The following is a 72,089-nucleotide window of genomic DNA, read 5'->3' as shown; positions in this document are numbered from 1 at the left end:
TCTCTGCTTGGACGGAGTTAAGACTTCAGAAATATAGTACACTGGGCGTTGAACCTTATAGGCTTTACCTTCTTCTTCCCGCTCGACCGTGAGTACTGTACTGACAACTTGTCCAATGGCTGCAATATAAAGCAGTAAAGGCTCTTTGCTGATTGGAGTAGCGAGCATCGGCTAGGTGGAAAGCAGGGTTTTGAGCTCTGCAAACGCTGCGTCAGCTTCAGGAGTCCACTCGAACTTATCAAATTTCTTCATCAATCGGTAAAGAGGCAATGCCTTTTCACCGAGACGAGAGATGAATCGACTCAAAGCGGCCAAACAACTAGTAAGCTTCTGAACATCGTGTAAGCTCACAGGGCATTTCATTCGAAGTATTGCGCCAACTTTCTCTGGGTTTGCATCGATACCATGTTCGGAAACGAGGAAACCGAGTAACTTTCCACCTAGAACTCTGAATGTACACTTCGACGGGCTAAGCTTGATATCATATCTTCTCAGATTGGCAAAGATCTCAGAGAGGTCAGTTAGCAGGTCGGAACCTTTACGTGACTTAACCACGTTGTCATCTGTGTATGCTTCCACATTCCGACTGATTTGAGTGAGCAGGCACTTCTGTATCATGCGCATGAATGTGGCACCAGCATTCTTGAGACCAAAGGGCATAGTAACATAGCAAAAGCACCTGAATGGGGTGATAAAAGCTATTTTTATTTTGTTAGGTCCATATAGTCGGATCTGATAGTACCCGGAGTATGCGTCCAGAAAGGACAATCGTTCACATCCCGCAGTTGAATTTACTGTTTGATCGATGCGCGGGAGAGGGAAGTGATCTTTCGGGCAGGCCTGATTGATATGCTTGAAGTCAATACACATACAGAGTGAATCATCTTTCTTAGGGACCATGACGATGTTGGCCAGCCACTCGGAGTGGTAAATCTCTCGGATGAACTCAGCTGCCAGAAGCCGAGCCACTTCCTCACCAATTGCCTTTCTTTTCTCCACAGCGGACCATCGAAGATGCTCTTTGATAGGTTTTGCTTTTGGGTCAACTCGCAAACGGTGCCAGCCAGTTCCCTGGGTACACCTGGCATGTCAGAAGGTTTCCATGCAAAGATGTCCCAGTTCTCACGGAGGAACTGGATGAGCGCTTCTTCCTATTTGCTGTCGAGTGTTGTTGAGATATGAGTCGGAGCAGCACTGGGATCAGTCGGGTGAATATGAACTGACTTTGTTTCACCAGATGACTTAAATGCAGATTCTGAAGCAGGCTTCTTAGCTCTCAACAAATCACACGGATCTGCAGTCTTCTTGTATTCTTCCATTTCTACTGCTGCCATCTGTTCATCGGCAATCTTTGAGCCTTTTTGGAAGCACTCTTCTGCTCGCTGCCGATTAGCAGTGACTGTAATCACGCCCCCAGGGCCAGGCATCTTGAGTTTGAGGTACATGTAACATGGTTGAGCCATGAATCAAGCATACATAGTTCTGCCCAGGATAGCATGATAGGCACTATGAAAATCTACAACTTCAAATGTCAACTTTTCCTTACGGTAATTCTTTGAATCACCGAAGACCACGTCAAGAGTGATCTGGCTGAGTGAATCAGCTTTCTTTCCAGGTATAACTCCGTGGAACCACATGTTGCTCTCGCTGAGCTTGGACATCGGAATGCCCATCCCTCGGAGGGTCTCAGCATACAAAATGTTCAAACCACTGTCGCCATCCATCAAGACTTTGGTCAATCGGGTGCCTCCAATGACTGGGTCAACCACCAACGCTTGCCTCCCGGGGGTGGCGATGTGCGGCGGGTGGTCGGACTGGTCGAATGTGATGGGAGTCTTTGACCATTTCAGATATGTCGTCGTTGCTAGAGCAACCATGTTTACTTCTCAATTGATGACTTTCAATTGACTTTTACTTCCAATGTCAGCAATAATCACCAAAGTGGAATTGACATTGGGAAATCCTTCATCATCCTCTCCCTTGTCCTCATCCTTATCAGATTCCTTCTCTTTCTCACTGGGTTGTTTTTCTCGGAACTGCTGTATAAGGACTCGACACTGTCGAGTGGTATGTTTGGGATAAATCAGATTACCCTTTCCATCCTTCTTGATGTGAATGTGACATGGCAAATCCAACACATCATTCCCTGATGAATCCTTCACCTTCTTGGGGATCCAAGGCCCTTTAGGCTTTCCCTTAAATTTTCCTTGGGTTGCGACTTCAACCTCTCCAGGACCCGCAAGTTCCGCTTTGCGCTTTTGCTTCCGATTGGAATTACCTCCTCTAGTATCCTGGCCGACTAGTTTGCCTTTGCCGCTGCTGAGTCGGTCTTCTTCTTTGCCGTTTGCGTACTGAGTGGGTATTTCCATCATTCGGGTCAGGGTCATGTCTCCTGTCCGACCGAATTTCAGGTTAAGCTCTCTGTACCGAACGCCCTCCTTGAAGGCGCAAACTGCTTGATGCTACGACACATTATCCACAGTGTGATGCAAAGTGGTCCACCTCTGGATGTAATCCCTCAAAGTTTAATTCAGTTTTTGCACACAATGCTGCAATTATGTCAACCCTGCAGGTCGTTTGCATGTGCTCTCGAACGTTCTGACATACACTCGGGCTAACTCCTCCCAACTGAATATACTTCTCGGAGCCAACTGATTCAACCAAGCCCTAGCTGAACCTTCATGCATCAAGGGAAGGTGTTTCATGGCCACCTCATTGTTTCCACCACCAATCTGAACAGCCACTCGGTAATCCTCAAGCCAAGTGTCAGGCTTCGATTCACCAGTGAATTTACTGACTCCAGTCGCCAACCTGAAGTTGGGAGGGATCTTTGCAGCCCTAATGGCTCTGCTAAAACACTCGGGACCGGAAACATGCACTATGCTTCCAGTCGGGCGATCTCTGTCTTGCCCTTCTCTGTGTGCTCGATTCCTGTCAACCAAACCTTGCACCAGAATTGACCTCTCATCAAACCCTGGTTCTCTTGGGTCAACTGGCATCCTCCGCTCCTCACTATATGGGCGCCTATCATCATAATGCCGGGGCACATATGATCCGCCCCTCGGAGGAGGCGTAAGCACTCGACAACGTTCATCATGGTCGAGCCGATGATCATGCTGCTTGTGGTTCCTACCCAACTACTGCCTTTGGCGATGCCCTCATCCCTCACGCCGCGGAGGCGATCTTGGGCTGTGAGCCGGCTAAACTGTGTCAGTCACCATATATCTACTATGAATTCTATTACGCGACTGAGACACTACAGTGTTCTGATCTCCTGCTGCCCGGAGAAGTGCTCTGATCTGCACCAAACCTCTACCAGCTTCTGACTGGGATGGTTGAATAGATTCGGCTATGCGGGCTGCAGCTGTCAGATTCTGAATCGGAGTGCGGTATACCTGTGGTTCAGGCGGGAACAGCTGTCCCTGCCGCCGACTGGATTCGGGGATCTGCCGCCGAGCACGTTCGTCGAGTGCACGCTGAAGGTTCTCAAGTCGAGTGCGCTCATCTAAAGTGTCCAAGCGCGTTGCCTCCAAGGCCCGAGCCTCAGAGGTCTCTCCGACAACGGGCTTGTGGAGTGCCTCCATATTGCGGCGGTGAAGTTCCTCCCTCTGCTGAGAAGAGAGGGTTTCGGGATGGTACTCCTCGTGAACGCATGACGGATCGCCGCCGCCGTCGTCGCCGCTGTTGCGACGCATGCCAGGCGGGCTGCATGGCGTGTCGACCATCAGGACCTCCACCGCGGGGTAGCTGCTATCGCACTCGGATAGGGTCTCGACGGAGCTAGTCGACAGATCGAACAGGCCATAGAGAGATTCGTCGGGCTCGATTGCCGTGACTTGAGGGGTGGCCGACTAACGTGCCACCACATGCTTCACCCACCGCTGAAGTCGCGACCGACCGGACCGCTTGCAACAACGAACAGCGGGGAGCAAAGACACCACGGGAGCCGACCGATACTGGGTCGACGGCTGCCGCAGAAGGACGCCACGAACGCATGCGCGAAAGTGCGTCGCCCCGTGGATGGGGAGTGTCTCGACGTCGACGGGAGCTTCCTGAAGCCAAGCGGATTCGTCGGCAATGAAAACAACCGCGCCGAGACGGATCTCACGGCCCTCAGCCAAACCTCCACCGGAAACCATCAGAAGGCTGAGTTATGTGTGTGGGCGTTGTCGTGCTTCTAAGTCTGGCAGTAGAAACGGGGGTAGGTATGAGGAGGAAAGATCCTAGCTACAGTTAAGTTGTGCACGCAAGATTTACGAGTTCAGGCCCTTCTCGGAGGAAGTAACAGCCCTACGTCTCAGTGCCCAGAGGCTAGTCGATTGGATTATGCACGAAGTTACACAGGGTGCGAACCCTTGTCCTAGAGGAGCGGGTGGCTTATATAGAGTGCACCAGGACCCCAGCCATCCCCCGTTACATAAAGTTCAATGTACATAAAGAGCCGATGTTACTGGTAATGTCAGCATTAAAGTGATATAAATGATCCTTAAGACTATGGAGTGAACGCATGATCGTTGCCATCCAGAGTGACCTTAGATCTTCTGTACTCCGAGTTGTTTCGGATGTGGTCGAATGATTATATCCTGGTCAAATAGAATTGGGTTGTCCGAGTGGAACTCATGGTCGAGTGAGTTGCATCCGGAGGTGATTTCAGTCGGTAGATTTTACTTTCCTTTGAATGTCTTGGACTGTAGGGCAGCGTCCTTGGGAAGGGTGCTTAGATGAGGTCTATTGCCCTACCCTAGGTACATGTCATCATAAGGTGTGAGAGAGATAGAGATAGGGTGCATGTGAGTCACATACACTGGTAGAAAAAGGGCCTGTTGTCCCGGTTCGTAAGGGCCTTTTTTCCCGGTTCCTGAACCGGGACTAAAGGCTCGGTACTAATGCCCTGTCCTTTTAGTCCCGGTTCAATCCAGAACCAGGACAGATGGGCCTCCACGTGGCCTGTGCGCGGAGCCCAGGCAGGAGACCCTTTGGTCCCGGTTGGTGGCACCAACCGGGACCAATAGGCATCCAGGCGTCAGCATTTCTGTGGCTGGGGTTTTTGTTTTTTTTTTGAAAGGGGAGGGGGGTTTGGGGGTTTTGGGGGGTTAATTTAGGTGTTTCATATATTGTGTTAGCTAGCTAATAGAGAGAAGTGTCCTCTCTTATGTCCGTGCTTGGTCGACGCTACGTACTATACATACGTATAGAGAGGACTAGACACGCTAGCTAGCTAGTAAGCAAACGAAGGAAACAGAAGATCGTCATGAACATATATGCATACAGAGAGAAGTGATATCGACCACCTCTCCTTCTCCGAGAGATTGGTCGAACAACAAGTTCTCGTATATCTATCCGACACTACCGGCTACATATATACAATAATTATATCTTACAAATATAATCATACGGACTCATGGTCCACATAGTATTCTCCGTCTTCAGCGATCACGTGATCAAGAAAGAATGCCGCCAATTCCTCTTGAATTGCTCGCATGCGAGCTGGTGCTAGGAGTTCATCCCGCTTCCGAAACATCTAATTTGAAGAAGGGGGTCAATACATATATATATATATATGAATGAATTAAACTCAACACAAATGATGGTAATAAAATAAAATTGTGAATGTTGTTATTTACGTACTTCACATTGTTCGTGAGTGTAGCCCCGCTCACAGGTCGTGTGGCGGATGGACTCGCAAACGTAGTATCCACAGAAATCATTCCCTTGTTCCTGCCACAACCACTTTACAAGAAATAGAGGTTAATCAAACTGATAAGCAAGAATGCCAAATGGTATTGATGAAACTAGCGCTTGAATCAATAGGAGATGCGCGGAACATGCTACTATAGTACTTACTTTCTGGTGTCTAAATTGCAGCTTCTTCGGGAGTCCTGGAGCTTTTTTGGAGAATTTTTTCCAAACCCTGCCAGACAAAGAAAACAATTACTTGATATATCAGGAAATGAACAAAGTTGCTGATATGGTGGATAATGATCGATTTAACTTACTTCTCGAGCATTTGAGTCATGTCCGCATAGTCTTGGGGATCTTTTCGTCTTGAGTCTAAGACGGTTACTAGTCCCTGCTCAAGCTTAATCTCTAGGAGAATATAGTGGTAACTGCACACGCATGCATAACTCATCAATTACATTACTATAACCTTGACTAATATATAAGGGAAACCGAATACGCACAAGACAGTAACACTCACTTGAAGTTGTAAGGAAAGAGTATTATATCTTTGTTTTCATTTATTACCAACGATCATAGCAAGTTGGCCTCGGTATCTGCGGCATGAAATTTAACCTGAGTTGCATCTATGAGATATGTGTTAATGATCCCAATATCACCGACTTGTCTTTTCTTCAATTCGGTGATCTTCAATCTGCATAATATAGTGAGGATGATTATAAGTACATGCAATGAAAGAGCTGAGCTATATAGAGAGACTTAATGACATAAGTAGTACTACTTACAGACAGTAGCAGGTGACCGTTGTTTTATCGAGGGCCAATTGATTGAAAAACTGAAAGAACTCCTCAAATGGAACAGGCAACAGTTCAATTCCAATGAGGTCATGCTCCTTTTTAACTTTCACATACAAAGTGCTCCTCCCCCCAGAGTCTCTGCAGATTTTCAAGTACAAATCATGCAATCTTCGCATCATCGTTGATAGAGATCTTTCATCTTTGACGAGAGGCTTCCCGTACTCGTATCTTTGTATCTGCACCTCCATGAAATCATAATGTACATCATCGGGCAGGTAATCTCCAAGATTGCTATAACCGGGCACCATCCTCGGATCATTAGCGACATTGTTGCTAGGCACCTTGAGCGGGGGGCACGATTGCTTCGTTTGTTCACCGAGCTGGGCAATTTGTTTCCCAGCTCGTCGTTCTTTCAGCCTTTGATCACTGACAGTACTTCCCGACCGCTCTGCTTTGGCAAATTCCTTTCCAATAATGCGCTCATAGTTTCCTTTCGGCAGAGACTTGGGAGGTTTTGTCAGGACAGCCAGAGTGCGCTTCGCTTTCACCGGATCTAGCTTCTCCTCCGGAGGTGGATGTTTCTTTACTTTCACCCCTTCAAAGTAGTTCCTCACTTCTTCTCGTGCGATCTCGGCGTTCTCCTCTGGGGTCCTCTCGTATGGTAACTTCTCTGGAGTCTTCAGAGAAGGACCAAATCTGTATTTCCTCCCGCCTCTAGCTGTACTGCTAGACGCCGGCAGAGCAGACAGAGCGGTTGTCTTCTTTACTTGCTTACGAGGCGGAGGAGAAGGACTACGACGCGCCGGAGCAGCCGGAGCGGTGGCAGGTCTCTTCCGCCCTTGCTGACGAGGCGGAGAAGGAGGAGGCTGGCTGCTCGGGCGTGTCGGCGCAGGCGGAGAAGGAGGCGGAGTGCCGCCATGCGCCGGAGAAGGAGCCGGTCGAGTGCCCTGATCGTGACTCGCTGGAGGGAGGAGGCAGTGGAGGAGGCGGAGTGCCCTGACTTGCCAGAGGAGGAGGAGGAGGCGGAGGCGTCCAGTTCGGAAGGTTGATGAGCTCCTTCCGCCATAGGCATGGAGTCTTCAGAGCAGACCCCAGCCTAGTCTCCCCTTCACCGGTAGGGTGGTCAAGCTGGAGGTCCTCAAATCCCTCCATTATTTAATCCACCATCACCCTAGCATATCCTTCTGGAATCAGCCGGCAGTGAAAAGTTGCGCCAGGTTCGGTAGGATAAACAGAGCCAACAGCCCCCTTGACCTTCAAATTCATCCATTGCGTCATAAGGTGGCAATTTTGAGACTCCGTGATAGCATCCACGGGATAGCTGGCAGGAGCCGTCAAGGCATGCTCCGGCTGAAGCAGCTCGGTGGAAGCCACGCTGCTTCTCCGCTGAGATGGCGGGGTAGCTTCGGGGGAAGCTTCTTCAGTACGTTTGCTGCGATTTGCTTCTCGTTCCTCTATCGCTTGTACCCTGGCTTGTAGCACCTGCATTTGGGTCTGCTGCAATTTTTTCCTCCTCTCCTGGGATTTGTAACCGCCTGCGTCCGGAAATCCAACCTTCCACGGAATGGAGCCTGGCGTGCCTCGTGTCCGTCCAGGGTGCTCAGGATTCCCGAGGGCCATTGTGAGCTTGTTGTTCTATCTGTCTGGAAAGAACATCCCTTGCTGCGCTGCTTTGATATACTGCTGAAGCTTCCTGACTGGTATGTCCATTTGATCGTTCGTCCAAATGCACTTCCCTGTTACAGGGTCCAAGGTTCCGCCAGCCCCAAAAAACCAAGTCCGGCAACAGTCTGGCCAGTTAATTGTCTCTGGTTCGATCCCTTTATCAACCAGATCATTCTCAGTCTTGGCCCACTTAGGCCAGGCTACGAGGTAGCCACCTAACCCCGTGCGATGGTGATGCTTCTTCTTCGCAGCATTTTGCTTGTTTGTCGCCGACATCTTCTTACTCTTTTCCGATGTCTTGTGGGCCACAAATGCGGGCCAGTGATCTCTGATCTTCTCATATCTACCCTTTAATTCTGGTGTCTCTTTATTTTCGACAAACTTATTCAGCTCTTTCTTCCACCTCCTGAATAGTTCTGCCATCCTCTTAAGAGCAAGAGATTTGATTAATTGCTCTTTCACTGGCTTCTCTGGATCATCCTCTGGCGTTAGGGTGAAATTTGACTTCAGCTCAGTCCAAAGATCATTTTTATGCATATCATTGACATAAGACACCTCAGGGTCTTCTGTAGCCGGCTTTAACCATTGCTGGATGCTGATCAGGATCTTGTCCCTAACCAAAACCCCGCACTGAGCAACAAATGCGCTCTTCGTCCGGAGGGGTTCAATCGGTTGGCCGTCGGGTGCGATTGCTATGATCTCAAACTTTTCATCCGAGCTCAACTTTTTCTTCGGGCCTCGTCTCTTTACCGAAGTTGTGCTCGATCCGGAGGGCTAGAAAAAAGAACAAAGACTTAATTAATATGTGTACGTACCAAAACAATGAATGCATCAATTAGCTAGTCAGCAGAAGCTTAACTAATATATATACCTGGCCGGACTCGGTTCGGTCACCGGAGACGTCATTACGGTCTCCTTGCACCGGCATTGGGTCACCGGAGCCGTCCTCACGGTCTCCTTCTTGCACCGGCATTAGGTCACCGGAGCCATCATACTCATAGCCAGCTGCTTCCAGACCATCGGTGTCGTTGAGAAACAACGAGCAGACGACATCACTTCCTCGTGCGATTATGTCCCCCAACAACTCTTCTTGTACTTCGTCTCGGGCGGTGTCCATAGTTTCTACAAATATTGAAAACATGGCAATTATTATTGAAACATGACAGATGGATATATTAGTGGCAAACGTAGAACTAATATTAATTAGTGGCCTCGACGCTACTTCTCTAGGGTTTGGGGTGGCCTCGACGCTGCTTCTCTAGGGTTTGGGGTGGCCTCAACAACGCTTCAAGGATAAAAAAAGAGGAAGAAGAAGAAAAAAAGAGAAGAAAGAATAGAGGAGTTGAGGAAGAAGAAAAAAAAAGAGGAGAAGAAAGAATAGAGGAGTAAGAACTCCTCTATTCTTTCTTCTCCTCTTTTTTTTATCGGGAACGAGGGTCGTCGAGGGTCACCGAGCGGTAGAGGAAACCCTAAATAGCAAGTATCGTGGGTGTGAGATACATGTGGCCGTCGGTGTCGGACACTACATCCACGTCCCACAAGTGACGTGGGCGTCGAAGCCCGCGTCACTTGTGGGACGTGGATGTACTTCTTCTCTTTTTTTTCTTCTTCTTCCTCTTCTTCTCTTTCTTTTTCTTCTTCCTCTTTATTTTATTGGGAACGAGGGTCGTCGAGGGTCAGGGTTGCCGAGCAGTAGAGGAAACCCTAAATAGCAAGTATCGTCGGTGTGAGATACATGTGGCCGTCGGTGTCGGACAGTACATCCACGTCCCACAAGTGACGCGGGCTTCGATGCCCACGTCACTTGTGGGACGTGGATGTAGTGTCCGACACCGACGGCCACATGTATCTCACACCCACGATACTTGCTATTTAGGGTTTCCTCTACCGCTCGGCGACCCTCGACGACCCTCGTTCCCGATAAAAAAAGAGGAAGAAGAAGAAAAAAAAAGAGGAGAAGAAAGAATAGACGAGAATAAATCTCCTCTATTCTTTCTTCTCCTCTTTTTTTTCTTCTTCCTCTTCTTTTTTTATCCTCTTCTTCCTCTCATGTCGACGACCCTCGACCCCTCGGCGACCCTGGACCCCCTCTCGACCCCCTCATGTCGAAGTTATCGGGTAGGGGGTATATCGACCATGACATAACCGATACATACATACATACATATCACATGCATCCATACATATATGAACAAAATTAATATCTACTAATTAACAACCTAAATAAAAAACTAATACATATAGGAAGAAGAAGAAAAAAGAAGAGAAGAAAGAATAGAGGAGAAGACTTCCTCTTCTTCCTCTCCTCTTCTTCTCCCTCTTCTTCCCCTCCTTCCTTGCCTCTCTCATGAATGTCCGACGTTCTCGACCCCCCCCCCCACGTGTCGAAGAAAAAAAATAAGAAAAAAAAAGAGGAGAAGAAGAAAGGAATAGAGGAGAAAATAGAATATATATTCTATTTTTCTCTTCTTCTCCTCTTCTTTTTCTTCTTTTTTCTTCTTCTTATTTATTTCTCCTCGTCTTCCTCTCCCCTCTTCTTCTCCTTTCTTCCTCTTATTATTTCCTTTTTCCTCTCATTCTTTTTCTTCTTCTTCCTTCTTAAAAATACATGAAGTAGTATTGCGTAATTCATTGTTCATATGAATATACAAACATTTGCATATTTACAATAATTAATATCACCAAAAAAATCTATGAACAGAAAAAAATCCTAATTTTTCTAAAAAACTATCTTTTGCATATATACATGAACATATATATACACAGTGAACATATATACATATATATAAAAACAAGCATATAAGCATATATATGAAAAAAATGCTAGCTAGCTAGGGAGGGCGCCGGCCGGACCAGGAGGACCGCGTGTTCGGCGGCGAGGATGGCGACGGGGCAGTGGGCGCGCGCTCGGGGTAGGGGGCGCGGGCTACGGCGACGGCGGGCCGGGGCGGCGCGCATCGGGGAAGGGGCCGGCGCGGGCGACGGCGAGGGCGGGCCGGGGCGGCGCGCGTCGGGGCAGGGACGCGGATGATGGTGATGGGGGCGGGCCGGGGCGGCGCGCGTCGGGGCAGGGGCGCGGGCGACGGCGACGATGGGGCGGGCCGGGGCGGGCGGCGTCGGGGCAGCCTGGCGGCGTCGGCGTCGTCGGGGGCGGCAACTGCAAGATGAGAGTGAAAATTTCCTAAGTGTGGACTTATATAGCAGAGCCTTTAGTCCCGGTTCGTGGCAGCAACCGGGACTAAAGGTGGGCATTAGTCCCGGTTGGTGCCACCAACCGAGACCAAAGGCCTCTTTTCAGCAGCCCAAAGGACGAAAAGCGGCGGCCTTGGGTCTCGGTTGGTGGCACCAACCGGGACTAAAGGGGGGCATTGGTCACGGTTTGTGCCACGAACCGTGACCAATGCACCCTTTAGTCCCGGTTGGTGCCACCAACCGGGACCAAAGGCCTTGTGCGGCTGCGGCATCGAAAGTTTAGTCCCACCTCGCTAGTTGAGAGGGGTGCGCAGTGGTTTATAAGCCCCACTACCTCACCCCTCTCGAGCTTCTCTCCATTGCAGGCTTACGGGCCTAATTGTCACTGCTATGCATGTGGGCCTACTGGGCCTCCTGCGGGCCTGAATCCTGGCCCTTGGATGGGTTTCTAGTCGTATTCAGGTCGTGGGGGCCCAGTAGGTGGCATTTTTTTCTTTTTTTGTTGCTTTATTTATTTTATTTTATTTTGTTTTTTCGCTTTATTTATTAATTCTTTATGCTTTTAGTTTTAGAAAAATGATAAATTTTTGTTAATGCCATTAGTTTTCAAATTTGAAAACACTTTTTTTGTTTTTTTTGTTTTCTTTGTTGCTTTATTTATTTTATTTTGTTTCTACTTACAACAAAATACTTATTGTTGCTATTTTTTCCAGTTTTTTTGTTTTCTTTTCTACATTATTTATTTTCTTTTGTTTTTTGCTTTTTTTTTATTCTTTTTGCTTTTAGTTTTAAAAAATTATAAACTTTCTGTTAGTGCCATTAGTTTTCAAATTTGAAAACACTTTTTTAGTTTTTTTGTTTTCTTTGTTACTTTATTTATTTTATTTTGTGATTAACTTTACTATAAAAATAGTTTTTTTCCTCTTTTTTTGATTTGTTTTTTGCATTATTTATTTTCTTTTGTTTTTTGCTTTAATTTTTAATTCTGTTTGCTTTTAGGTTAGCAAAATTATAAACTTTTTGTTAGTGCCATTAGTTTTAGAAAAATTATAAACTTTCTGTTAGTGCCATTAGTTTTCAAATTTGAATAGTTAAAATTTGAATTCTTTGAAATTTGTGTGAATCACAAGTTTTGATTAACTTACTAAAAAAATGAGAATAGATGCGCTTATAGAGAAAATTCAACCTAAATTCATAGTAAATTTCTATAAATTTCAGAGAAATTCACTATGAATTTAGGTTAAACTTTTCTCTATTAGGGCATCTATTTTCACTTTGAGAGGAGCTCAACAAGGCAGAGAGGGAAGGGCTTATAAACCGGTGTGAGCCCCCTTCGGTTGGCGAGGTGGGACTAAACTCTGCCCGCAACGAGGACCAACCCTGTAGTCTTGGTTTGTGGCACAAACCGGGACTAATGGTCATGGGCCAGGGGTGAGGAGAAAAATTATAAACTTTCTGTTAGTGCCACTAGTTTTAGAAAAATTATAAACTTTCTATTAGTGCTATTATTTTTCAAATTTGAATAGTTAAAATTTGAATTCTTTGAAAATTGTTTGAATCACAAGTTTGTGATTAACTTTACTTTTTTCCATTTTTTTTGTTTTTTGCATTATTTATTTTCTTTTGTTTTTTGCATTTTTTAATTCTTTTTGCTTTTAGGTTAGAAAAATTTATAAACTTTCTGTTAGTGCCATCAGTTTTAGAAAAAAAATATAAACTTTCTGTTAGTGCCATTAGTTTTCAAATTTGAATAGTTAAAATTTGAATAATGGTATTACGAGGGCCGAACCATAAGACATTAAAGCATTTCAAATGAACTCTGAAAAAGTTGAAAGTTGGCATGGTATCATAATTTCACCCACATAGCATGTGCATGTACAAAACGGACAATGGTAGCATGTTCGTGTGTTACAAAGTTGGCATGGTATCATCATAATAGTTGCGGGAGAAAGTCTTCACTTTTTCTTCGCTTGTGTCATTTGCTTATTGCGCCGTAACCATGGATAATCTTCATTGTTTATCAGGATGCTTGGGTCAGCCTTGACATTGAAGGGAGGAATTTCATGAAACTTTTCATAATCTTCAGACATGTCTATCTTGCCGTCCACTCCCAGGATGTCCCTTTTTCCTGAAACAACTATGTGGCTCTTTGGCTCATCGTATGATGTATTCACTTCCTTATATTTTCTTTTTCTCGGTTTGGTAGACATGTCCTTCACATAGATAACCTGTGCCAAATCATTGGCTAGGACGAACGGTTCGTCAGTGTACCCAAGATTTTTCAGATCCACTGTTGTCATTCCGTACTGTGGGTCTACCTGTACCCCGCCGCCTGACAGATTGACCCATTTGCACTTAAACAACGGGACCTTAAAATCAGGTCCATAGTCAAGTTCCCATATGTCCATTATGTAACCATAATATGTGCCCTTTCCGCTCTCGGTTGCTGCATCAAAGTGGACACCGCTGTTTTGGTTGGTGCTCTTTTGATCTTGGGCGATCGTGTAAAATGTATTCCCATTTATCTCGTATCCTTTGTAAGTCAATACAGTCAAAGATGGTCCCCTGGACAACAAGTACAACTCATCAAAAACAGTGTTGTCACCTCTGAGACGTGTTTCCAACCAACTGCTGAAAGTCCTGATGTGTTCACATGTAATCCAGTCGTCGCACTGCTCCGGGTGTTTGGAGCGCAGACTGTTCTTGTGTTCATCGACATACGGGGTCACCAAGGTAGAGTTCTGTAGAACTGTGTAGTGTGCTTGAGACCAAGAATATCCGTCCCTGCATATTATTGAGTCTCTTCCAAGAGTGCCTTTTCCAGTCAGTCTCCCCTCATACCGCGATTTAGGGAGACCTATCTTCTTAAGGCCAGGAATGAAGTCAACACAAAACCCGATAACATCCTCTGCTTGATGGCCCATGGAGATGCTTCCTTCTGGCCTAGCGCGGTTACGGACATATTTCTTTAGGACTCCCATGAACCTCTCAAAGGGGAACATATTGTGTAGAAATACGGGCCCCAGGATGACAATCTCATCGACTAGATGAACTAGGACGTGCATCATGATATTGATGAAGGATGGTGGGAACACCAGCTCGAAACTGACAAGACATTGCGCCACATCACTCCTTAGCCTTGGTACAATTTCTGGATCGATCACCTTTTGAGAGATTTCATTGAGGAATGCACATAGCTTCGCAATGGCTAATCGGACGTTTTCCGGTAGAAGCCCCCTCAATGCAACCGGAAGCAGTTGCCTCATAATCACATGGCAGTCATGAGACTTTAGGTTCTGAAACTTTTTCTCTGGCATATTTATTATTCCCTTTATATTCGACGAGAAGCCAGTCGTGACCTTCATACTGAGCAGGCATTCAAAGAAGATTTCTTTCTCTTCTTTCGTAAGAGCGTAGCTGGCAGGACCTTTATACTGCTTCGGAGGCATGCCGTCTTTTTCGTGCAAACGTTGCAGGTCCTCCCGTGCCTCAGGTGTATCTTTTGTCTTCCCATACACGCCCAAGAAGCCTAGAAGGTTCACGCAAAGGTTCTTCGTCACGTGCATCACGTCGATTGAAGAGCGGACCTCTAGGTCTTTCCAGTAGGGTAGGTCCCAAAATATAGATTTCTTCTTCCACATGGGTGTGTGTCCCTCAGCGTCATTCGGAACAGCTAGTCCACCGGGACCCTTTCCAAAGATTACGTCTAAATCATTGACCATAGCAAGTACGTGATCACCGGTACGCATGGCGGGCTTCTTCTGGTGATCTGCCTCGCCTTTGAATTGCTTGCCTTTCTTTCGACATTGATGGTTGGTCGGAAGAAATCAACGATGGCCCAGGTACACTTGTCCAGGTATATACTTTCAGTGTCATCTAAACAGTGCGTGCGTGCGTGGTATCCTTTGTTTGTCTGTCCTGAAAGGTTACTGAGAGTGGACCAATCATTGATGGTCACGAACAGCAACGCCTTAAGGTTAAATTCCTCCTGTCTGTGCTCATCCCACGTATATACACCATTTCCATTCCACAGTTGTAAAAGTTCTTCAACTAATGGCCTTAGGTACACATCAATGTCGTTGTTGGGTTGCTTAGGGCCTTGGATGAGAACTGGCATCATAATGAACTTCCGCTTCATGCACATCCAAGGAGGAAGGTTATACATACATAGAGTCACGGGCCAAGTGCTGTGATTGCTGCTCTGCTCCCCGAAAGGATTAATGCCATCCGCGCTTGAAGCAAACCATACATTCCTTGGGTCCTTTGCAAACTCATCCCAGTACTTTCTCTCGATTTTTCTCCACTGTGACCCATCAGCGGGTGCTCTCAACTTCCCATCTTTCTTTCAGTTCTCACTGTGCCATCGCATCAACTTGGCATGCGCTTCGTTTCTGAACAGACATTTCAATCGTGGTATTATAGGAGCATACCACATCACCTTCGCAGGAACCCTCTTCCTGGGGGGCTCACCGTCAACATCACCAGGGTCATCTCGTCTGATCTTATACCGCAATGCACCGCATGCCGGGCATGCGTTCAGATCCTTGTATGCACCGCGGTAGAGGATGCAGTCATTAGGGCATGCATGTATCTTCTCCACCTCCAATCCTAGAGGGCATACGACCTTCTTTGCTGCGTTATCCTTTGGAAGCTTCTTCTTCAATATTTTCAGTAGCTTCTCAAATCCTTTGTCAGCCACAGCATTCTCTGCCTTCCACTGCAGCAATTCCAGTACGGTACCGAGCTTTGTGTTGCCATCTTCCCAATTGGGGTACAAACCTTTTTTGTGATCCTCTAACATGCGATCCAAGTTCAGCTTCTCCTTTTGACTTTCGCATTGCGTCCTTGCATCGACAATGACCCGGCGGAGATCATCATCATCGGGCACATCGTCTGGTTCCTCTTGATCTTCAGCAGCTTCACCCGTTGCAGCATCATTGGGCACATCGTCTGGTTCCTCTTGATCTTCACCAGCTCCCCCCGTTGCAGCATCACCGTATTCAGGGGGCACATAGTTGTCATCGTACTCTTCTTCTTCGCCGTCTTCCATCATAACCCCTATTTCTCCATGCCTCGTCCAAACATTATAGTGTGGCATGAAACCCTTGTAAAGCAGGTGGGAGTGAAGTATTTTCTGGTTAGAGTAAGACCTTGTATTCCCACATTCAGTGCATGGACAACACATAAAACCATTCTACTTGTTTGCCTCAGCCGCATCGAGAACCTCATGCACGCCCTTAATGTACTCGCAGGTGTGTCTGTCACCGTACATCCATTGCCGGTTCATCTGCGTGCATTATATATAATTAAGTGTCCAAATTAATAGAAGTTCATCATCACATTAAAACCAAAGTGCATACATAGTTCTCATCTAACAACATATAGCTCTCCAGAGCATCTAATTAATTAAACCATACATTGAAACTATGTAAAACATTTCAATGCGAAAACAAATGCGATCATAATCGCAACCAAGGTAACAATTGATCCAACGGCATAATGATACCAAGCCTCGGTATGAATGGCATATTTTCTAATCTTTCTAATCTTCAAGCGCATTGCATCCATCTTGATCTTGTGATCATCGACGACATCCGCAACATGCAACTCCAATATCATCTTCTCCTCCTCAATTTTTTATTTTTTTCCTTCAACAAATTGTTTTCTTCTTCAACTAAATTTAACCTCTCGACAATAGGGTCGGTTGGCATTTCCTATTCACATACATCCTACATAAATAAAATCTATGTCACGTTGGTAGGCATAATTTTCATAAACAATAAATGAACCAAAGTTATAAAGATAATATATATACCACATCCGAATCATAGACAGGACGAGGGCCGACGGGGGCGGATACCAAAACCATCGCACTATGTAAACAAGAAAATAATACAAGTATCTATGTAAACATACAAGTAAGAATATTTTTCCTTTCATAAAGAAGATAAGAACAAGAGGGTCACCACGGTGGTGCCGGTGATGAGCTCGGCGCGGGTGATTGACGGTGGTGAAGACGTGGACGGGGCGTGACGGACCGCTAAACCTAGACAAATATTGTGGAAAATGGAGCTTGGAGGTGGAGCTTGGAGAGGAGAAAGCTTAAGTAGTGTGGCTCGGGCATTCCATCGAACACCTTGTGTGCATAGGAGGTGAGCTAGAGCACCACGAAGCCCTCTCCCCCTCGGCCAGAAAAAAACAGAGCAGTGTGCTCTGCTCTTACGCGAGGGGCTATATATAGGCACTTCATTGGTCCCGGTTGGTGGCATGAACCAGGACTAAAGGGGAGCCTTTGGTCCCGGTTCAAGCCACCAACCGGGACTAATGGTGGTGGGCCAGCAGCGAGGCCCATTGGTCCCGGTTCATCCCACCAACCGGGACCAAAAGGTCCAGATGAACCGTGACCAATGGCCCATGTGGCTCGGCCGGCCCCCTGGGCTCACGAACCAGGACCAATGCCCCCATTGGTCACGGTTCTGGACTGAACCGGGTCTAATGGGCTGACCCGGCCTAGACCAAAGCCCTGTTTTCTACTAGTGATACAAACAAATATTAGAGAGAAATGAGATCCCGAGAGACGGAGTTTTGTGTTTGCGAGAGACAAAGATATTTCACAACGAGAGTGATAGCTACAGAGACATATCAGGGAACGCGAGATATCTCTAGGGAGAGTGTGTGTGGGTGTGTGAGAGAGAGAGGGAGAGACATACAAGAGAATGGTGGAGAGATATGAGACCCTGGGAGTCAGAGTTTGTGTTTGTGTGTGAGAAAGAGATATTTAAGAGGAAGGGTCGTAGCTTCTCATACCTAAGGAGCGCAAGACATCTCTATGTGAGGGGGGTGTGCGAGTGGCACACAGGGGAATAGTAGAGAGAAATGAGACCCCGGGAGACGAAGTTTGTGTTCGTGTGAGAGAAAAAGATTTCACAGGGAGAATCATAGATAGAGATGTGTGAGAGGGGGTGTGCTAGTGGCACACAAGGGAATAGTAGAGATATTTAAGACCCCGAGAGATGAAGTTTGTGTTCGTGTGAGAGAAAGAGATTTGACAGGGAGAATCATAGTTAGAGACACATAGATATACTTAGAGAGAGATAGAGTGATGGTCGAGGGAGAGAGTACCGTCAGTGTGTTACGAAGATAAAAGATTATTGTCGACATACAAGTAGCATGAGAGATACCCAAGAGACGACATAACACCCTGGATTTTGCCCTTTTCTTTTTCTAATGATTTTCTTGGATTTCTTGATTTGATTTGCTTTTCTGTGGCTATGTGGTTATGAAACTTGGGAAGATCATGTCTTCCTTAGTTTTATAGTTATTTGTCATCCTCATCATCATCCCAAGATCTTGTCATTTTCAACCTTGACCTAATCCAATATTTTTTTCTTGGGAATATTCATTTTTCTATTAAAGGAATAATCCTTTTTGCCCCAGGTTATGAAGCAACCTATATTTTTGTCACTCCCAAAATTTCCAAAAATTTCTCATAAATTGTTTGGGTCATATATTCCTCAAATATGTCAAAATCCTTCCTTGGCATCATCAAAGATAATTCACAAATATTCCTTTTCTCATTCTACCCTGAGAGATTGTTTGAGAAGGAAGTGTCATTTATCTTTACTTGATTGATCCCAAACTTTTTGGACATCTTTTCCTGTCCATATAATGGCTCCATACCAAAATTCAACTCAAGTTCCCTAGTAAATATTTCTGAGCAATGTTTCAAAGTCCCTGTCTGAGGGAAGCCTGTGTGAAGGAAGTACAAGCTAGGCATGTCCAAATGAGTTTAAATTTTGCAAGGTCCTTCATTTGATCAAATCATCACTCTCCACAAAATTTGAGCTCATGTAACCTATCTATGTGAGCCCAGCTCTAAATTTTGGTTTCTGGTCAGATTGTCAGTTTGTAAAGCAACCATATTTTATATTGCTTCACTTAAGCTCAAAATTTTCCAAGACATTCTCCTATCCATATCAACTCTATCCAATAATTTTTGGCTCAATTCATTAATTCATTTGCCCTGTGCAATTTTTCCAAGTTTCTGTCCAGAGAGAAGCTATATGAAGCAAGTGCTAGTTTGGCTAATCCAAATGGCATGAAACTTTTTGAGAATCTTCATTTCTTCTAATAATTGGGCCAAGCCCATTTTCAGCTCATTTCATGCACGTATGTGAGTGCACCATCCAAATATCTTTTCTGGACCAAATATGTAGTTGCAAAGCAACTATGTTAAGTTGTGGTCCATTTCCCCTCTAAGTGCACATGATCATAGTCTTCCCTAGCCTAAACACCCCAGACATCATGTTTGGCCCTTAGCATCTCCCTGTGAATCACAATGACTTGATCAAGTTTGCAACATTAAACTTCAGAGGATCATTACCATCTAACCAAAGTGCCCCTGATCGATTCATCACCTCATTTGTAACCTAGCTTTGAGGGACTACACGTGTGACATGGTCGGCTTGGCCAGAACGCGACGCTTGCACCAATGCACGCGGTGATCACGCTTACGTCATGCTAATTGTGAGCTCTGGCTCGTTCCGGCCGCTGTGCTCGTCCGCTCCCTCTGTGTCCCGACATGCAACCTTATCCAGGAGTTCCCTCGTGCTCATCTGCGTCATCCCGTGCCCAGGCCCCCTCCTGTTTCATCACCGTTCTGCCGCAAACACCATGCCCGTGCCGCGTCCAGCCCATGTCCTTCATTAGAGCACTACTCGAGCTCACCCGTGATGCTCTAGAGGCTTCTCCCACGGCTATTTAAGCGCTCCGAGCTCCTCCGCACCTCACCACTCCCTCCCTCGCCTCATTTGCTCACGGGAAGTGCCCAATCCCGTCGTTTCTTTGCCGCTCCTCCTCGGCCATCACCAGAGTTCGAGCTATCCCAGTCGCCTCGGGCCTCCTCTCCCCCTCTAGCCACACCACCATCTTCCGCACCTCCTGGCGGCCCACTCCACCCCCTCAGCCCGTCACGGGAGTGCCCCTGGCCGCGCATCCCCAAGGCCAGCGCCGCTGCCCGAGCTCTCTGCTGCCGCGAGCCGTGGTCGTCCTTGTTAGAATAAAACGCTAATGCAAGATCATAGACGACACACCGAGGCACGATATTTGTTAACGAGGTTCACCGATATGGCTACATCCTCAGGGCATGACTACAGGCACTCCTCCCCAAGATACGGCAACAGCGGCCGCCCGGGCGTCGGCACAAGCCGTCGGCTCCCCCACGTACCTGTTGCTATCGAGTCGTCATGGGTTACAACGTGTGGTGTCCCTCCATATATAAGAGGCCTAGGATACAAGTGTCCTACTCCTACACAACTCGTACCTAACCACACCAATTACATCTCCAAGTCCACGTAACCCCTTGCGTACATAATATTCGACACAAATATAGCAAACTCCACCTTGGCGAATATTCTCCACCACTTAGAAGTCGTCCATGCTCGAACTTCCATGTACTCTGGACTTGTGTTGTGTCGTGGGTTTGTCACGGCAGATGTCCTCGTGAAAGGACTTAGTCGTGGAGCCATCGCAACGGGTTAGCTTAGAGGGGTTAAACCGAACAAGGGGACACGGGGAGTTTATACTAGTTCGGCCCCTTCGATGAAGGTAAAATCCTACGTCTAGTTGTGATTGGTATTGCTAGGGTTTCGATGACCAGGGAGCGAATCCGCTTTGACTGGCCCTCGAGTTGTTGTTTTCTGTCCTCAAACCGTGGTCGGGTCATCCCTTTGTATACACAGGTAGACGCTCGCCGGTTTACAAAGTCCCGAGGCCAGATCATAGAGGTGTCCGGCTCGGTCTCTATTCCTCTAACTTACAATACAAGTTTACATGATAAAGTTGGTTCACCTCTACAGGCTTTAATCTGTCTTTGGGCCTTGGGCTTTCTTAAAGGGCCAGTATCTTCTCATCTTCATGGGCTTCAATCTTCATGGAGCTAATCCGGCCATGCCTAGCCGGTTTACCTCCAGTAACTATATCCCCAACACTAGGCCCCAGATTGATTTGAACTTGTTCATGTCAATCTCCAATACTTAGAAAAATTATTGCTCTGGCACCTTTGTATAAATCTGGTAAATCGCTGTGACGTCATCCTTTAAATCCGCAGCCAATCGTTATGATGTCATCTACTCGTTGAAGCCGAAGATGCCCTTCATTAATGATCGTTTCAACCCTCGAGGCGTCATCCTTAATAACTATCCATTTCTAGCTCCTTGATTTACGCACTTGTCACTTATCGTCTCACCTTATAAATAAGACCACGGGCCCTTCTCTTTATCCCCTTTGTCTCCACTTCCCTCTTCTTCCTCCTTGCGACATCTCTGTCCCTGAGCGCCGCCGCCGCTACCAAGCTTTGCCACTGTTCCTCCATCGGCCACTGCATCAACCTGGTTGTACTAGAAAACTACGGTGCTCCTTTGTTGCTTCATCCTCTGTGAGTTCTTTCCCCTTCCCCCTTTGTAGATCTGTTGAAGGTTCATTCGTTCTTCGCAGTTTATCAAGGTTCATCGGGGCTCCAGTACGGCTCTATTCCTCCTCATCTATGGATTTAAAAACTTCACGCTTGATATATTGCGCGTAAATATCTTACTTTCCGCTACCAGAACAATCCTTTTGTACGCAAAAACCGATCTGAAGCATTACGAACTATTGTGGGTCCAACCCTTGTTAGGTCAAAATATTTTTGATTTCCTGTCTTCAATAGATCCAAATTTTCCATGCCCTCTTGCGGAATCTGTTTCTCCTTACTCAGTCATTTTACCTTGGGTCTGTATCCTCTTTACCATGTAGGCGGTTTACCCTTGTAAAAACAATCTATCTCACACCAGTAGTCCCTTGGTAAACCGGCAAACCCCCTTTACATTCATTGTAATAGTCTGGTTTAACAACACATGTATACCCTTGATATGACCTTGTCATTCATTATTGTATCAGTCTCCGGTTTATGCAATTTCACATATCTGTATATCTTTATTCCATTGCATCTTGCGTACCACCATGAATGATTTGTAAACCGGCATTTCTTTTTCAGCTTTTCGTTTCACAATGGCCAAATAGTTTTACGCTTGCAACTGGGTTCCTTCCCGGGTCACCGAAGAACAGTTGAATGGAATGGTCAATATCGGCACCTTGCCCAAGAAAACTGAAATTCGATGGTGAGTTCCAGGAATAGAGAATCCTCCTACCCCGAGGCAGGGTGAGGTAGTGGTCTTTGTCGACCACATAGGTCGTGGTTTCAAACCGCCCGGGTCGAAGTTTTTCCGAGATGTGCTTGCCAGTTTCCAACTCCATCCTCAAGATATCGGACCCAACTCGGTGTCCAATCTATGCAACTTCCAAGTCTTCTGTGAAGTGTACTTACAAGAAGAACCAACTGCTGAGCTGTTCCGAGACTTTTTTCATCTGAACCGGCGTACAGAATTTGTAGACAGTCCCAACACTGAACTTGGTGGTGTATCTGTTCAAAAGCAAAAAGAAGTTGAATTCCCTCATGTCAAACTGCACAGTCACCCTAAGGAATGGAACCAGACTTGGTTCTACTACATAGATACCTCTCCTGAAGATGAGAACCCTCTTCCAGGCTACCGTGATCACCGGCTTTCCAACACTCATCCATTACCGCAATGTTTAAGTTCTGCAGAACGGGCCAAATATGCCCCTCAACTCGCCAAGCTCTGGGCCTTTATGGCCAACGGTTTATCAGGCGTTGATTTCGTGTGTTGCTGGATATCTTGGAGCATCTTGCCACTAAGCCACCGCCCCGGTTGAATGTGTGAGTACACCGGTGAATTAGAAGACCCCCAACGCCACATCAACATTTAGTTAACCGATGAAGAGGTCACTGAAGGCGTTAAGAAAATTTTGAATGAATCGGAATCAGTCTGTCGCCAAACCGGCTTGAACCCCTTCTACACTCAAAATAAACCGCCTGCTATAAGTGCTATGCTTCCTTTTTATCTTTAATATCTTTAAATTGTTCAACTTGTAAACTTTCTTCTGTTTGTGTATAAACAGGGTGATGATCCCTTCTAGAAGCAGAAATCCACAGATAAAGCAGCAAAGCCATCCCGTCCCAAAACCAAAGCCGTCAAGCGAACCTCAAAGCGGAAAACAGCCGAACGTATCAACATGGAACTTGATGAAGATGCAGAGGAACCAGAAGTTGAGGTAGAACTTGACTCCCTTGGCTCCCTTTTCATGCATCTCATTAACAATGATCTTTATCAGGAGGACGTAGAAGGCAGCCAGGCTGATGATGTAGAGGTAATTACCTTTCCTTCGGTTCAGACTCTATGCCAACACAAAAAACCCATCAAGCGGTCCGGAAAGTAAGCTTTTATCATCCTCTTGCTTACTTGGATCCAATATTTATTTTGAAGACGCAACAGCATGAAGCTCGCCGGATAACCCGGCATAACGGCCAACAGGTCACTTCGGCCGGTTTACCTGATACCCTGGTTCGGAAGCGCCGATCTAAGGTATCCCCCACTTCTGACAATTCTTATCCCAAGGCAGGTTATTTCAGACAACCTCTTAATCCGTCCGATTCAAATTATCAGGTGACACCTCCCTCATCCTTTGGCGAGTCAACAGCAACCCAACTCCCTCCTCTCAAAACTGTAGCTGGGTAAGTACTCAAACCCTTTCTTCGAATGTTTTGCATATTCTGAGTAATATGCTAAATTTTCACCTCTTTTATTTTTGTTTGCAGAGCCAAAGCCAGACCCAGCAAAAAAGCTCGGGTGAACAATCCGTCTGAAAATCAGGTGGTTCTTGAACAGGAGCAAACAGATGAACCAGACCAAACTCATGAACCGGAGGGTCCCCATCCTGATGCTACCTTTGATAGGCCACCCCCTCAAGACCGGAATATAAATGAACAAACTGAAGCTGATACTGTTGTTCCTGATACTGAACCGGAAGCTCCAATCCAGGCTAATCCGGTGAGAGTTACTAGCACTCCACCATCACCCACAAAAACTACTGGAGGCTCAAGAGATGACGTTATCATTACTGGCATGGGCCACAACTCTCCTGGCCATCCTGTAATCTTGGCCAACCGTAGCGCCAAAGAAGAGCGTGCTGCCATGGAGAAGGGTAAATGGAGCACTGATTTGTCAAGTTATGCTCATCTCAGTGCTGAAGATCTCCATTCTGGTTTTTTAAACCGTTTGCACTCAAAACGAGATTATGAGGCCGGTTTGGTGAACTTGATGAAGGAATGCTATGAGGTATTTTTCATCTCCCTTTATTTCTTGATTCCAAAGTTGAAACACTAGTCCAAGTAGCCCCCAAGGGCCGGTTTATCTTTGCGAGGTAATCCGGGACTTTGTAATACTTTAATCCTCTCCTGCTGACCCTCAATATGTCGGGTCCTTAGTAAAAACAAAACTGATACTTTACCAATGTAGTTATGTAGCTTTCATCAGTGTATCCCCCAAAGGCCGGTTTAGCTTTGTGAGGCAATCCGGGTCTTGAATCCATTCGTCAGTTTTGAACAGATGTACATTAGCCCCCAAGTGTCAAGGATAATGCTTTCATTGTTCTTGAGACTTAGAAAAGATGTATTGATAATAGAGCAAATAGGCATTAGCCCCCAAGTACGAAGTGCATAACTTGTTATACGCTTAGTACTTCGAAAATACATATCCTGTTGTTGACATATCTTCGCTATTACAGGCCGAGCTAAGCAATAGAGATGCCCGAACCACTAACCTGAAAGAGAACGTGAAGTCCCAACAAGCAGAGGCTGTGAAAGCCAAGGAGGAGCTGACCAATGCCCTGACAGCTATGGAAAAGCTAAAGGAGACTTTTATCAAGGAGCGTGCTGACTGGGAAACCGAAAAGGCCGGTTTAACCAAAAGAGCTGAGGATGCCGAAGTAGGCCTGAAGCCAGTTGTAGATGAACTAACTGGTTTGAAGCGGCAAATCAACGCCATGACGTCCGCCGTATTTGGTAAGTATCTCCTTATGCTGTTTGTCCGATTCATGAGATCTTATTGTTTACCAGTCTAGCTGATATTAAACCATGACAGGCACTCGCATTACTCATCTGGGCGCTGATATGTGGATGAAGCTTAAAGCGGCTTACACCTTAATAGAACAGCTTTACTCTGGATCCCAGCGTGCTATATGCGCTGCAGCCTACAATAAACCGGCACCAACACTGATAAAAGAAACCCTTGAGAAGCTGGCCATGCTACCAGCCCGGATTACTGAACTGAAGAAGGCAGCCGCAAGAGCAGGAGCGCTGACCGCACTAATCCGGGCCAAAGCATGGATTCCGGATCTTGAAGTGGATGACATCATTAAAGGATATCCAGGTGTGAAGGAGGACGGTTCAAGCTTCAACAATGATGATCTTCGAAGGATGACAAAGGAGATGCGGCCAATAGCCAGCAAACTGGCAAAAGACACAGGCTTATCTCATTTCCAGCCGGCTTACGACATTGAAGGGAAGAGACAGCCGGTTGAAATCCATGAAGTCGAAGAACTTGTGCCTCCAATCCATAAGCATACTTACGCTCCTGACATTAACCCCTTCGGACTTATCCATGAAGAAGCCGTGTTTCAAGCTTTAACCGGAATCGATTGGTCAACAGTTGATTTCCAGCATCTGGGGAGGGATGAAGAAGAAGTGATTGCACCAAATGATCCTCAACCGTCAAGCCGTCCAGATGAAGCATCTTAAACCGGCAGCTGGTTTACCAGCTACTGTGTGCCACTGCTTTGAAACAATTATTCAATTGGAGCCGTTTTGAAGCTTCTTGTAATAGGATAGAAAAACCCCATTATCTGTCATGCCCTTGAGCATGTTTATGTTGCTTTGACATGTGGAAAACTTGTTTCACTGTTTTGGGATCTATTTATGCATTGCCCATGATGATTTGTGTTCCTGGATACAAGAACTTGAAAGTGTCCTAGTGGTTTACCACTGGACGGGTCATGATGCCCAAAAATATACAATACTTGGATGGATAATCAAAGTTTGTATTAAAAATAATATCTGCAACATACCTCGTTGGCTGACCAACTGCTTGTATGGTAAAGGTGAAAACACCAATCCAGAGCATTGATAACTCCTGGCTCTCTTACCGTTTCATGTAGAAATCATATTGGGCTAAAAAGCCGTTGATTTGTTTGTACAAGAATGGTGACATCTAGTCAAAACCAGACCGGAGCAGTTTGCTACTGGTTTAGAATCTGATCATGTACTGACAACTAAGCGTTGAAAGTCAAGCCGGGTTGGAATGAACATCGGTCTGTCAGGAAAAATGTTTATAAATCCCTTATCATAAAAATAGCAAAAATAAAAGAAATATGTAAGGCTTTTCATGGGCTGCCAGGCCCTAAATCGAGGGTTTTCATGGGCTGCCGGGCCACTGAGTTAAACCATTTTACAAAGCCTTTTTAAGATGGACCTTAATCTTTAACCAATCATCGATTTAACTGTGACAAGTTCAGGGTCCTTGGGATTGACTTATCAAACGTTCGATGGGTCATACCAGGTTTACCTGGACGGAGTGACTTACTTAAAGAGGCAGGATAACCCGGGGTTTTAGGTGAAGACACCTGGCTTCCAAGCCTGGCTTGATAGCCTATTAAAAGGGTTCAAAACTCATTGTTCTTTGAGAAGCAAAGAGCCCCCAGGTAATATGTGAGTTGTGCTCGGTGGTTACCTATGTTTGAGCTATGCTTAATGCAACAGACTCTCTTTGGCTCCACATAATTTCCTTTTGGCTTAACGCCTATCAAGAGGTGTAGCTATGGTGTGACAACAACCAAGCCCCCTAGTGATATCCCTTTGTGGTGTTAAACCGATCAGGAGGTGTGGCTATGGTGTGACAACAACCAAGCCCCCTAGTGATATCCCTTTGTGGTTTCAAACCGATCAAGAGGTGTAGCTATGGTTCAGATACGACCAAGCCCCCTAGTGATTTTCTTTATATCCGTGCGGCCGCAGAGGCTGGTTTAATAAAACTCTGCTTTGCCAGTAGAAACTCTTGTAAGCTCACACACGATGTAAAAAGAACAGAGACCCCGCTTTATTCGAGGCTTCGGTTTATTATATAATATATACATTGTCATAAATATGTACATACGAAGAGCCTGTGGCTCAAGTATAGTAAGGCCGAAGAAGAGCTATATTCCACGGCCGCTTGGTCTCCTCCTCCGATTTACGTGAGTCTTTGTGCTCTCGAACATCAATGACGTAGTATGACCCGTTGTGCAGATTCTTGCTGACCACAAAAGCTCATTCCCATGGTGGGGATAATTTGTGCATATCAGTTTGATCCTGGATGAGGCGGAGCACCAGATCGCCCTCTTGAAAAGTTCTGGTCTTAACCCGGCGGCTGTGATAACGTCAGAGATCTTGTTGATAAATTGCCGAACGTGCTGCTGCAAGACCACGCTCCTCATCTAACAGGTCCAGTGAATCCTGATGTGCCTTCTCATTATCAGCTTCAACATAAGCTGCCACACGGGGCGAGTCGTGACGGATTTCACTAGGAAGAACCGCCTCTGCTCCATAAACCATGAAGAAAGGTGTGTAACCCTTAGATCTGTTAGGTGTGGTGTTGATGCTCCATAACACAGAAGGTAATTCCTCCACCCAGCAACCCGGTGTCCACTTCAAAGGAACCATAAGCCGGGGTTTAATACCTCTCAAAATTTCTTGATTTGCCCTCTCCGCTTGACCATTATATTGGGGGTGAGCCACCGATGCTATATCAAGCCGGATGTGCTCATGTTGGCAAAATTCCTCCATCTCTCTCTTTGACAGATTAGTACCATTATCATTTATAATACTGTGTGGAAAGCCAAACCGGAATATCACCTTCCCCTTTGGTACCATTATTAGTACCATTATCACTTACTGACTGGCTCTGCTTCCACCCATTTGGTGAACTTGTCAACTACCACTAATAAGTGGGTCTTTTTGTCCTTGGAACGCTTGAAGGGTCCAACCATATCAAGCCCCCAAGTCGCAAACGGCCAAGTTATTGGAATCATCCTCAACTCCTGAGCTGGAATATGAGCACGGCATGCGAATTTTTGACAACTGTCACATCTTTTGACTAAATCCTCCGCATCAGCGTGAGCTGTTAACCAATAAAAACCGTGGCAAAAAGCTTTAGCTACCAAAGACTTTGAACTGGCGTGGTGACCACAATCCCCTTGATGGATTTCTCGCAAAATCTCACAACCCTCTTGGGGAGAGACACAACGCTGAATTGCCCCTGAGACGCTTTAACGATGTAACTCTCTGTTGATTATGGTCATCGACTTGGAACGCTGGATTATCTGCCGGCCGAGGTTTCATCCTCCGGTAACTCGCCCTGGTTCATGTAAGCCAGGTATGGGATTGTCCAATCCGGTATGACATGCAAAGCTGCTACCAATTGAGCCTCCGGATCAGGAATAGCCAACTCCTCCTCTGTTGGTACCTTGACCGACGAATTATGCAGCACGTCAAGAAAGACATTTGGTGGGACCGGTTTACGCTGAGAACCAAGGCGGCTTAAAGCGTCCGCCGCTTCATTCTTTTGCCGGTCTATATGGTCAACTTGATAACCCTTGAAATGGCCGGCCACCATATCTACCTCTCGTCGGTATGCCGCCATGAGTGGGTCTTTTGAATCCCAAGTGCCAGACACCTGTTGAGCCACCAGATCCGAGTCACCAAAGCACTTAACTCGACTTAAGTTCATCTCCTTTGCCATCCGAAGACCGTGGAGCAAGGCCTCGTATTCAGCTGCATTGTTAGTACAAGGGAACATTAAACGGAGGACATAACAAAACTTGTCACCTCGTGGGGAAGTTAGTATGACTCCAGCCCCCGAGCCCTCCAACTGTCTAGATCCATCAAAGTGAATAGTCCAATATGTGTTATCTGGCTTTTCCTCTGGTGCCTGCAACTTTGTCCAATCATTGATGAAATCCACAAGCACTTGGGATTTAATTGCTGTGCGAGGCGTGTATTTGAGCCCGTGAGGTCCAAGCTCAATAGCCCACTTAGCAATCCGGCTAGTTGCTTGTCTGTTTTGAATGATATCTCCCAGAGGGGCTGAAATGACCACTCTGATAGGATGACCCTGAAAATACTGTTTGAGCTTCCGGCTTGCCATAAAACACTCTATACACCAGCTTCTGCCAATGTGGATACCTCTGCTTTGATTCAATGAGAACCTCACTGATATAATAAACCGGCCGTTGAACCAGATATTCCTTTCCAACTTCCTTGCGCTCCACCACAATAGCCACGCTAACAGCTCGGGCTTTAGCAGCCACATACAGTAATAACGGCTCTTTATCGATCGAGGCTGCAAGCACAGGCGGTTCAGCTAACTGCCTCTTCAGATCCTTAAACGCTTTATCAGCCGCCTTGCTCCAGACAAAATCATCTGTTTTCTTTAACATATGATATAAAGGGATAGCCTTCTCCCCAAGACGACTGATAAACCGGCTCAGAACCGCAATCCGGCCGGCAAAACATTGAACATCAATGATACACGCCGGTTTAGCCAAAGATGTAATTGCTGAGATTTTTTTCCAGATTAGCCTCAATGCCTCTGTTTGACACCAGAAAACCCAAGAGTTTGCCTGCCGGGACACCAAAGACACACTTTTCTGGATTGAGCATCATCTTGTAAACCCGGAGGTTGTCAAAGGTTTATCTCAAATCATCTATCAATGTTTCCTCCTTCCTGGATTTTATCACAATATCATCCACATATGCATGAACATTGCGCCCAATCTTCTTAGGAAGACAATTTTGAACACAGCGTTGATAAGTCGACTGGGCACTCTTGAGCCCAAAGGGCATGGGGACATAGCAGAAGGCTCCAAAAGGAGTTATAAAAGTTGTCTTCCCCTGGTCCTTAACTGCCATTTTGATCTGATGATAACCAGAATAAGCGTCCAGAAAACACAAACGGTCACAACCCGCCGTAGCATCAATAATCTGATCAATACGAGGGAGGGCAAAGGGATCTGCAGGGCAAGCCTTGTTCAAGTCTGTGTAATCTACACACATACGCCAAGTGTCGTTTTTCTTAAAGAACCAGCACCGGATTAGCCAACCACTCCGGGTGAAAGACCTCCAAGATAAACCATGCGGCCAACAACCGAGCTACCTCTTCACCAATAGCCTTGCGCCTTTCTTCATTGAAGCGGTGGGGAAACTGCCGGACCGGTTTAAACTTAGGATCAATGTTAAGTGTGTTCTTAGCGAGTTCCCTCGGTACACCTGGCATGTCAGAAGGTTTCCGTGCAAAGATGTCCCGGTTCTCATGGATGAACGTGATGAGCGCGCTTTCCTATTTGGGATCCAGGTTAGCGCTGATACTGAACTTCTTGGATGAATCACCAGGAACAAAATCAACCATCTCAGTATCTATGGCCGATTTAAATTTCAACGCGGGTCGTGTTCCATAGTTGGCTTTTTCAAAGAAGTCATATCTGCCGAATCAACCTTGTCTTTGTAAGACTTCAGCTCCTCCGTGGCACAAACCGACTCAGCGTAAGCCACATCACCTTCCTCACATTCCAAAGTGATCTTCCTGCTCCCATGTACTGTGATGGTCCCCTTATGACCTGGCATTTTAAGATGTAGATAAACATAACACGGCCTCACCATGAATTTAGCGTAAGCCGGTCGCCCAAACAAAGCGTGATACGGACTTTTGATTTTTACCACCTCAAACGTCAGTGTTTATGATCTTGAATCATGATCATCTCTAAAAGCCACCTCTAAGGCTATCTTGCCCACTGGATATGCAGACTTACCAGGCACCACACCATGCAAAACAGTGTTTGACGGTTTAAGATTCTTATCTGTCAACCCCATACGACGGAAGGTATCATAATATAGAATGTTGATACTACTTCCTCCATCCATGAGTACCTTAGTGAACTTATATCCCGCAACTTGAGGGGCCACCACTAATGCCAGATGACCCAGATTGTCAACCCGTGGCGGGTGATCCTCTCTACTCCACAAAATGGGTTGCTCACACCAGCGCAAATACTGAGGCACCGCCGGTTAAACAGAGTTCACCGCCTTCTTGTGAAGCTTCTGATCACGCTTACACAAGCTAGTGGTGAAGACATGATATTGCCCACTATTTAACTGCTTAGGATTGCTCTGATAACCCGACAGCTGCTGCTGCTGGTTCCCCTGATGGTTGTAACCTCCCTGGTTGCCCTGGTTCCCTTGATTGATGTGTCCGGTTTGATTGCCCTGAAATCCTGAACCAGAGCTGCCGCCTCCATAACCCGGCCCGTGGAAACCACCTCCTAAACCGCCGGGCGGGCCATTATCATACTGAAACATATTGGAGTTCTTGAAATCTCACATGATATAACAATCCTTCCAAAGATGCGATGATGGCTTCTCCTTTGATCCATGCTTTGGATAGGGTTGATTTAACAGACGCTCCAAATTGGGGCCTGAACCTCCGCCCCTCTAGGGCTGCTTGCCCTTACGGCGCTGACCATTCTCCTGAGCATTGGTGTTAGCCACAAAGTCCAAACTGTTGTCGGCCTTGTTCTTACCATTGTTCCCATGGCCTGCCGGATTATGCTGCTGACCCTTGGTGTTGCCGTTCTTTTTCCCTTTCCCCGGTTTGTCCTCCTCTGAGTCAGGGCCTTTAGTATTATCTGAATCGGCGTACTTAACCAAAGCGGCCATAAGCGTTGACATAACATTGCAGTGATGTTTGTGCCTTCCTAACTTCTGTTTGAGCGACAGAAAACGGCAATTGCCCTCCAACGTTAGCACTGCAGTATCTGCATTGATACGATCCGATGAATGAAAAATAGCTGAGACTCGCTTTACCCAATGGGTCGTGGACTCCCCATCCTCTTGGACACAAGCGGCCAGATCCACAATTGACATGGGCTGCTTACAAGTATCTTTGAAGTTCTGGATAAACCGGTGCTTCAATTCGGCCCATGATCCGACAGAGTTAGTTGGTAAGCTCTTCAACCAAGTACCACTACACCACAACACTTGTTTCAGGGCAGTTAACTGCCGGGAGAAGTATCTAAACAAGGGAAAATTTACTACCGGGGCATCTGTAACTACCGGTAGAACTAGCTCACGGCGGTGCAACTGCTGGTAGAACTTGAAGAACAAAGGCAAACAAACTGCCTGGACACTTGGGGGCGCCATGTCTGCCTGGAGAAGCCTACTACGGCCCATTATCTGCTGGGGTTCGCTTTTGGCGTGAGAATAAAATACAGTTTGGGCCTAAGCGCGCGCAAGTGAGGAAAAACGTGCGAGAGACAAAAAAGCCCAAAAGAACTACTACCTCTCGTGCCCTACCTCCAGACCGCAGCCACCCCCAATCCCTCGTGCCCTACCTGACCGCAGCCGCCGCCCCCAAATCCGACCGGCGCCCCCAAATCCTCCCATCGGCGCCAGCATCCCCCACCACCGCAGCCCCGCCGCCGCCGGCGTCCCCCACCACCACAGCTCCGCCGCCGTCCCGAGCCACCCCCCCCCCCCCCCCCGCCGCACCCCGACTCCTCTCCCCGCCGCTGGCCGCCCTAAATCCTAGTACTGTCGGCGGCGGCCCCCACCACCACAGCCCCGCTGCCTCTTCCAGCCACCCCACCGCCACCGACTGTCGTCCACCCGGACGGAGTCAGTCCTTGGCCCCAACAACCGCACAGCAGCGCCGCAGCACCCCCACGGACCGAGGAGTCGAGCACCGAGCGGGGCCGCTTCCTGTATGTCCTCTCCGATCCTCCAAGCAGCGGGCGTCCCTCTTCTCCGGTGAGCAGCTCACTAGCATGTCAACATCCTCTCCGTTCCCCCAAGCAGCGGAGCATCCCTCTTCTCCGGCGAGCAGTTCTGCCACCTGAACATCAACATCCTCTCTGTGGACAGGGCTGCCTCCTGAACATCCTCTCTCTGAGCATTTGGTGAGATTTCTTTGCTGCCTGGGTTTGGTTTAAATTCTGTACCTGCAAATGAGATTTAATTCTGACTTGTACAATTATTACCATTTCAATCTGTGAACTTGGCAGATGATTCAATGCTAACTTGCAAAAATGTTAGATGGGTTAGTTTAATTTGTGTACTAGGCACTCAGTTATAGTTTTTACAATACTTCTTTTTGTGTTTAGTTGATGCCTCAAAGTTGTAGCATGTGGACCGAACAAGTGCTCTGTTTTTATCATATGAATGCCTATTTTTATATAGATGCGAAGTTGTAGCATGTGGACAGAATAAGTGCTCTGTTTTTATCATATGGATGCCTCCTCAACCCTTGTTTCTACAACACTTCTTTGTTTATGTTTCACGAAATCAGATTTGTGTATTCCTTAAAAAAATCAGATTTGTGGACATAACAAGTGCTTTGTTTTTATCACATAGATAATAATATTCTTACTACTATTTTAGTTTTTGCAGTTCCTGAAATGACATCTTTCAATTGAATATTTATTCTATTATGCCAGATTGCATTCTTGGTCCGTATTGTATTTGTCCTTGCTTGTATTAGATATGAATGGCATGCATTTTGTCACTAGATTTCCCCCATTAATAGAAGTATACTTTATTTCGTATGTTAGGTAAATATAGTGAATTTGGTCAAGAATGGACAAGAGTTGGATGGATAAAGCTAGAAACACACAAGCATATATTGATGGGGTAGTGAAATTCATAGAGTTTGCTTTTACTCATTCAGCAAGAGGGAATGCTATATTATGTCCTTGTAGAAAATGCTTGAACTGTTGTTGGTTTGAAGCTAGTGATGTGTATGAGCACTTATTATATCATGGGTTTATTACTGGGTACAAAAGATGGATATATCATGGGGAGGCATCATCATCTCTTGCATCTGATAGTGACCATGATCCGGTCCAACCTAATGATGTTCAAGAGGAGAATGACCTAGATAATTATGATGAGATGTTCGAAATGATTCAAGATATGGCACACCTAATTGGGGATTTGAGTGATAGTGACGGCGGGGAGGATCCAATTCACGAGGATGTAGAGCCTGGGAGCGTTGACCCTCTTCTAGAAAAGAAAAAGAAGCATGAGGCAGATGCTTTTCAACAATTCATAGCTGATGATAACGAGGAGCTTTATCCAGGATGCACAACCTTTTCAAAACTACGTTTCATTGTTAGGTTACTACATACCAAATCTCTTGGAGGTTGGAGCGATAAAAGCTTTGACATGATGCTAGAGTTGCTAAAAGAGGCCTTCCCAATAGCAAAGCTACCCAAAAACTTTTATGAAGCTAAGAAAATGATAAAATGTCTTGAGCTGGGTTATATTAAAATTCATGCATGTGAGAATGATTGCATTCTGTTTTGGAAGGAGCATGCAGATAAAGATATTTGTCCTACATGCAAAACTTCCCGGTGGAAATCTGAAAAGAACAGACTTGATGGGAAACGTGTACACAAGGTCCCAAGGAAGGTTCTTCGTTATTTTCCAATAAAGAAGAGGCTACAACGCCCATTCGTGTCCCCGAAGAGTGCAACAGATTGCAAATGGCATGATGAAGAACGCACAAGAGATGGACTAATAAGGCATACATCAGATGCACCTGCTTGGAATGACTTTGATGCCAAATATCCTAAGTTTGCCGAAGATAGTCGCAACATTAGGCTGCTTATATGTGCTGATGGTTTTAATCCATTTAGGACAATGAATTTATCATATAGTGTTTGGCCTGTTGTAGCAATTCCGTTGAATCTTCCTCCTTGGTTGTGCATGAAGCAAGAAAATTTCATCCAATGTCTGCTAATTCCTGGTCCAAAGTGACCTGGGAGAGATATTGATGTGTTCCTTGAACCACTTATTGATGATTTGAACTCGCTATATGAGGAGGGTGTTAGAACCTATGATGCCTCGACCGGTAAACCCTTCAACCTCCATGTTGCTGTATTATCAACTACATCTAACCTCCCAGGCTTATGCACTCTATCTGGTATTGTAACCTCGGGTGAATTTGGTTATCCATTGTGCAGCTCAGAGACTTGCTCTCTTCGGCTGAAGGAAGGCAAGAAATTTTGCTATATGAATCATAGAAGGTTTCTTGATCCAAACCATGAATACAGATTTGATGAGGACTCCTTTGATGGTGGTGTGGAGTTAGGGGCAGCACCTGTACCACTTACCGGAGAGGAAGCTTTGGCCCTCACTGAAAATATGAAAGACTGTTTTTGGAAAGAACCCTTCCGAGAAAACAACCACCAAGAAGCGCAAGGTTGGCGAACCACCAACAGTTCGGAAAAGAAAATCCATATGGTTTAGGTTGCGATACTGGAAAGACTTGCTGCAGCCTCATAATCTTGATGCAATGCATATTGAAAAGAATGTATGTGAAAACATAATTAACACACTTTTAGGCATGGATAAGAAATCAAAAGATAATTATGCTTCTCGTAAAGATCTAGAGCATCTAGGAATAAGGAAAGCTCTCCAACCTGTCCAAGTTGGTGAAGAATTTGATTTTCCTGCTGCACCCTATGCAATGGTCAATGAAAATAAGAAATTGTTTTGCCAAGTTTTGAAGGGAGCTAGGTTCCCTGATGGTTGTGCATCTGATATACGCCGCAATGTCCTTGTCAAGCAGAAGAAGATCACTGGGTTGAAGAGCCACGACAATCATATTCTTTTGCAGCAATTGCTTCCGCTAGCTGTTCGGAACACACCGCCAAAGGAAGTCGCCATTGCATTGGTTCGTGTCAGCAGATTCTTCAAGAAAATATATTCTCCTGTCATTTCCATAAGTGATATGGAGAAGCTAGAGGGAGAAATAGCTGAGACCTTGTGCATTCTTGAGACCATATTTCTGCCATCATTTTTTGATCTTATGGTTCACTTGATGGTTCATCTTCCAACCCAAGTGAGGCTATGGGGCCCAGTAAAGTACAGCAGCATGTATCCGGTAGAGAGGTCATCCCTAAACCTATTTTCTAGGTATCATATGGTTTCTTTCCCATCTCCAAAATAATCTGATATATGTTATGTATATACTATATAGGTATAATATGAAGCTAAAGGGGTTTGTTCGTACCAAGAGCCATCCTGAGGGGTCAATTATAGAGGGCTATGTGTTTGATGAGTCCCTTACATATTGTTCCCGTTATTTACAAGGATGTGAGACTAGATTTAATAGAAAATGCAGAACTGATGTCCCTGAGCCCAATGTATCTACTATGCCATTCTTTACCAACAAGGGTCGATTTTTGGCTGGAAAGCATGTAGTGACCTTGGATCACAAGTCATGGCTGCAAGCACATTGATATGTTTTGTTTAATTATGATAACATAGATCCATACTTGAGGTATGTTATTCTAAGAATTGTTATCATTTGAGCCTATGAACGATATTTGTCATAGTGCTGAACTTTTGTACTTAACTCCTGCAGCAAGTATGATGCCTATTTGTCTTCAATTGGCCATGGGACTAAGTTAGAGATTAGTCGCACTCGCCATGTGAAATTCCATGAGTGGTTTAAATCCCATGTGGCACAACTAGTTGCGAATGGTGAAGATATTTCTGAAGAGATTCGAACTTTAGCTAATGGGCCCTTCTCAGCTGCAAGGAAATGTAATAGCTATACCATAGATGGGTACAATTTCCACACGAAGTCCTATGATGAGGGTAGACCTACCCAAAGCAGTGGGGTTGCTCTTGTCTCTCAAATTCTGTCGCCCTCATGTGAAGATAGTGAAAATCTTATGGTCACAAATAAAATATATTATGGTGTGATAACCGAAATTCTTGAGTTAAATTATAACAACAAAGGAAGTATTGTGCTTTTCAAATGTGATTGGGTTGACAACCGTGCACAAGACAAGTGGGTTCAAGTTGATTATTTGGGTGCCACGTGTGTGAACTTCAAGCATTTACTCAAGTCTGATGAACCTTTTATTTTGGCATCTCAAGCAACTCAAGTGTACTATGTGCAAGATGATCTTGATAAAGATTGGTGTTTTGTTAGAAGTTTTCCACATCCACGAGACCTTTATGATATGTTTGAAGCGGAAGATGGTGCTTATGACCAGCATGATGCACCTAGTGTACCAATCCTTGATCTACATGCCAATGTAGATCTCAGTGTTGATGTTAGAAATATACCTCATAGTAGGACAGATATAGATGGAACACTCGTTCGTGCAATTCAGCAACCAAAGTGTGTGTCTTTTCCTTACATTTTTCAGTTATATGCTTACCTACTTGACATCTAATGTGTCATTAATTTTCTCTTCAGGAAAAAGAATGGAAAAAGGAAGAGATGAGGACAATGTTCAAGAACGAGAGGAAGAGAGGCTAGCAAGAATTAGAGAAAGAAACAGCGAGGACTTTGAACAATTTGGTCGCTTTAGATTTTCAAATATAAATGAAGAAAATGGAGGCCCAGCTAGTCAGTGACAAACTAAAAGGAAGAAGGTGATATATCATGCTTTTGTTTAGTTGCTGCATCTATTACTTCAGTTTTGAGGCACTTTGATTCATGCTTTGAGTTCATGACAACTTTATACATCATCCTGTTTGTTTATTTGTAGAGCACTGCAGAAAAGCCTATTGTTGAAGTAACTCGAGTCCTTAGGTCCCAAACGACTAGAGATGTTGAAGAGATGCCTTGTGACAACATCCAAGAGGATGAAGGTGCGTTGCTCTAATATTTGTGCATATAGGTTGTTAGTTAAATGTATGATAGCCTAGTAACTATTGTCCATGTTTAGACCATGAGTTGGGTCAAGAAACAAAAGGGAAGAAGGGCAAAAGGCGCACTAGAATGCATAATGTGTATGATAGATTGGGACAGTGCCACCAATTCGTGTACAGTACAATGAAGATGGACAACCAGTTGGGGACAATGCCTCGGAGTTTTCCAACTTCATCTCCACACTTGCGAAAAGTAAAATATCTCTTAGGCACACGGATTGGAGAAAGGTTGAAGTTGAGCAAAAAATTCAATTATGGAAAACCTTAAAGGTATAATATAATGTGCCCCTTTATCTAATACATCGCCCTTACATTGTATAATTACACATGCTTGATACATTTACACATGCTTGAAAACAGATGTATTATGTTGTGGATGACAAACTTAAGGATTGGGTCATGGGAAGCGCTGCCAAGAAATGGAGGGATTTCAAATCAGAGTTGAAGACTTTGTATTTTGATGACAAGACCGATGAGGAACTCCAAGTTGTCCCTGATAATAGAGTTAGCCCAACAGATTGGGAAGAACTCGTTGCCTTTTGGAAAAGTGAAAGAGGGAAGAAGCGTAGCCAGCAAGGGAAACAAAACCGAAAGGAGATGGAATTATTGCATACATCAGGCAGTAAAAGTCATGCTCGTGTTTCTCATGAAATGGTACATATAAGTCTTACTTGCACAAATTATTTTTCCATCATTTCTAGATTATTCTGATCTAAATACTTGAAAATAAATGGCAGCATATGAAGAATGGATATCCCCCTCATAGACATGAAGTGTTTATGGAAACACAAAAGTGCAAGAAGACCGGTGCCCCTTCAAGTGTGGCTGCAGCAAATATGTTTGTAAGTATTTGAAGTAGTTTTAGCAACCTATTTGCTTTGAAGTTATTAGTTGAAGCAACACTACATTATCACTGTGTTAATGAATCATATGTTATGTCTTGTAGAAAAAGATAGAAAATATGGAGAATGAGCGTCCAGAACTTTTGGAAAAAACCATCCAGCAAGGTGGCCTCTTCTCGCATGTAACTACAAAGGAGAGGAATGGGTATGTCAGGTGTAAAGGTCTGGGACCAAGTGCTGCAAGTTTGGGCATGCTAGGAACTAGAAAGCTGAAATCAACGAAGCTTCAAATGGCCGAGGAAGAAGCAAAAGAAGCTCGACAAGAAAATGCGCTTCTACATAAGTGTGTAGATCAACTCGAGAATGATTTCCAATCAGTAGTTACAAGTCTTAAGGATGAATTTCTGCAAATGAAGAGATTGTTGTTACAATCAAATGCTAGACAAAATGTTGAGTTCAGTCCACGGTATGGCTGCCCCCAGAGGGTAGATGCAGATGCATATGGACATGAAGGTGCATATGGACAAGAAGATAGTGTAGGATCTGCCACCCCTACCTTTGAGGTGCGACGAGAGAAGGAGGCAGCCATTTTGCAAAAGAAGACAGAAGGGGCACTGTTGCAAAAGAAGGTAGCAGCATTCACTCAGGATTACAGTGTCCAATCCCCATTCACTGAGGAATACAATGTCCAATCCCCCCTGCTCAATATGAGGTGTTGCAAGAGAGGGCAGCTGCCATTTCCCAAAAGAAGAAGGCAACAGTGCAACAAGATAAGGATGTGACACTTCATCGAACCAACATGGCAACATCCCTACGGAAAGAAGTTCCAATCACGCAGAAAAATCATCAGGTCAGATTTTACTATGTTTATACTTTGCCTCTAGTTTCTATAGGATGGAAAAGAATCACTTCCGCTTATCTAACTTCTTTTTCATTATTCCTCAGAAAGGAAGGGATGTGATACTTTATAATGTTTACTGGGATCATAATAGCCCCGTGGCAAAAGCTACAATTCTATCAGTTGATCGAAGAGAGGAGGTAGGTGGTCAGGAGCTTGGCTCTCAATATTGTAAGGTTGTCGTGAACTATGTAATAAAAAGGGATGCTATTCTGCCTCATGGTGTTGGGGACATGAAAACCATGGGGCAAGCTCAAGGGCGATGTATCGCATGGCCTTACAAGCATGTAAGCTTGGGTTCTTTTGCTAAATTTACAATGACTATCATGGTTGATTGCTTAATACTCTTTTGCTTCTATGTATTTAGTTGGAAGTGGACAAGTCAATGGCAAATGCAGCAATGCGACCATAAGCAAGCTGAGGAGGTAATATACATATTTCTCTTACCATATTCGGTTACTAGAAAGGCTAAGCTCTCATGAGCTATTCTTTTGGACATAGACTTTCCTGCATTCGATGCTTTCTCACAAAGGATGTAAATGTACGGCCCACAGCTGTCGAGTTTAGTGATCAGTACACACATATGTGACATAAATATGAAATTATGGTTGAGCTACAGTACTGTACTTTTTGTTTACAATTGCGAGTCTTCTTTCTTTTTCTTTGTAGATAGAGAAAGTCGCTCCTTTTTTCCTTTTACCAAAAAATGCCAACATTTGAGCACATTAGATAAATATACACATCTTTTGCACCACACAACAACAATAATAATTTTGCTGGTTAAAATACATAAACATTACAATCAGAACTTACAACCTTGATTTTTTTTGCCTGTTCAACCATTTTTGTTGTAGGCCATTGTATACAAATAATCTATTTCAAGAGTCATAATTAGATAGCCAACAAAACAACTTTGGTAGTATATGAATATCAAGCTTCCCCTGTCCAGTGGCGTTAAGCCCCTTTGAATATTTGGGTGAGACTACATATATGGTGATCTTTCAAACCTCCCTGTACAAAGTGTACTGGTGGCCATTCTTTATTTTCAGTGCATGTGTCCATTGTCCAGTGGCGTTCTACTTTGCAAAGTCCAGAATAATTATTTACTTACTGGACTATTATATATTATTACGTCTTCATAGCTTGTGCTCTTGGAATGTAGCATCATGTACATGCATGTGTTCAGTCTAAGTGTTTTACATGGAAGAATATATGATTCAGTTTGCATCCAGTACCTAAACATGTGAAATGTAAATTGGCATTCAAACTACACATTATATACTCCTTTTACAACTCAACTCGGGTTCCTGTTTTGCCATATTTGCCCATGGAAGAATTTTGAATATGCAGGTCAAAGAATTCCTGTTTGATATAATTATGTATTATTCCTTGCTATGTCATAATCCTTAATGTGTTCATTTAAAATCTGAAACAAGAGCTTCATTTTGAGTTTCCGGTCTGTTGCAGGTTTCCCAAACATACACAGCAAGTTGGTGAGTGTTGGGATGATAATGTAATATGTTTGTTGAACCTAGAGACTTAGCTCTGCCCATTTTGGTGGCTGTTAAGCCATTGTATGGCCACTTCCCCTTTTGTGGCACAACTTTATTTTGGTTATGCGGCATATCTAGAAACTGTTTGTTAAACCTAGAGACTAGCTCTGCCCATTTTGGTGGCTGTTAAGCCACTACCCCTTTTGTGGCACAACTTCATTTGGTTATGTGCCATCTCGAAATATATATATGTACTCGTTATATTTGCTTCCTATGTTTATCGAATGAAGTATGAGGCCTAAATGTAACTCTGATTGAAGTGTATGCATAAATTGTGTGATGTCCTGATTTGCTAAAACATTGTGCATGGATATTAAATTAGACATTGTGAATTGTTATTAAATTATAGGTATATGCTGCCCAAAATTCTATTTTATTAATGTGATGGCATACAAACTGCCGGGCCAACAAGTTTTTACCGGCAGTTGCATTGCCGATAACTAAAATCCCTTTGCGCTAAGGAACCTGCCGGGAGAAAACTAACTGCCGGGAAATACGTACGTAACGGAAATTAAACTGCCGGGAGATATCTATCTGCCGGAAGAAGTAATCCCCGGCAGTCGTTCTCGTGGCGGTTCTATCTGTTGGGAGAACTACCATCCCAGCAGCCAGTATGCCGTTTTAAGAGCTTTCTCCCGGCAGATTACATGCCATTACAGTGGTGTTGTGGTGTAGTGTACGAGTTGTTCCTCCCAACATCATGGTGAAGTATTTAGCACATACTGCTTCATCCACATCTAACATCTCCATTGCCATCTCGTAGCTTTCAAACCATGCCTCTGGTTGCAGATTGGCGGTGTAATTGGGTACCTTACGAGGTCCTTTGAAATCCTTGGGCAGTCGCACATTACGCAAAGCGGGGGTGAGACACTGCACCCCTAAGGAACTGAATACCACACCTGGCTCTACTGAAGCGGTAGGGTGAACCGGAGTAGGTTGACGGGCTCCGTGCATAGCTGCTAACTCGGCCTCTCGACGTGCGCAACCATGATCCACCACATCCTGCGCATTAGCACCTCCCCCTGCCGGGTTGTGCCCTCGCGGCAAGTTACGGCGACGTGCACTGCTTGACACGGCCGGTTCATCCTCAACGTGCCTGCTATAGCTCCGGCTTCGACAGGGGGTGGAATGAATCCTCTCACGACTGTGCGAATATGCCTGCTGCTGGTTTAGAGCTGTTTGAAGGAGATCTCTGGCCCGTCGTGCCTCAATCGCAACTGGTGATTCGCCGTCGGTTGGGAGGGCTGCCAACCGTGAAGTGGCGGCCACAATGTTGTCCAACGTGTTGGAGTAATGCCCGGGGGGTGTTGGAACATACTGTGGCACAATGTTGTTCTGACGAGGCGGATCCATCGTGCGCGGCTGAACCGGCGCTCCTGTTCCTGGCGCCTCCGTCCGGTTTAATATTGGCTGGTTACTAGTTCCTACTCCTGGTGTATTAAAGAGATTTCTTGGCTCATAACTCGGCGGGAGATGCGATCGGTATCTTCTTGTCATGACTTCTTCTGAAGCATTCTGATCCAGCCTAAGCCGGTAGGTCTGAGCTTCCAACTCGGCCCGTTCAGTAGCCATCCTAGCGCTCTCTGCCGCTAGGTCCGCTTTAGCCTGAGTTATCTAATCTTTCACCTTTGCGATCTCCGCATTGTGCTGATCCCGGGCTGCTGCTGTCACACCCTGCATTTTGTAACATTTCATTTGCATTAATGAAGCATAAAGATTTGGACCAATAAAAACTTTTGCACTATTTGGCTTTTTATTTTGGAGTTGGTTTTCTCTCTGTGATTTTCAAGTGCTCTTTAAAGTGAACTACTCCACCTTCTGTACTTCCTTGCCCCAAACTTCTGCCCAATGATCATGCCATGTGTATAGTGCAATATAGTATTTTCTTACAAAAATAATTTTGCCAAATAGTATTTTCAAAAATTAGTTTTCCAAAAACCCCTGAATTGAGGTTTGCACTACAAGTACTTGATTTTGGGTATGAAAAATATTTCAAAGAGTATATTTGAAACCTATTAGATATAGGATTCCCATAAACCACAAAAATTTAATTTTAAGAGTTATTTTCCTATTTTATTTAAAAGCTTTTTCTTAAGACCAGAAATGGTCTTTAATAGGAAAAAAATATTTTATTATTTCAAAAATATTTGACAAAAATCAGGGAAACCAAGTGGACATATATCTTCCATATATAAGAGTTTCAACACATGGTCATGTTAAAAATATTGGACAAAACCTTCCAAAACCATTTCTACCCATTTCAAGGATTTGAAATATTTCTATAGGAAATATTTCCACAAAAATCCAAGGAAAATCCAGCAAGTCACAAATGCATATTGTGATCACCTTGCAAAGCCTTATGTCAATCAAGGTCATTTTGGTTCACCAAACTGCCCCAAAACTCTCTCTGACCAGAATCAAATTTGAACAATTTTGTACTACCAACTTTCTCTCCTTGACCCCAACTTTTGTGAGCATGTTCACATGACCAAATGAGGCCACTACACCAAGTGGTGCATCAAGGAGAAGTGATTTGCTCAACTAGATCTACACAAGTTCATTTCTGCTAATTTCTAGGGTTTACAAAAGTTGCATTGGCAACTTTGCCCAAATAAGCTCCAAATTGGTGGAAGGCCCTAATTATATGTGTTATTACACCCTGTGGAGTCTCATGGCAATTGGAAATATTTTGCTTGCCCAAACCATTACCAAACACCTTCTACCACTTTTCAAAAATCACCATTTTGACCACTAACACTATTCTCCTTGAGCTCAACTTTTTACCACAGCTCCTCCTAGTCCTCTCCTACCTCCAGTAACTCTTCCCTGGCCTCAGCTCAATGATTTAAGAGTGAAACATCCCCATTTACCCTTCTGGACAGCAGCATTCTTCTCCTTACTCACCTCCCTCCTCACCCCAGTGGCCACCCAGGGCATCCAACGCCCCTCCCCCATTCTTTACTCCCCCCTAGAGCCACCAGACACCTGTGGTCGTGTCCACACTGCATAGAAAATGGCCATGCTGGCCATTTGGGTGCTCTGGAGCGCACTACAGTGCGCTCCCGCAATGTAGCCGCCCCCTTCCAACCGCCCCCGGCCACCTCGGGCCTCCCCAGCGCGGCCGACGAGACGCCTTGACGTCTGCAACACGGCAGCTGGTCGACCCCCTCCTCCTTCTCCCTCCTATTACCCTCCTCGCACGCGCACCGGCCGCCCGAGAGCTCCAATGAGCGGCCTCACACGCGCGGCATCCCTAGCCTTACCCTGCTTTCTCCCTTAGCTTCCCTCGGCGATGTCCACGCCCAGCAACACCCCAGACATGGCGCCAGCTCCTCCCGAGCCCTGTGGCGACAAGCAGGAGCCCGCCGGCGCACGGTTCCACGGCACCTCGCCGTTCGCCTATTTAAGGACCTCCCCGAGCCCTTCTCTCCTCACCACTCGCTCTCTCACTCCCCTAATCACCCTCCTACACCACTCACTCCTCTCCAGACGAGCCCGAGCTCGAGCTCCGCCGCCTCGGGTCGCCGTCGATCTAAGGGTACAAGCCCTCTCCGCTGCTCCTCTTCCTCGATCTTGAACCTCCGCACCTCCCTGATCATTTCCCCTCTGTTCCCCCTCTCTATTGCAGCCGGAATCGACTGGGGCAAGCACCTCCCGAAGCTCCGCCGCCGGCTTCCTCGTCGCCGGCGAACCCCTGCACCCCGGCGACCAACTCCACCTCCACCCGAACGGCGACTTTGTCCTGAGCACGTCGGTGCCCTCAGATCGCCTCGCCGTCGACCACAGCGGCGCCGGCGAGCTCGCCGCCCTCTCTGACCCAAGGTTGACGACGACGGCCGTGGGTCCATTCCGTCAGCCTCACGTCCTGACGTGTGGGTCCCACACATCTGGTTTAAAACACACGCGCGCGCACCGGTTCGCTACGTCGGCTGGAGGCGTATTTCCCAAATACGCCTTCGACGTGGCAGCCTTACACCGGCTGGATTCCCCCTGGGCCTGCTGCACTGTGGCCGAATAGGCCCAGTTGCACAGTGGCCTTTTTCCTTTTCTTTTTCTGTAACTTTTCCAAAAAATCCACAGGATTAAATAATAATCCAAATGCAATAATTCCAACTCCTAAATTCTTGTAATAATTCCACCTATTTATTGGTGCAGTTTTCATTCTTATCAAACCAACTTTTCTTCACTGTTCAAATTTAAATTTGAATTTGAGCATTTATGCCTGTCATTTAAAATTCCTAGCACTGTTTCCATGACTCCAAATCCAAAACTAGGAATTTTGCCCTTCTTAGTTTTCGCCATAGTATTTAACAAAAATGAGCTGACATTTTTCTGAGCACTTTGGTTTTTCTGTTTTATTATTGCCTTATTTTTCTCGTTATTATTTTGCGATGATAGATTGCGTTGCTGACGAAGGAGTTGGACCAGAAGACTTTGAAGACCCAGAAGACTTTGTTGAGCCAGGCAAGCAGCCCTTTGACCATGTCTATGAAACCCTTTTTATGCATGTCATATAGCACTTTTATTGCTTGCATCGAAGTCATGATACCGTGGTGACCACATGGGGTGGTTTGCCACCATTACTTCCTCGTTGATACTTGCATTGTGCATGACCCTACCTTCTTATGAGGGTTATCCCGGTGGGAGTAGATAGGATGCTAAAGTAGTGCTACGCAAAAAGGGACGGGAATATGCATGGTGGAGGAGACAAAGTATTTTTCAAAAGACCTTTCGAAAACCCCGTCGGGTGCCACTTATGCCCGAGGGAGATAATGAGATGGGTAACCACTTGATGACGAAGTGGTGTACCGAGGCAAGTGTGTGTGTTGTTTTCGAAAACGGATTAGATTTAAGATTTGTCGACTGTCCCAACCTTACATGCGCAACCACTCTACCCTTGTATCGGAAAGGGCATTATTGATTACCTAGGCCGATACTAGCTTGGAGCCCGCATTACTAGTGATGGGGGAGAGTTGGTGCTCTCTCCCAGGACGGATTCGTGCCAGGTAGGGCGGCCACGACTGTTTTCACAGTGCACCGGATACACCGTTGTGTCCCCTCTCGGATGGTACGATCCCGAGTGAGTCTCGTATGATGTACATCGTGAGGATATGGAACAACGAGTGGACTCCTTGTTAGTGTCGTCTAGGGAAAGATAGTGATCGGGTGCTTACCCCGGGTACTTGAGGTACCGCGGGTCGTGGATGACAAGGAATTTCCCCGGATCTTGTGGGTAAAGTGTGCAACCTCTGCAGAGTGTAAAACTACTTGAATAGCTGTGTCCACGGTCAAGGACAGTTGGGCGGTGCTGCTTAAACTACGTCCAGAATTTTACAAACCACGTGTGTGTGTGTGTGTTGATGAGGCTAAATGGGTTAAGTCAGATGACTTGACCCGATGATCAAGTTGGATTGGTGTCCAACTCTGTTTATGTTGATATCTGTAACTTGCTCATACGGATATCAGTACTCTCATACTTTACAGGTTGATAGATCATGCCATTGCACTCAAAACTAGCTTTCTGCAAACTACCTACTTAGTGCTATATCATTGCATTATTGTGCCTTGTTCCAATCATGGGTTGCTTGCGAGTACATTCAAAGTACTCATTGGCTTGCCACTGGTTATTTAATTGGCCAGGCATGGAAGAACAGGAGTTCGAAGAAGAGTTCTTTGGAGACGAACATGCGAACTAGGACGTTCCCCAGTCAGAATGCCTGTAGGGTTAAGGCAGATGGCATGGGTTCTACTTATCGACGAAGAATTTCTGCTGCTTAAGTTTATTTGGTGTTCAGCCCTTGTGGCTTTATCTATGTAAGACTTGACCATAATGGTCACAATTCGTGTAAGACGGTATGTATGGATGTAAGACTCTTGTTATTCAGCTTTTGTGTGTTCAGTGAGCATTGATCTCTGGGATCACTGTACACGTGCATTCGGTGATCTCGACTTATGAGTCGGGGTCCCCACAGCTGTGTCCACCTCCGCGGCCATCAATGTTTCCAAAGCGTCGAACAAGTCAGACAGAACTTGAGCCGGAAGTGGCGCAGAGCTCCCTGTCCCCGCCGGTGTGGCTGTTGCTGAACCGGAGAGCATCGCTGTGGCGGTTGATGAGTGGGGCTCTGATTGTGTACCGGCCATGAAGATAGCGGCCCGGTTTGGCAGATCAGGGGAGTCCAGAATAATGTTGCCCTCGGAACCTCCACTAATCCGGCCATCCTGCAACTGATAGAGCGATTCGGTCTCTCCAGAAGACTCATCGTCGGAGCAGACAACGGTTGCCGGTCCATCCTCATATTCTGCCCATGGATGACACCAACAAAAACATGCTGTGCCATGGGCTGAACCGGGGAAGGGCTTGCACGCTGAGCCGTCTCGATGATGTCGGTGCAGGTGTCCGGCTCAGGGCCTGGTTTGCCAATTTTGCCGATGAAGACGTGAATCCCACCAAAGGGGACCCGGTACCCGTATTCGATTGAATCGGCCTCGGGGCCCCATCCCGCGTTGTAGATGTAGAGCTTGCCACGATGAATCTTCGTCATCCGGCCCACAGCGTATCCCTTGAGTCCATCAAAGCTGCCCTTTAAGAACTTGAAACCATTGTGCGATAGCCCCACGGTGGGCGCCAACTATCGTGGGTTTGTCACGGCAGATGTCCTCATGAAAGGACTTAGTCGTGGAGCCATCGCAACGGGTTAGCTTAGAGGGGTTAAACCGGACAAGGGGACACGGGGAGTTTATACTAGTTCGGCCCCTTCGATGAAGGTAAAAGCCTACGTCTAGTTGTGATTGGTATTGCTAGGGAGCGAATCTGCTTTGGCTGGCCCTCGAGTTGTTGTTTTCTGTCCTCAAACCGTGGTCGGGTCATCCCTTTATATACATAGGTTGACGCCCTCCGGTTTACAGAGTCCCGAGGCCGGATCATAGAGGTGTCCGGCTCGGTCTCTATTCCTCTAACTTACAATACAAGTTTACATGATAAAGTTGGTTCACCTCTACAGGCTTTAATCTGTCTTTGGTCCTTGGGCCTTCTTAAAGCGCCAGTATCTTCTCATCTTCATGGGCTTCAATATTCATGGCACTAATCCGGCCATGCCTAGCCGGTTTACCTCTAGTAACTATAGCCCCAACAGGTTGTCTTCTTTGCAGCTTACTGAGAGCTACCCGACGGGCCAAACCCACTGCCACCGTGAGACTCCACTGCTACTCTTGCAGCTCCACTCCCCATGGCTCCACCTGCAATAGTGCTCCCTTGCAACTTGTAAAGATGTGAAGCCGTCCTCTCTCCTATCATCACAGTCACCCCATATTTCATGATTTTCATGGTCTTCTTATCCCGGTCAGAACGGAATTCCATACCACCATCATGAAGAACACCAAGCAAAATTAGATTCCTCCTTAGCCCTGGCACATGCCTGACTCCCCGAAGCATTCGCTCAACTCCATCAAACATCCTGATTTTGATGTCACCTACTCCAGCAACACGATTGTTGGGTAATGTAGCAATAATTCAAAAAAAATCCTACGTGTCACCAAGATCAATCTAGGAGATACTAGCAATGAGAGAGAGGGAGTGCATCTTCATACCCTTGAATATTGCTAAGCGGAAGCGTTACAAGAACGCGGTTGGTGGAGTCGTACACGCAGCGATTCAGATTGCGGTTGATTCTGATCTAAGCGCCGAACAACGGCGCCTCCGCGTTCAACACACGTACAGCCCGGGAACATCTCCTCCTTATTGATCCAGCAAGGGGAGAGGAGAAATTGAGGGAGAACTCCGACAACACGACGGCGTGGTGGTGATGGAGCTCGTGGTTCTCCGGCAGGGCTTCGCCAAGCACTACGGAGGAGGAGGTGTATGAGAGGGGGAGGGGCTGCACCAGGGGAAGGGTGCGGCTGCCCTCTCTCTCCCGCACTATATATAGGGGGGAAGGGGGTGGAGGAGGCGCCCTAGGGTTCCCTAGGGGAGGGGCAGCGGCCACAAGGGAAACCCTAGATGGGTTTGGGCGCCCCCACCCCTAGGAAACTTGCCCCCCAAGCTGGGAGGGGCGGCTGCCCTAGGGGAAGCGCCCCACCTCTCCAGGTTATGTGAGAGGGGTTGGGAGGGCGCACAGCCCCTTAGTGGGCTGGTGTGCCCCCTCCCCTTGGCCCATAAGGCCCCCAACGCTTGTCGGGGCCTCCAAAACACCTTTCGGACACGCTGGTCGTCACCCGGTACCCCTGGAACAATTCCGGACTCCAATACCCGTCGTCCAATACATCGATCTTCACCTCCGGACCATTCCGGAACTCCTCGTCATGTACAAGATCTCATTCAGGACTCCGATCAACCTTCGGTAACCACATACTATTTCCCATAACAACTCTAGAGTCACTGAACCTGAAGTGTGTAGACCCTACGAGTTCGGGAACAATGCAGACATGACCGAGACATCTCTCCGGCCAATAAAAAATAGCGGGATCTGGATACCCATATTGGCTCCCACATGTTCCACGATGATCTCATCGGATGAACCACGATGTCGGGGATTCAATCAATCCCGTAGACAATTCCCTTTGTCTATCAGTATGTTACTTCCCCGAGATTCGATCGTCGGTGTCCCCATAACTCGTTCAATCTTGTTACTGGCAAGTCTCTTTACTCGTTCCGTAACGCATGATCCCGTGGCTAACTCCTTAGTCACATTGAGCTCATTATGATGATGCATTACCGAGTGGGCCCAGAGATACCTTTCGTCATACGGAGTGATTAATCCCAGTCTCGATTTGTGCCAACCCAACAGACACTTTCCGAGATACCTGTAGTGCACCTTTATAGCCACCCAGTTACGTTGTGACGTTTGGTACACCCAAAGCATTCCTACGGTATCCAGGAGTTGCACAATCTCATGGTCTAAGGAAATGATACTTGACATTAGAAAAGCTTTAGCAAATGAACTACACGATCTTGTGCTACACTTAAGATTCGATCTTGTCCATCACATCATTCTCCTAATGATGTGATCCCGTTATCAATGACATCCAATGTCCATGGCCAGGAAACCATGACCATCTATTGATCAACAAGCTAGTCAACTAGAGGCTTACTAGGGACATATTATGATCTATGTATTCACACATGTATTACGGTTTCCGGTTAATACAATTATAGCATGAACAATAGACAATTATCATGAACAAGGAAATATAATAATAACCATTTTACTATTGCCTCTAGGGCATATTTCCAACAACGATAACCTGTGTCATCGCCCACATAGGCTAAACCAAACTCACCATACTTGTACGAAGAGAACCACTCCCTGTTGGGCGTCGCATGAAAAGAGCAAGCTGAATCCAACATCCATGCTTCAGCTTTTGTTAACCGCCTGTTTGATACTACGAGAACAGCACTACTTCTGTCTGAGTCATCACCATGAGTAGCTGCATTAGCACTTGCCCCACCCTTTAGTTCTGGGCATTCCCTCTTTACATGTCCCCAGTCCTTGCACCTGTAGCACCGCACCTTTTTCTTCTTTTTCTTCTCCGCCTCTTGTCCCTTCCTGAGCTGATAACCTTTAACTGCCAACCCCAAACCTTGAGTACTCTCCTCTGTAGCATTCTTTTTCTTCCTCAACTCATGTCCAAGGAACGTTGCAGCGACTCCTCATTATTTTCGGTTGTCTTTCCATGTGTCAATGTAATGACCAAATGATCATAGGACGGTGGCAACGAAACAATAAGAAGTAGTGCCTTATCCTCGTCCTCAATCTTCACATACAGACGCGCTAGATCCGTGACCAACTGATTAAAGGAATTCACATGCTCCACAAGATCCGACCCCTCCTACATCTTCAGCCCATAGAACTTTTGCTTCAAATACAACTTATTGGTTGCTGACTTGGACATATAACGATTTGCCAACTTGTCCCAAATTCCCTTAGGAGTATCTTTGTCCATGACATGATACATGACCTGATCCGCAAGACAAAGTCATATGATAGCGGCCGCCTGCACTTGCATATCCTCCCACGCATCGTTGTCAACCTTGGTCGGCTTCGTCTCCTGCAAACCCTTCAACATTCCCTACTGCACCAGAATATCCTTGACTCTTGTCTGCCATAGACCGAAGTTACCCGTGCCATCGAATTTATCCAAATCAAACTTGGTGAACCCGGCGCCATGCCAAGCCGCGATCTAACCAACATTTTGCCGCCGGTCTTACCGCCCTTTTCCTCTGCGACTTCCTCACGAAAAAGATCACTGATCTCGTATTCCTCGTCTGAAGCCACGCCGTAGTCCGTGATCTACCAAGAAATCTGACTTGCATCGCCCCTGTCCGCCCTTCAGGAATTTTCGTGAAGCCTCTCGCCGTAACACAGACCGATATCTGCCGTAGCCGAATCACTCCACCTCTTCCCGAACTTGCAGACTAATTATACGCCACACCCCTCCCGATCAACAGGACCCCGTTTCGACCAAGAGAAGTCTGTTTCCTCCATTTTGCGGTACGCCAGACCCCTCCCGATGAACATGATCCCGTTTCGACCGTGGCCGATCGAACACAAGGCCGTTTCCTCCATTCTGCGGTACGCCATGCCTCCACTTGTGCGCGTCGGTCCTAAACAAACGGTTTTTAACCCCTTTCCGCGACGGCATTTGGAACCATCGCCAAGTGAGTGTATGTGACAGCATGTCCTTCGCACATGACCCAGAAATCATCGGGGATAGGCCCTCCTGGGACCCAGGCTGGGGCCGTGTGCGATCGGGCGAGGCATCAAAACCCAATCATTTCCATAGGTATGTACATCCCACATGGTAATCCGAGAAAATCATTTCCGTAGGTATGTACATCCCACACGGTGAATCCCAGAAAAACATTTCGGTCGTTTGTACATCACACACAGTCAATCCAAGGAATACGTTTCCGTTCTTATGTACATCCCACACAGTTAATCTAGGGAACACGTTTCCATTCGGACGTACACCCCACACAGTTTTATGTGTAGGCTCGTGTGTGAATGGTGTAACTATCACACACGGTTTGCCATGGTTAACTGTTTGCTTTTATCAACTATATCACACACGATTTGATGAAGAAAACTGTGTGGCATTGGGCTATCCATCGCAAGTGCTTTTTCTGCTAGAACCGTTTGCAAAGGTCCATGACACATTTAGCAGGTTTATTAGTTTACAATTAATAATTCCAGTATTACGCTAATTCACATTTCATATCGAACAGTTGTTTGCCAATTTCATATCAGGCACATAAATATATTATAACATCACAGTACAGTAGCTACATGAAAACATGATAGTACAACATATAGCTAGTTCAACTTCATAAGAACAATATATTCATTTCCCTAATCAAGATCATCCAGGCTCATCTTATCCACCTCTACTTTCAGTTCAGTAAGAACCTGTTTTGCACGGGCCAAATGGGAAAGTGCCTCCTCCTTCGCCAACACCATCTTAGCAAAGTCTGATTTAAAAAATCTGAGCTCATTCTCCACCTTCAACTTTTTATCCCGCATCTTGAAATATGCTTCAACGTTGACATTACTTTCTCTAAGCCTATGTGTGTTCTCTTCCTCATACATGCTCTAGAGCTTTTCGCTAGGCACATCTTCAAAGACTGTGGCCACTCTTGATCAACCCACTCCAAGTAAGAACACTTCCGTTCATCCTATAATATTTAAAACTAGATCAATAACAATTCTAGGGGAAATGGGTTTATAGCAAGATAGAAAATCACCAATGCTTATTTTGAAAAACTGAAGAAACATGTTAATTATGACATATCTTCTCAAAAAGATCAATGTGCAAATGAAATATTTGGTACTGAGACAACAACCAAATTCTGGAACATCAAAAGCTATAATTAACTACAACAACGCTACAAGTTCTTACTCATGTACAATAAATAACAAATTGAACATTTTATGAGGAAGGTAAATATAACTCCAACAACATAGACAATGTTTGGATGTAAACAATTGATATTAACAGGTGTGTACATGCACAAATTTAGTAACATAGAACTAATAGCACTAAAGATTTAGCACCCCAGAGCACGTAGTTGCTCCCATGCCCAGTTCCTTCGTGCCATAAAGATTTAGTATTTTACTGCTTGGCTGCTCGGATGTGCGGACCAAAGTTGGTTGCACAAAATGCTAAAGCGGTGCCAAATAATTTTCTAATGGCACGGCTGATGAGATTTCAACAATTTAAGATACTAGGTACAAACTGTGACACTATCCTAGAATGCGTTTGGTTGAAGCTGTGGTATGAATGGGTTGGGACAGTGACAGTGTCTGAATCACATCTAACAAATGATTTGTAACAACAAAAGAGGGTCTAACCTTCTGTGCACATGCCAGAAACTTCCTCCCACTGTCCACAGAATCAAACGCAACTAGCTTCACGTATGGAGATTGATGGTGACAACGAGCAGATAGATCTTCAACCACCCCGCTCCATTCATTGCCACTGATGGTCTTAGGGAGCTACAAGAGGAAGAAATGACTCAAATCGACCGCCGGGTAAAAATCCTTCATTCCAAGTCATAGCCTGAGAGAGAGAAGAGAGGCATACCCGGGTGGTGAAGGAGTACTTGCCGGAGGAGGAACCGCTGGAGATGTCTTTGAAGAAGACCATGGCGACCCCGGCGGTAGGATGCGGGACGGTGAGAGCAAGGAAGCGGCTAGAGCTTAGCAAGGAAGGAAGGAAGGAGGAAACATGGGAAATGTGACTTGTGGTCAGGGAGAAAAGGGGGTGGGGAAGGGGGGGGAGGGGGTGGGGGTAGATATTTTGGTGGTAGGCCAAAATTTTGGAAATGTGGAGGGAAACTTTGTGCGCAGTGCCACCGGACCATTCACTTTGAACGATTGTGTGCATCGCAAACGATTCTTCTACTTTATGCGCATGGGATGAGTTTGATAATTCAAATTTTGGTGGACATTTCCCCGGGTACGTCATTGCATAATTTAACATCGCTTGATAATTTGGGCACACAAAAGAGCGTATAGTAGACAGACCACACTTACTGAATCGAGCAATTTTAGTAATTAAACAGAGACAGTTGACCTAAACATTGCTAAACAAAAGACCAGGATTAAAAACAAAGCCTAAGTACACATAATTTTAACAAATCCGCCGCCTCACCGGCCTATGCATCGCCGGTGTGAGATGAGACGTCGATGACTTGTCCTGGCGACATGCCGCCATTGGTGGACTCCGTGTCCCACCGGCTGAAGTCGACCGCGTCCTCGTCCTCGGTGCTGCCCTGAAGGTTGTAGTACTCGTAGTAGTGGGTGCACCAGAGCTCGCGTTGGTACTCCACCGCCGATTCCTTGACGGACAGACTCTTCTCTACCTCGACCTCGGCCACGCGCAACTCCTCTTGGCGCTCCTCGATCTCCGCCGCCTCCTACATCTCCAGCTCCCGCTTGGCGACCTCATGAGGAAGCAGGTGCTCCATGGCCACCACCACGTTTTCAGACGTGGGTTGCATGCTGGAGTCTGAGGTGGCCCAGAATATCTTGGCGTGTGCATCCTCGATCTTGGCATGGATGACCTCGACCTGGGCCAGGGCGATATCAGCGGCACAGACGACAGCTCGAGCGCTCTTGTTGTTTGCAGCCGCCGTCGCAGCAGTAGTTACAGCCGTCTCGGAAACTGCAGCTGCCCTGTCGGCTGTCGCAGACGCCCTCTCATCCGAAGCGGCCGCACTCAATGCGGATGCGGCGACACTCTCAACGTAGGCGGTGGCGCTCGGGGGGGGGTGCGGCCACCGTATAGGCCTTCATGAAGCGTTTCCACGGAGTCATCTTTGCAAGAAGGGGGTGCGGGAATGTGGGTCGGGATTCATGGATTCGGGGGTTGCCAGCACTGGAGCAGACGAGCCGGCGAAGCTTAAGGAGGGAGACTTAAATAGACCCATATATTTTCATCACAAACGGTTTCTTGAAACCAACTGTGTATGATGTTGTAGATATTTTTTATTAGCTGTGAAAGACGAATTTGGAGTACAGTGGCAACAGATGGTGTTTTAAATGTACAAGAATTTTTGTAGTACTAATACAACTGTCATGTCAAATTTTGGGAAATTTCAGGGGTCATTTGACCTTTGAAGACATTTAAGTGATTTTCTAGCCATTTAATGACCGTAATTGAAATATGAACTACATGTACATGAAATAGCTAACCATAACGGTTTGAAAACTCATATTTTGTGTACTTGTGTGCGATTTAATTCCATGTGCAGTAAATTGGAAGGATTTTCAAACATATTGGTCTCAAGGCTATGACACAATTAAGCATGGAGTGACATGGCATTTTAATTCCAAAAAAAATAAAAAAAATCAGAAACACATGAAACCTTGGTTGATGTAATGTCATGCCACCAAGATGATGTGGTAAAAAAATTGGCATGTTTGACGAAAGTTTGGACACACACCCCTCACAAACTGGAGCAACTCACTAGAAGGCTCGTGGTTCTGAGAGGGAACAATGCATGTCTGATGACGAACGGGAGATAGCTTCCTCTTACGACCTTCAATTTTTTTCTACGTCTAACATGCACTACTACAACTGTAATGTGAAATTTTCGAAAATTCTAGGGGTCATTTGACCTTTTTTAAAAAATTAAGTGATTTTCTAGCCATTTAATGACCGTAATTCAAATTTGAACTACATCTACATGCAACACCTAACCAAAACGGTTTGAAAAATCATATCTGTGTACTTGTGTGCAAGTTAATTCCATGTGCAGTAAATTAGAAGGAATTTTCAAACATATTGGTCTCACAACATGGACACACGCATACGTATGCATGGAGTTACATGACATTTTAATTCCAAAAAATTAAAAAAATGATTAGAAAAACATGAAACCTTGGTTGATTTAATGTCATGCCACCAAGATGATGTGGTAAAATAATTGGCCTGTTTGACAAAAGTTTGGACACACACCCCTCCCAAACCGGAGCAACTCACTAGAAGGTTCGTGGTTCTGAGAGGGAACAATGCATGTTTGATGACGAACGGGAGATAGCTTCCTCTTACGGCCTTCAAATTTTTTCTACGTCTAACATGCACTAATACAACTATCATGTGAAATTTTTCAAAATTTCAGGTGTCATTTGACCTTTTAAAGACATGTAAGTGATTTTCTAACCATTTAATTACCATAATTGAAATTTGAACTACATCTAAATGCAATGCCTAACCATAACGGTTTGAAAAATCATATTTTTGTGTACTTCTGTGCGAGTTAATTCCATGTGCAGTAAATTAGAAGGAATTTTCAAACATATTGGTCTCAAGGCATGGACACACACGCATGGAGTAGCATGGCATTTTAATTCCAAAAAATTAAAAAATGATCAAAAAGCATGAAACCTTGCTTGATTTAATGTCATGCCACCAAGATGATGTGGTAAAAAATTGGCCTGTTTGATGAAAGTTTGGACACACACCCCTCACAAACGGGAGCAACTCACTAGGAGGCTCGTGGTTCCGAGAGGGAACAATGCATGTTTGATGACAAATGGGAGATAGCTTCCTCTTACGGCCTTCAATTTTTTTTCTATGTTTAACGTGCACTACTACAGCTGTAATGTGAAATTTTGGAAAATTCTAGGGGTCATTTGACATTTGAAAGACATTTTAGTGATTTTATAGCCTTTTAATTCAAATTTGAACTACATCAGATGCAACACCTAACTATAATGGTTTGACAAATCATATTTGTGTACTTGTGTGTGAGTTAATTCCATGTGCAGTAAATTAGAAGGAATTTTCAAATATTTTTGTCTCACGACATGGACACATGCATATGTATGCATGGAGTGACATGGCATTTTAATTCCAAAAAAATTAGAGAATATCAGAAACACATGAAAACTTGGTTGATGTAATGTCATGCCACCAAAATGATGTGGTAAAAAATTGACATGTTTGACGAAAGTTTGGACACACACCCCTCACAAACCGAAGCAACTCACTAGAAGGCTCGTGGTTCCGAGACGGAAGAATGCAAGTTTGATGACGAACGGGAGATAGCTTTCTCTTACGGCCTTCAATTTTTTCTACATCTAACGTGCACTACTACAACTGTAATGTGAAATTTTTGAATATTCTAGGGGTCATTTGACCTTTTAAAAAATTTAAGTGATTTTCTAGCCATTTAATGACCGTAATTCAAATTTGAACTATATCTACATGCAACGCCTAACAAAACGGTTTGAAAAATCATATCTATGTACTTGTGTGCAAGTTAATTCCATGTGCAGTAAATTAGAAGGAATGTTCAAAAATATTGGTCTCACGACTTGGACACATGCATACGTATGCATGGAGTGACATGGCATTTTAATTCCAAAAATTAAAAAAATGATCAGAAAAACATGAAACCTTGGTTGATTTAATGTCATGTCACCAAGATGATGTGGTAAAAAAATTAGCCCGTTTGACGAAAGTTTGGACACACACCCCTCACAAACCGGAGCAACTAACTAGAAGGTTCATAGTTCCGAGAGGGAACAATGCATGTTTGATGACGAACGGGAGATAGCTTCCTCTTACGACCTTCAATTTTTTTCTACGTCTAACATGCACTAATACAACTATCATGTGAAATTTTTGAAAATTTCAAGGGTTATTTGACCTTTTAAAGACATTTAAGTGATTTTCTAACCATTTAATGATCGTAATTCAAATTTGAACTACGTCTACATGCAACGCCTAACCATAACGGTTTGAAAAATCATATTTTTGTGTACTTATGTGCGAGTTAATTCCATATGCGGTAAATTAGAAGGAATTTTCAAACATATTGGTCTCAAGGCATGGGCACACATGCATGGAGTAGCATGGCATTTTAATTCCAAAAAATTAAAAAATGATCAGAAAAACATGAAACCTTACTTGATTTAATGTCATGCCACCAAGATGATGTGGTAAAAAAAATTGGCCTGTTTGACGAAAGTTTGGACACACACCACTCACAAACTGGAGCAACTCACTAGAAGGTTTGTGGTTCCGAGAGGGAACAATGCATGTTCGATGACGAATGGGAGATAGCTTCCTCTTACGGCCTTCAAATTTTTTTCTACGTTTAACGTGCACTAATACAACTATATTGTGAAAATTTGGAGAATTTCAGAGGTCATTTGACCTTTTAAATACATTTAAGTGATTTTCTAACCATTGAATGACCGTAATTCAAATTTGAACTACATCTACATGCAATGCCTAACCATAACGGTTTGAAACATCATATTTTTGTGTACTTGTGTGTGAGTTAAAAAATCATCATACGATGTAAATATCTGGTGTTCAAAAAAGAAAATGTAAAGATCTGGCAAGACAACCGGCCCCCACACGATTGGCAGTCTATCTCGCGGCTCGAGGTTTGGTCGGTGAATGGCGGGGATCATTAATCAGACACGGTTCTGCATTGGAAACCATCAGGTATTATGTTCACACACGGATTTTGGCTATTATGTTCACACACGGAATTTGCTGCGGGAATCATGTGTAATTCAAACTATAGTACTCATAAATTCCGGCGACCGGCGTTTGTACTGTCCCCGTCGACCTATATTCCGGCCGCCAATAAATACTACCTTGCTCACGTCGTCCCGCCTGCATTCTCATCTACATCCTCCCCTCCCTCGCCCTCTCTCTCTCTCAAATCTTTGCCATGGCGTCGCCTATCTGCCCACGCGTCGACGAGGAGTCGCCGCCCCCTGAGGACGCTCACTCGATTAGCAGCGACGAGGACCCCTACGCGCCGCTTGACGAGGTTGCTCCAGACCCCCCAACTTTGGATTGGTTTTGGGGCCAGTACAATCTTTGTTTGTGGAAGTCGCTGCTGCCGGCTGAGAAAGCCAGGCAAGTGGCTTTCAAGAAGGAGATGGCGGAGGAGGAAGCCAGGTACCAGGCGGCCTGTGAAGCCTGTGATGCCGCCTGGAAAAAGTAGGCGGCGGAGCTTTGGGGCCGGGCGCGTCATTGTGCTGAGGAGGTGTACGAAGACGGGTACTTCGCGAGGAAGGTCATAGGCGCTGGGCACCTCGTCGTTGCGTGGAGGTGGGCCGATAAGCTCCAGTGTGCCACCGACGAGGAGCTCCGGTGGGCGCCCAACGAAATGGCAAGATCAGCCACGCATGTCCGCCAGCAAGAGGCAGATCGGTATGTCAAGCGCTGCGAGGCGGAGGAGGCGGAGTACTGCCTCTGCACTGGGAAGACGCCGCGCACCAGGGAGCTGGTGGCGAGGGGATGCCGGAATACTGGCCCCAGGAGGGATTATTAGTTTTAGTATTGTTCATTTTCAATTTTATGCATTGTACCTAGTAGTTAAGTATCATCACATATATGTGATGATATTATATATATATATGTTAAATGTTCATTCTGTGATGAACAAATGAACATTTAACATATATATATATTATGAATTCCATTTTCTATCTGTTTTTGTATACTAATTTGAATCTAGTTGTTATCATCCACATATACAGAATGGAAAGCTTATATACACACATTGAAACAGAACATATAAGAATGGAAAACAGAGTACACATATTGAAACAGAGCAATACTATGATTCCTGTGAATACATAGCTATCCATGTCGAAATGACTTTTCAAAATAAAACGCGTCCATGATACCATGACTAGCAGCCCTTGCCTACGGTCGCTCTTGGCTCTGCCTGAACTCGTGCAGGCGTTCGTCCAAGCGGTCGACACGCTCGCGGTACATCTGGAGCGCGATCTCGAGCTCCAATTTTGCTATTTCATCGGAGATCACCGGCTCGAGGATGCGATGGCCATGTTCCTCTACTGCGCCCAGGTGGACACCTGGACCAAGGAGGCGGACGAGCCTACGGACTAGTGCGTTGGCATCCAGCGGGCCGCGGATAAGGCGAACGGCGGCACCCATGCGAACGATGTGGCGGGCGTCCGGTGCAAGTAGGGCGCGGCCGGCCTCTGGTGCAAGTATGGTGCTGAGGGCCTCTGGCCACTCCTGGTGAGGAATGAAGGTACTGACCGGACGTGTACCCAGCTGCGACGCCGTGTCGACAGCATACAAGCGCCGATGGATCCGCTTTTGCTATGCAGCGCGCCGCACCTCTCGCTCTACGGCACTCCAACAGTCTCGCCGTGCGGTGAGCCGCAGCCTGTCAGTGCGAACGCGCCTAGCTTGCTCTGCGGCGCGCCATCGATCATGTTGTGCAGTGAGTTGCAGCCTGTCGGTGATGACATGCCTATCTTGATCCGCGGCGCTCAAGCGCCATGCGCCAAAGGTCTGCTCAACCCTGGTGATGATGCGCATCACGGCGTCATCCATCATGTTGCCGGGGAGCGCCTCGGCCTCGACGGGCCGTGGCGCCTGCTCGTTTTTCTCGTCGACGAGGTTGATGGCAGAGGCGGCGCTTTGGTGGGTTGGTATGCTTGGAAAAGGTGGATGTTCTACAGGCTGCACTTGTCGCCTCCGTGCGTCGTGCGCCGCCTATGCACAATATCACTGGGTGGTGGGAAACGGTGGCGTGTTCATAATACGCCATCAATTAATGGAAACTTAGCATAGAATGAACATCGAGCTAGCACAAGAAGGAGATTATGATCAGATGAACATGGACCACACTAGGGAACCATTTCTGTTATTATCGGTATTCGCACACATTTCAAATTACAGACCTGTTTGCGGCGTATCACAAACATCTTGTTATATTGAACCGTTTCTTTTCTCTTGCCTCAACGCAAACAGTTCATCCGATTGAACCGCATGTTGTATATCACACACACCTTCATCTAGCTGCCTGTTTTTTTGTACTGTTTGTGAACCGCATCCATAATGACAAACAGTTCATCCGAGTGAACCGTATGCTGTACATCGCACAAACCTTCATCTGGCTGCCCATTTCTTTTGTTCCTCCTCATCGCAAACGGTTAACTGAGCTGAACCGTATACCCTGCATCGCACATGCAACTAAAATCTGAACCGTGTTTGATGCATCCTCCATCGCAAATGTTTTGCACCTTTTTGACGGTTTTTACACCACCGTTTGCGATTATGGCATCGCACATAGTTTCGTCGAAGGGTCTCTGATCGTAGCGTCGCGTTAGTAGCATCCTGCAGTAGTGCTCGTTTCCGTCGGTTGTTCCGTCCAAGCCAGTTCGCTCCCGATGAACAACATGTGTTCCGTTGCCTCCCGATGAACACGATGCATTCCGTTGTCTCCCCAAGAACACGACGATGACGCAGTTTCTCCATTCCGACCCAGCCATGTACATGAGCCTTGGCCGTACGTATGCGCGAGTAGGCGTTCGAGACCCTTCCCCACTAGTAGAAAAAGGGTCAAACGTGAAGCACATTAGTGCCGGTTTGAATTTGAGCCGGCACTAATGTGTGCATTAGTGCCGGTTCCAACGGCTAGCCGGCCGTTCTCATTAGTACCGGTTCATGGCGAACCTTTAGCACCGGTTCATGCCACGAACCGGTACTAAAGTGAGTGGTGGAAGGATGTTGTTAGTCTGGGGCCCCTCCAGCACCTTTAGTACCGGGTCGTATCACGAACCGGTACTAAAGGTCGTCCTACATAGACCCTTCGTCCACCCGAGCTCGCTCTGTTCTTCCCCTTTCCCCTCTCCTCTCTGTTCTTTTCCCTCTTCCTCTCAAGCTCATCACACATTTTGCCCAAAATTTGTCAAGATTTGAAGGCCCCCATCCATTCAAATGATCACAAAGGTTAGCAACTTTTTCCTTTCATCTCTCATTGCTAGATTAGCTCGTGCAATGCTTTATATAGTGATTGATTTTTGAGTTTAGTAATTTGGGAGGAATTATATATATGTGCTAGTATTTGATTTATATGCAATTTGAGGTCAAAAATAACACTTAGTTTGCATATGTAGGTGTGGTTTACTTAGTACCTTCTAAATCTCTGTTGTAACCACCGTCGATCGCTCGCAACGTCCCGTCGCCGGCACCACCTTGTGGTGAGCTTCTTGTTCATGAAGTTTTATATAAAAAATTGATGTTTGTGTGATTTGGATATATAGTTACTCGTATAATTATCTTACCCATACGTTGTTTGTTATACATAGTGCCATGGTTTTGATATCCGTCCCCGTTTGCCCTCGTCCAGGTTATGATTCGGATGTGGTATATTCTCTTTTAAAACTATTCATTGCATTTCGTGTTTATGAAAAATTATGCCCATCAAGTTGACATAGATATTTGTATGTAGGAGGTAGTTGAACCGGAAATTCCAACCGACCCTATTGTCGAGAGGTTAAATTTAGTTAAAAGAGAAAACGAGGATTTGAAGGAAAAATTGAAAAGAATTGAGGGGGAGAAGATGCAATTGGACTTGCATGTTGCCGATGTCGTCGATGATCACAAGATTAAGATGGAGAAAATGCGCTTGAAGATTAGAAAGATTAGAAAATATGCCATTCATAGTGAGGCTTGGTATCATTATGCTGTTGGATCAATTGTTACCTTAGTTGCGATCTTGATCGCATTTGTTGTTGCATTTAAATTCTTTAGCTAGAGAGTTATTTGTTTGTTGCATTTAAGTGTTGTATGATCTTTATGTATGAACTTTATGTATTGTATTAATTTGATGTTTTTGGTGCTGTGTATTGAAGATGAGCCGGCAATGGATGTACGATGACCGATGCTCTCCCGAGTTCATTAATGGCGTGCGTACTTTTCTGCTTGCGGCTGAGGCAAACAAGCGAGCGGCTGGTTTTATGCCTTGTCCATGTGCTGGCTGTAAGAATGGTCACAATTACTCTACGTCAAGAACCATTCACGTCCACCTGTTTGAGTCTGGTTTCATGCCCCACTATAATGTTTGGACCAAGCATGGAGAAAGAGGGGTTATGATGGAAGATAATGAAGAAGAAGAGGACGACGACAGCTATCCTGGCCATGGGTTCCCTGAATACGATGATACAACAATGAGGGAAGAAGCTGAGCCGGTAATGCGGGAAGAAGCTGAGCCGGCAATGCAGGAAGAAGCGGAAGAAGAGGCATCGGATGAGCCCGTTGATGATCTAGGTCGGGCCATTGCCGATGCAAAGAGAAACTGCGCAAGTGATTTGGAGAAGAAGAAGTTGCAGCGCATGTTAGAGGATCACAAAAAATTGTTGTACCCGAATTGCGTAGGCGACAAGAAAAAGTTGGGCACCACACTGGAATTGCTGCAATGGAAGGCAGAGAATGGTGTATCTGACAAGGGATTTGGAAAGTTGCTGGTAATGATAAAGGATATGCTTCCAAAGGACAACGAATTTCCCGAGAGTACGTACAAAGCAAAGAAGGATGTCTGCCCTCTAGGGTTAGAGGTGCAGAAGATACATGCATGCCCTAATGATTGCATCCTCTACCGCGGTGAGTACGAGGATTTGAACGCTTGCCCGGTATGCGGTGCATTGCGCTATAAGATCAGCCGCGATGACCCTGGTGATGTCGAGGGCGAGCGCCCAAGAAGAAGATTCCTGCCAAGGTGATGTGGTATGCTCCTATAATACCACGGTTGAAACATTTGTTCCAAAACAAAGAGCATGCCAAGGGGATGCGATGGCATAGAGAAGACCGTAAGAAAGACGGAAAGTTGAGAGTACCCGCTGACGGGTCGCAGTGGAGAAAAATCGAAAGAAAGTACGGGAAGGAGTTTGCAGATGACGCAAAGAACGTATGGTTTGGTCTAAGCACAGATGGCATTAATCCTTTTGGGGAGCAGAGCAGCAACCATAGCACCTGGCATGTGACTCTATGTTTGTATAACCTTCCTCCTTGGTTGTGCATGAAGCAGAAGTTCATTATGATGCCAGTGCTCATCCAAGGCCCTAAGCAACCCGGTAACGACATTGATGTGTACCTAAGGCCATTAGTTGAAGAACTCTTACAACTGTGGAATGGAATAGGTGTACGTGCGTGGGATGAGCACATGGGGGAAGAATTTGACCTAAAGGCATTGCTGTTCGTGACCATCAATGATTGGCCTGCTCTCAGTAACCTTTCAGGACAGACAAACAAGGGATACCGCGCATGCACGCACTGTTTGGACGATACCGACAGTATATATTTGGCTAATTGTAAGAAGAATGTGTACCTGGGACATCATCGATTTCTTCCGAGCAGGCATCCCGTAAGAAAGAAAGGCAAGCATTTCAAAGGTGAGGCGGATCACCGGACGAAGCCTCGCCACCGTACTAGTGTTGATGTACATGATATGGTCAAGGATTTGAAGGTGGTCTTTGGAAAGGGTCCTGGTGGACAACCTGTTCCGAATGACGCTGACGGATGTGCACCCATGTGGAAGAAGAAATCTATATTTTGGGACCTACCCTATTGGAAAGACCTAGAGGTCCGCTCCGCAATCGACGTGATGCACGTGATGAAGAATCTTTGTGTGACCCTTCTTGGCTTCTTGGGCGTGTATGGGAAGACAAAAGATACACCTGAGGCACGGGAGGACCAGCAACATATGCACGGAAAAGACGGCATACATCAGGGTCATGTAGCTATGCTCTTACCAAAGAAGAGAAGGAAATCTTCTTTGAATGCCTGCTCAGTATTAAGGTACCGTCTGGCTTCTCGTCGAATATAAAGGGAATAATAAACATGGAAGAGAAAAAGTTCCAGAACCTAAAGTCTCATCACTGCCACGTGATTATGACGCAACTGCTTCGGGTTGCATTGAGGGGGCTTCTACCGGAAAACGTTAGATTAGCCATTGTGAAGCTATGTGCATTTCTCAATGCAATCTCTCAGAAGGTAATCGATCCAGAAATCATACCAAGGTTAGAGAATGATTTGGTGCAATGTCTTGTCAGTTTCGAGTTGGTGTTCCCACCATCCTTCTTCAACATCGTGACGCACGTCCTAGTTCACCTATGCGAAGAGATTAACGTTTTGGATCCTGTATTTCTACACAATATGTTCCCCTTTGAGAGGTTCATGGGAGTCTTAAAGAAATATATTCATAACCATGCTAGGCCAGAAGGAAGCATCTCCAAGGGCCATGAAAATGAGGAGGTCATTGAGTTTTGTATTGACTTTATTCCTGACCTTAAGCCGATTGGTGTTCCTGAATCGCGGCATAAGGGCAGACTGGATGGAAAAGGCACGCTAGGAGGGGAACAAATAATATGTATGGACGGACATTCTCTCACTGAAGCACACTACACAGTTCTACAGAATTCCGCCCTGGTGGCTCCGTATATGGATGAACACAAGAATTTGCTACGCTCCAAACAACCGGAGCGGTCTGATGACTGGATTACACATGAACAAACCAGGAGTTTCGCCAGCTGGTTGCAGACACGTACCATGCATGACACCTCTATTGAAGATGGCCTGTACTTGTTGTCCCAGTTACCATCTTCGAATATAATGAATTTCAAAGGGTACAAGATAAATGGTAATACATTTCACACGATCGCCCAAGATAAGAAGAGCACCAACCAAAACAGTGGTGTCCGCTTTGATGCAGAAACCAAGACGGGAAAGGAAACATATTATGGTTATATACAGGACATATGGGAACTTGACTATCGACGTGGTTTGAAGGTCCCTTTGTTTCGGTGTAAATGGGTCAATATGACACGAGGCGCGGTAACGGAAGACCTGTAGTACGGAATGACAACAGTGGATCTCAACAATCTTGCGTATGCAGACGAAACATTCGTCCTAGCCAATGATGTGGCACAGGTTTTCTATGTGAAGGACATGTCTACCAAGCCAAGAAAAAGAAAAGAAAAGGAAGCGAATGCATCGTATGATGAGCCAAAGCGGCACATAGTTCTTTCTGGGAAGAGAAACATCGTGGGAGTGGATGACAAGACAGACATGTCAGAAGATTATGAAAAGTTTGATGAAATTGCTCCATTCACAGTGAATATTGACCCGAGCATCCCGTTAAATGATGAAGATTTTCCATGGTTACGGCGCAAAGGGACACACGCGAAGAAAAAGTTTCACACCCAAATATCTGGGATGTGATCGGCTTCACTATCATCACTTTCTTCTGTGTTTCACACCCAGGAGGGAATCTCTGTAATAGTTAGGGTAGTTATGTGTTTTGGCATTTGAAACGCGAAGAAATTTTATGTGCAAACAAATTCTTTCATGCCTTTACTGATTTTTAAAGTTAAGTTATTCACAAACTACGAACGGCTGACTTCACGTAGAACCCGTTATGCCAATCTGGATTCCACAGAAAGTTTGTAATTTTTTGTACCTAAAGCAAAAATATTCACAAAGAAACTCTAAATACACAAAAAAACAACTCAAAAATAAATAAAGCAAAAAAATAAAAATAAAAAGCCCGCCTACTGGGCCAGAGCGGCCTGCATACGACTAGAAACCCAACCTGTTGTTGGGCCAGGATGCAGGCCCGCAAAGGCCCAGTAGGCCCACAGGGCAGCACAAAACATGTAGGCCCAGTAGGCCTGCTTTGGAGAGGAGTTCGAGAGAGCTACCGCACGGGGGGTTATAAACCAGTGCGGACGCCCCTCAGCTAGCGAGGTGGGACTAAACTTGCCACACCGCACCTGTGCCAGCGCACCCCCTTTAGTACCGGGTGGTGGCACCAACCGATACTAAAGGGGGGCCTTTAGTACCGGTTGGAGCCACCACCCGGTACTAAAGGGGGTGCGCTTCCCGCCGCTTGGCCTGGCCAAAACAGGCTTTTAGTACCGGTTGGTGGCTCCAACTGGTACTAAAGGTTCATCCTATATAACTAAACACTTCAAAAATTTCAGTTTCTCATCTGCTTCTTCTCCTCTGCCCCATCGCTCGCCGCCCCCGTCTCCATATCCCTCGTCGCCGCCCCGTCCCCGTCGTCCCCGTCCCCGTTGTCCCCGTCGTCACCGCCGCCCCGTCCCGGCCCGTCACGCGTCATCCCCGTCCCCGTCATCGCCGCCCCGTCCCCGTCGTCGCCGCCCCGGCCCGTATGTCCCCGTTCCCGTCGTCGCCGCCCTGTCCCTATCCCCGTCATCGCCATCCCCGTCGTCGCCGCGCCCGTCGCTGTCCCCGTCGCCGCCCCCCGTCGCCTCTCGCCTCGCCGGTGAGCACACACACATACATTTTTTTTAGTTTTTCAGTTGTAGAAATAGTTATAAAAATGTTAGAAATTTTTCTTTTTTTAGTTATAGAAATAGTTAGTTATATAGCATTCTTAGAAATGTTATAGAAATGTTAGAATTGTTAGAAATTTTTCTGTTCTTTAGTTATAGAAATAGTTATAAAAAAGTTAGAAATTTTTCTTTTTTTAGTTATAGAAATATTAGAAATGTTATACAAATGTTAGTTATATATATAGAAATGTTATAATTTTTTTCTTCTGTTTTTTAGTTATAGAAATATTAGAAATGTTATAAAAATGTTAGTTATATAGCATTGTTAGAAATGTTATAGGAATGTTAGTTATATAGAAATGTTAGAAATTTTAGTTATCAAAATCCAATTATTAAAAAAATGTTACTTTTTGCGGGCATATAGCTAGTATTTGTTCTCGACGGTGCCCGGCCCGCATCCTCGCCGTCGACCCGTCCGCGACGACGTCCGGCTGACCCATGTTCGGGACTGGGCTCCGCCGGGCTGGCACTGGGAGGTGCTGCCTGGAGGGGCGCGCCGCTTGATGAGGAACCCGGCCCTGGGTCCCATCGTCGACCCTGATCTCGTTTCGTGGCGTTCGCGTGGGCCAGTTTCAGTGCGGAGGGAGCCGGCCCCGCCGGAGGTGGTACGTCGTCATGTCAGGGAGGAGGACGAGCACGTCCATCGCTACATGGTTGCGTTAGAGGGCGGCAGGTTCTCCAATACCTGGCAGTTTCTTCAGGGATCTCACTTCAGCTATGATCCTGTGAGGGTTCCTTCTCTTTGTGTCGGGGATATACCCCGCGGCGTAAACCGGACGGAAGTATAACCCGACCGGACTAGGCGTTTCATTGGTAAACCGCCAGAGGATTGGCGGTTTACGTAATTGGCGGTTTACGTGATTGGCGATTTACGTGTCTGGCGGTTCACTGGTATGACGATTCACGAGCCTGAAGACTCATTGGTGACCCGGCGCGTGTTCCAGATGAATGACAAGGCCCAAGGCCCAACATGCCGGTTTATGTTAATGATGGGCCGGTTTAAGAGGAAAGGCATGAGGAACATTTATCTTACAAGGAGCTAAGACCTGGACTTGTATCCGGTTTGTATTAGAGATAGATTAGTCCTAATCCTAATAGGACTCTACATGTAACCCGCCCCTCCAACATATATAAGGAGGGACAGGGCTTCCCAAAAGGGGACAAGATTGACAAGTTCCACAAGTTGGACAAGTTAGGTTTAGACAATAGCTCTCGAGATAGAGCACTCTTGTAACCGTGATCATCATCATCAATATCAATGAAGCAGGATGTAGGCTTTTACCTCCACCGTGAGGGGCCGAACCTGGGTAAAACATCGCGTCTATCGTCCCGCTCAACCCCTCTCAAGCTACCACATAGATGTGTTGGCCTCGCGACTAAGTCCTGACATTAAGGACATCTGACGTGACAATTCCACGACAGTTGGCGCCCACCGTGGGGCCAGGCGCACGGTGGTGTTGAGTTCTTGGAGGGATCACTCCTAGGGATCGAGGGGCTCGTAATTTTTCGGATAAAAAAGCTGGTTTGAAAGGATTTGCATCAGCGTCAAGTTCATCAGTCCAGATTTGAATATTTGTAAGATCTAAGGTTCAAGGAAAATTTAGGGTTGCGCGCGTGGCCGCACGTAACCAGATGATCCGTCTAGATCGGGTTCTGCTGCCTACGAAGGTCGCCGAAACCAACAGGAGATTCCTTTCGCACCATTGCAGAAATCCATCGAAAGCATCTCACTTTTCGGATCGAAGGAAAAAACTCGCTGCAGCCGCGTGAGGCTCCATGTCTCGAGGGAATCAGTCACGCCTTTTCCTGAAAGTGAAGGCCGAGTCAAATCCATATTTTGACCTGGAACAGAACAAACACGCACGCGAGATTATTTGTTATGTGTGGCGGTGTGTACGTACAAGTCCGGAGGAAATTCACAGCGGTGGTAGCAGGCAAATCCAAGGCGTACGGTGTTGGTATTTTTTTCTATGTGAAGGCAAAATAGTCCAATCAGACTAGATCGAGTATGACTCCCTGGCGCAAAGACCGAGTCGTGCAAATCAATTTGCACTTTTTCAGAATATCCGTTTGCTATACGGAGGGGCAAACCTAAAAGTTCCCAGGCCAATTATTGCCTAAAAGTTCATCTGTTTGCTATACGCGAAGGACTAGGCTGATTCACTATTCCTCAATTGCTAAAGCTATGTTCGGTCAGCTCACAAAGATCCACGTGAAGACTCTGGTTTTGGCAAAGGATAATCTATACAGCAAGGTCCAGATTCGTTTTTTGATTATTATTTTTTGGGTCAAATCAGCCACGAGTACTATTGAAGCGCCTAGAGTTGCCGTCTGCCTCTGTCATTGCTTCTGAGCCGCCCCGAATGATGGAGAACTGAGCCGGCGCCTCGGCCACGTTGTTCTAGCGGCAGCTGGCTCCATGCACGGAGTTCATGAAATCCCGCATGTTGTTGTCCCTATGCAAAGGAATCAAGTGATAGTGCCAAGGAGTATTAGTCCAAGCAATGAAGATAAGCAAGTTTTAATTAGCTACTGTACCTACGAGCAGATTGGGGGAAAACTATACAACAGTGTACATGCATATAGTACGTCCGGTCTAACCTTCACCAAAGATGCATCGGATACAGTGTTCAGGCCACGAGGGAAGCCACAGACTTGTCTCCGCCTTGTCCTCACCTCCATCAACAGTGCGAGCCACCGACTGCTGCCGGGTCAGCATCCGCGCCTTGAGTTGCCCTCAGCGTCTTTGAGCCGCCCAGACGGCCGTTGTCGTGCGCGCCGCTCAGACTGTGGCAGAAGTGGCCCACGGAGAACCGCCCCCCTCCTCCCTAGCAGTGTCAAGCCGCCGTCTTTGCGGTCTCCTCTGTTTTTTTTTTGCTCCGCCGATCGCCGCTTATTACATTGCTGTTGAGCCGCCTGTTGAGCTGTCGGGGCCGCGTTGAGCCGTCTCTATAGTGTTGAGGCGCCGGGTTATATTGCGTCGCCGGTCTGCCTGAGCCGTCTCTGTCACGGTGAACGGATCATTGGTCATCCGAATAAATCAGGTGATATCTATCTAAGATATATTTTATTGGCATATATTATTGTTGTCAAAGAGCAGTTTTTCTTTGTCTTGGTCCGCACTATTGTTAATGCAGGACAACACGATTAACTCGCCCGTTCGTGCCGGTTTACGATGTGGAGGACAACTAGCCTGTCCGCACCGGCCTATAATATCGCGGCTGACTCATCTGTCTGCTCCGACGGCGGATTCACCCATGATTTATTTACACTTCACCATGGTGATTATCAACTCCGCGATGGATAATTTCTGGCTCAACATCTCAGGTGAAATCCATTCAGTATATTTTTACATTATATATTGCTTTCTTTTAAAAAAAGAGCAATTACTTTGTCTTGCAAGTTCTTCAATATAGGACAGATTATATCACTGAGTTGTTGAAGGACTCATACCGGTTTATATCACGGTCAAAAATGGAGAATCTCAAGTCAACTCCTCGAGTCACCTTGAGACTAGGGGGCTACAGTAATATGACTCAGCAAATGTTGCCGGTTTTCAGTGAAGTCAAGAACCCCAGGACATTGGAGGGAAAGATAACCCGATCCCGGAGGCTACTACCATATTGATGGCAATTTGAAGGCCGCCGGAAAATTTCTGGTTCAAAATAAAGAATGCCGGATTAAAATCCGGTTCAAGGGAAAGCTATCTTCCACAGAGCTTTGAAGCTCTCAATATCCGGTTTAAGAATTTCCGGTTCAAAAGAATACTCTCTCGCAAGTTCGAGTTCTCAGAAGAAATTAAGGGGACCAAAGAGAGTTTGTTGCACAGCACAACTCAAACATGGGTGCCTCTTGAGCACAGCTCACTATATCATTTGGGGGCTTCCTGTTCAAACATAGGTGTATTCACCAAAGAGAACATAGCGTTACTACCCTCTTGATCCGGCTATCAAGCCAATATTATCATAAGGGGCCAAAGAGAGTCTGCTGCATAACACAGCTCAAACATGGGTATCCCTTGAGCACAGCTCACAATATCACTTGGGGGCTATGTTCGAACCATAGTCACACCTCTTGATAGGCATAAGGGCCACCAGGGAAATCATTTGGGGGCTGTGGGTTCGAACCATAGTTACACCTCTTGATAGGCATAAGGGCCACCAGGGAAATCACTTGGGGGCTTGGTCGTATCCGAACCATAGCTACACCTCTTGATAGGCATAAGGCCACCAGGGAAATCAATTGGGGACTTGGTCGTATTTGAACCATAGCTACACCTCTTGATCGGCGCAAACCCACAATTATGACTACATGGGGACTCTGGTCATATCCGAATCATAACTTAAACCCTCTTGATCATACATATATATCATCATATATTACATCATACGTCATCATTATATCATCATAGCATGTATCATACCGGTGTCTTTGACCCGGCTTGGTTTTCAACTACAAATTGTCAATATATGATCAGTTATAATCCGGAGATTATCAACCGGTCTGATTTTGACTACAAGTCGCCAGTATTATATATGGTTAATCCGGTGTATTTCACAACCCGGCACGGTTTTATCATAAACCGGCACAATATGGAAGGAGTTATCATACTCAA

At 45.7% G+C, this 72,089-nt stretch overlaps 1 non-coding gene across 1 annotated transcript; it reads left to right on the top strand.

The window, feature by feature from the left end:
* The first annotated feature begins 32,684 nt into the window (after positions 1-32,684).
* On the top strand, positions 32,685-41,597 carry LOC125544641 (uncharacterized). The gene is made up of 13 exons (XR_015617849.1): positions 32,685-33,266; positions 33,918-36,261; positions 36,350-36,652; positions 36,737-37,504; positions 37,583-37,761; positions 37,878-37,980; positions 38,058-38,310; positions 38,401-38,694; positions 38,778-38,882; positions 38,987-39,732; positions 39,828-40,067; positions 40,148-40,205; positions 41,248-41,597. It is a non-coding gene; the product is annotated as an uncharacterized LOC125544641 (transcript).
* The last annotated feature ends 30,492 nt before the right edge of the window (positions 41,598-72,089 follow it).

The sequence above is a fragment of the Triticum urartu genome, chromosome 1A (genome assembly GCF_056163025.1).
Source record: "Triticum urartu cultivar PI428250 chromosome 1A, HENAU_Tu73, whole genome shotgun sequence".
In the NCBI taxonomy this organism is placed as follows: domain Eukaryota; kingdom Viridiplantae; phylum Streptophyta; class Magnoliopsida; order Poales; family Poaceae; genus Triticum; species Triticum urartu.
Note: the sequence above shows the minus strand (reverse complement) of the source record. Positions and strands in the feature narration are given on the sequence as shown.